The following is a 72,089-nucleotide window of genomic DNA, read 5'->3' on the forward strand; positions in this document are numbered from 1 at the left end:
TATACTTTAACTAACTTAGACTCTAATGCTTGTTTTGCGCTTACTGATTTGCTTAAGTCACCCGGGTACTCTCGGCTCCACCATTTTTAATAATTTAACCTTTACGAGTTTTAAGGCGATTCCTTCGCGAGTGTCTTACTAACTGCCTAGCACACTTACCATAAATGTTTCATACAATAATTAACCCTTTTTGGTCTTTAACCTATGTTTCAAAGTAAGGCGAGGGGAAAAGTTTCGTTCGCGAAACGCCGTTACTTGAAACGGTCGTTTCTCCTAAACCGTGCATCGGAATCGAACGAACTACATATCAAAATGAAGCTCGTAACATGAGCTATCTAGACATGGCAATGGTCATAATCTAGCAGGGGGTTCTCGAGTCCTAATGTTATGCACAAAAACAGTCTTAAGAAAATCGGACGTTACGACGGCTATGTTTACGCGATTTCCAATATTTTAAACCATTCAAAACCCTCCCAATTCAACCTCAAATCCAACATACAACCAACATCCATCCTTATCACATCATAACAACCTCAACCAATTCAATTTTAACATTCATACTTATGCCTAAGCTTAACTTTAACCATACTTAAGTTCTTTTAATCAAAACCACAACATTTACCATTCCATTTCACTACCATTTCAATTCCCAAACTCTAATCACAACAAGTTACAATATCATTCTACTAATCAAAATCATCTTATACTACATAGGAATCTAGGGTTTGGAGATGGTATACCTTCCTTGAAGTGGTGGGAGGAGCTAGGAAGCCTTAAGAAGCTTTGAGAAGTCTTAGGAATGCTTGGATCTTCAAGGAAAATAAGAAAAACTTCAAGTTAAAAACTTGAAAACACTATTCATAGTCTTCTTCTTTGATTAAATGGAGAAGATGGAGAAGGAATTGATGGCTTAAATTCATGATATAGCCCTAACTAAGCATGAAGATGATTAGGGAATTAACTCACCAATTTAGGAAGCTTGGATCTTTGATTTTGAATTTCTTGCTCTTTTGAATAGTAAAAAGCCGAGAGCTTCTTCAAGAACAAGCCTTGGTTCCTTTTGATTTTGATGAAAATGATTTTACTTGGCTTGGTTGCTTTGTTTTTGTGTTTGATTTAGTCAATTACCTTGTTGCCCTTGAATTTGTGTGGTTCTCATTCGACCACACCTCCTTCCTTCCCATGTCATGCTTGTGTCATCCTCATGATGTCATCCTCCCCTCCTTGTCCTCTTTCTATTGGTTGGATGACATCATCCCCACAAATCCCCTTGATTAACTTCCTAATCGTTTGCCTAATGACCGCTGATCTGTTATACGGTTCGCTTAACTTTCGTTTTCGTTTATCGTTTGAGGGATCATACCCGGGATCTTATTACTTAGGTTCCCTTAACCTTTCTCAATATATTGTATTCCTTTTATGATCCTCTCTTATAATCCTTTAATTTAAATCCTTTTTATCCTGTTACCTTATACCCAATTCTTTCCGTATCTATTGGATTTCCGGGAAAAATCCAAGTGTTCGAAATTGGATTCTGACGATCTTTACATACACTTATATACCACATAGAGTACTAATAATATTCCATAAGATCAATAACAGAACCCCTACATAGCGTGGCATGAAAATTTTTCTCATTCAGTAAAAACACTATTCATAAGGGTTTCAAAAATTTCCAAAAATTGGGGTTATTACAGAGGATAGGAATGTAGTATACTTTGCTAGATTCTGTCAACTTATATATACTTTTTGTTGTGCTGATGAACCCCAACCTACCACTGATTTAATTCCACCCTTTAAGCTTGCAAAAAGGGCTTTTAATGATTTGTTAAATGCTGACATTAAGAAACAAGTGGTTAGACCCTTACAAATACCTCAGTTAGTGAAACAGATACTGGTAAATGTTGATCCTCAAACCTACACATCTGTTTACCCTGATGTTCAATCTACATCCCAGCCACCACAACAGCCATCAGAACATACCACATCTACACAAACACCTCAACCTACTCAACCCTCAATCAGGACATATTTCAAACCATCACAGTCATCTCAATCTCAACCTTCAGCACATCTTGTGAAGCCTTCATCTTCCAAACCCAAAAGGACTAAGACAGTACCTCAGACTCAACAGAAGAGAAGGAAACTTGTTCTGAGAGATGACTTAGACAATGAGGAACAGGTTCCCATGTCTGAACCTGTTGTAGTAGAAGCTGAGAAGATCTCTTCTCAGAAAAACACTGTAACTGGGAGTTCTAGGCCTCTCAAAAGGCTTAGAAAGCTAAATCCTGATGACAAAACTCCTACAGTGTCTCCACCCTTGAAGAAAATGAAAAAGCAAAGAGCTCACAGGGACACAGTTGAGTCAGAATCAGAAGATGAGGAAGCAGCTAAGGAAGGGGGTCAGGAATCTCTGATCCCAACAGAACCAATTATTATTGAATCACTTCCTTCAGCACAACCAGAAACTGCTCAAGACAGAGTGCCTACTCCTCCTGTGTCACCTATAATTGAACAAGTACATACTGATGACCCAGGTACAAGTGCTGAGATTGATATTCATAACTTGATTGTGCCTGAGGTTTTGTACTTAGAAGCTCTACCAACTCAAATCATTCCACCAACAACACCAATTCTAGATGCTGATTTTAATGAAGATATTCCTACTACACCAATTCTGAATCTGGATGATGAAAATCAGATTTTAAGTGGGCATCAAGGTTTGGCTGTTGATCAGAACTTAGTTGGAGATCAGCACTTAGAGGATGATGTTGAAGCCTCAATAGCCTCTCATACTATTCTTTTATCAGAGTATGCTGATGATGCTGATTATATAAGTTCTGATGCTGCTAATGTTGAACTTACTGGTGAAGCTGCTGCCAATATAGATGCTGATGCAGCTGGTCCATCAGGACATGCACCTCAACAAGCTCCAAACAAAGCTGAATTAATCAAGAAGTTTGTTAGAGAAGATGCACCAGTACCTTGGAGTGAAACTCCTAGAGGAAGGGAGTGGACTAAGGAATGGAACAAAGTTGATTTTGTTCCTTCTTCAACCATACTTGCTGAGCACTTGACCAAAGCTGATGAGATGCTAGTCAATGATGATTTCAAGACACAGCTCCGAGTTAGTGCACTAAGTACAAGGCACCTTCAAGGTCAACAATCTGTAACTCAGGCCAAGGTAGACAAGATTCAAGAATCCATAAATCAGCAAGATATGCTTGTCAAGCTGGACAAGAAAAGGTTTTTCAAACCTACCTTTGACAGAATTGAGTACATTGAGAAAACTCAGGAGAAGCAACAGGCTCAGATTGATGAAATTTTGAAAAATCAAGCTTCTCATCAAAATCAACTCAATGAGATCCAATCCTCAGTGGAATTGCTTGTCTCTCTTCTTTTACCTACTGATGCCAAAAAGGGGGAGAAAGTAATTAAGTCCAAATGCAAAACTGTTAAGACACTAAAGGGAAAGGATGATGAAAAAGATGACCAGAGAAACTATGGAATGGGTGGAGGTCATGGTCAAGGTAAAGGTTTTTCATCAAGCAAAGCTGGAACTACAAGTCAAAGAACAAGTTCTGATACTGGGAAAAAAATAAGTTCTGATACTGGTAAAAGGATAAGTTCTGATGAACATCTGGAAGTTGATGAGGAAATTTCAAGACAGTTATTTCTGAAAGAAAATCCAGGAATGGACTTTGAGAGTCTAAAGGAAGAAGAAGCTAGACTTAAGTTAGAAAAAGTCAACTCCAAATCTAAAGCTTTTGTTGTTATAAAGAAACTTCCTAAGTCTAAAGGCATTGTGATAAAAGAAAGGACAAATCCTGAGGCAACTAAAGCCAAATCACAAGTGGAGATAGATTCAAGGTCCAAGGGCAAAGAAAAAGTTGATAAAACTGTAAAGGTTTATGTGCCATTCATGGATGAAGAAATATCTGATGAAGATTCTAGTCTTACTCTGATACAAAGGAAGATTTCTCAAACAACCTCTGACATGGCTCATGTTGTTCAGAGTCAAGATATAGTAAGTTCTGATATGACAGTGAAGCAAGCAACCTCTGACATAGCTCAAGTTGGCTTGATATCAGAAGATAAGGAAAAGGAAACCTCTGACATTGCTCATGTTAAACCTTCAAAGTTACTCCTACCAGGATTCACCAAAGCTAAACAGACTCAATCTTTGAAGACTGCAACAAGTGGTTTTGAAGCAAGAGTTGTTACAGGAAAAGAAGCCAGAGATAAATCTGGATTGGGTAGTGCTGATGAAAGAAGAATACAGAACACAACCAATGATCCAACTTCTTTAAGTGAACCAGGTGTTGGAGCAACTCCTGAAAGATTGAATCAGTTTGAATCTGTACAGATGGTTTACCATACATTTTTTAAAGAACACATCTTGTTATATTTTATGATAGATGGAAGGGTATACCATATTAGGCAGAATGCTATACCACTGAAGTATTTTGAGGAACTGGAACATGTTCTATTCTTACTTCAAGTGAAGAACAGATTAACAGATAGTGTTGCAAATTATTTGAAGACTCAAATTCAAAGACAGAAGAAGCTTTACTCTGTAAAGTCTGACAGCACATACTGTCCCAAGTACAGAGATCATAAAGGTGATATTGTCGAGATGAAGCCTAACTCTGCTAAGATTATAACTACTTTTCTGGGTTATAAGGCTGTGGAATTCAATCTTGTGTCTGATAAGGCATATTTAATCAGACTAGATCATGATATAAGAAAAGCTAGAATAAATTATCTAAGGGCTGCTATATTTCAAATTGGTGAAGATACAGTTGAATTGAAGAATGCTAAAAGGAGGATGGTTAATGAACTTGAATATGCTGAGAGATGTTTGTTAAAGAACTATCTCAGAACAACTCCTGATATCAAAGAGATCAATAATTGAAGCCAAGTCAAAGATCTACAACTGCTTAAATTTTGATGTGTATACAGACTGAAGCTGTTATCATACCTTGAGGATGGTAAAGCTACAAGGACTGTAAGTTGTAGTTATCTAGTCAAATTTTCATGCATTTGTACTTAATGTTTTTGACATCATCAAATATCTGTTAAACTTGTATATTATGCTAATTTACAAGTTGGGGGAGATTGTTAGATATATTTGATAATGTCATGACTAATATGATTTGTGTTTAGTTTTCAGATCTTACTTAATAGGACAAATCAGTACTTAACTGGAAATCAGTACTTATACTGAAGTCAGAACTTAAGATATCAGAACTTAAGTTGTCAGAACTTAAGGTATCAGGAGATATTTATCAGGAGATAATATCAGGACTTAAGGAGACTTTCAGATAAGAAAGGCGGCTGATTGAAAGGAAAGAAGATCAAGACAAACGCAAGAAGAGATATGCATGAAGAAGGAATTCTATGTAGAATAGAATACTTGAAAGAAAAGATAACTAGTTGATATATTTTAGGAAGCAGAATTATATTCCATATCAATTAGAATTTAACTTGTAACTGTATAGTATATAAACACAGACATAGGGTTTACACTATATGTGTTATCATAATCGTAGTTATTATTTATTTTAACCCTAGCAGCTCTCGTGATAAGTTGTTCATCACTGAGAGAGGGCAGTTCCATATTGTAACAGAGTTTATTGTGTTAAATAAAATCTGTTTTCTGTGTTCTTATATTCGAATTGATTGTGATAAACACTGTATTCAACCCCCTTCTACAGTGTGTGAGACCTAACAATCTACTTCAGGCAGACTTTCAGTTTCTGAATCATCATCATCAGAACTTGATGATTCTGAATCAGACTTTATGATGAGAGCCTTTCCTTTTCCTTTCTTTGAGACAGCCACTTTGGGGGATTCCTCCTCAGCATTAAGATCAACTTTCCTTGACTTTCTCCCATGTCTCTTGCTTCTTTGATCCATCTCAAGTTCATAAGTCTTGAGCATTCCATAAATTTCATCAAGAGTAGTTTCATCAAGAGCATAGTTGTCTCTTATAATAGTAGCTTTCAAATCCCAACTTTCAGGAAGAGCTAAAAGGAATTTTAGATTTGAATCTTCAATGTCATATTCCTTGTCCACCAGTGACAGATCATTCAAGAGTTTGACAAATCTGTCATATAAGTCAGTTAATGACTCATCATTTTTTGAGCCAAAGTGCTCATACTCTTGAGTGAGTATAGTCCTCCTATTTTTCTTGATTGCATCAGTTCTCTGACACCTTATTTCCAAAGCATCCCATATCTTCTTTGCAATCTTGCATTGAATTGCCCTATTTGACATGACATTATCAATGGCACTATGCAGAAAATACCTTACCTTTGCATCCTTGGAAATAGATGAGATATCTTCAGCTGTGTATTCACTTTTCTCCTTTGGTATGGTCTTTGCTGGCTGATCTACAACTACAACAGAGAGCTTGGTTGGCTTATGCGGTCCTTCATAAATTCTGTCAAGGTATTCTGGATCTGTAGTTTCAGAAACATAGTCATCTTCACTTTCCATATGGGATACTCAGAAGGTCTCAGCATGGGAACCCTGATAGTCTCATATCGACTATGGGTTTGAGTCTTTGGAGTTTCTTCGGTTTTGGCGGGCTTGGTTGGATTTTCTGCTTCTTCAGACATGATTGTTTTGGATCTTTACTGTATGTGTGTTAACAGATATGCTCTGATACCACTTGTTAGGTCACACAACACTGTAGAAGGGGGTTGAATACAGTGTAGAATACAATCAAATCGATTTAAAACACAAGTAACAGAAAATAGATGTATTCGATATAATAAACTCTGTTACAATGGAACTGTTCTCTCTCAGTGATGAACAAATATCACAAGAGCTGCTAGGTTACAATTGTATGATCTTCTCGATGATCGTAAATCCTATAGAGTAAATCTATGTCTGTGTTTATATAGACACACAGTTACAAGATAACTTCTAATTGATATGAAATATAATTCTGTCTGGTTTTACTCCAGTGGTACTAGGTATAGTGGTTAGCTATTTGCAATAAAATTATATGTTAAAATAATTTTAGTATATATTTAGTTAAATACAAGTGAAAATATAAATAATATATTTAGTGAAAATATATTAAATATAATAGCAATTTAATATTATTTCAATTGAAATATATTAACATATTTAAATATAATCAAACATAATTAATAAACATTACTTATATATATATATATATTATAAAATATATAATTATATTATATTATATTATTTCTATTTGTATTCATAAAAATATGCATTGTATATTAAAATAAATATAATAAAGTTTAAAATATTAAATATAAAATAAGAATTTTAATATATTTTGATTTATATATATATATATATATATTAAGTGTAATATAAATATATGTATATATTAATGTGCAGAGTAGGTTAAGTTTTAAATAAGGTATCAAAGCTGACGTGGATGTTTTAGCTAATGGTTAAAGGATCAACAGATATAGAAGACGGGATGGAGAATATCTAAAATTATTGCTAACAGGTCTAATGGTTGGAGTGGTATATTTTATAATTAATATCTAAATCATGTTACCACCTAGACTTTTTACCTAACAGGTGAATATGGTTGGAGATGCTCTAATACTAGTAAATCTTTCATAATTTGAGTTACATATTTAATTTTATTTATAATTATTATATGATCATAAGTTGAAAATTAAATGATTAAAATACTAATTTTAGCATTTAATTATCAAACAAAATCGAATGTAGTAAAAATGACAAAAAAAATAAAAATAAATTTGAACTCATAACATACCCACGTAAATACATGGTATCCTCAGAGAAAGCATACTCTAGATCCGCCACAGATTATTTGTGCCCAATGTATAAGATAACTTATGTAACGTTCGGTAAGAAAATCTGGTCAAACTTAATTAAATTTGACCAAAATTTTCTGATCAAACTAAGGTAGTCTGAAATAATAAATTAGCTGAAAATAACATCAACTTTTAAATTTCGTAAAGTACAGTTAAACCTCTTTAAAGTAATACTCTTGGGACCGGGAAAAAATATTACTTTACCGAATTTATTACTTTATCGATATAATAATATTTTATTACTTTATCAATAAAGTAATATTTTATTACTTTACCGAATTTTTATGTTTACGTGGTACAGTATAATATATAATGTACGTATAAAAACTAGAATTAATCACATGCAATGTATTTGATCTAAAATTACTTTTATTATGATTACTTATATCCAAACTATCCAAACGAGAATGATGCGGTTATGGAATCACCTACGGATGAAGAAATCATTGAGTCGGTAATGAGCACTGATGAAGGGACTGATCCTGAACCCGACGATAGCAATGTCATCCCAAGCGTGTCATCAAAGGAAGCATTTCAAGCACTCAGCACTTTGAACAATTACTTGTTACAACACGAGCAAAACATACCAGGAGTTATTTTTGCTTTACATAAAGTCAAGGACGAGATTAATTTTGGCTTTGGTGGAAAGAAGAAACAAGCTACAATAGATTCATATTTTAATAAGAATTAAATTTTGTAATCATATACATTATACAGTATATATATATATATATATATAATTATGGAATTATTACTTTACATATTACTTGGGCCCTTAATGACTTTCGAATTTTTTATTATCTTATGCTTTTAGCGAGAATATTACTTTACAACATTGGCCCAAGTTGGGACCGATGAAAATTATTACTTAAGCGAGGTTATTACTTTATCGGATATTACTTAATCGAGGTTTAACTGTATTGATGCTTGTAGTTTTTTCCCTGAAAAATAAAAAAAAATCCATGAAGTCGCGGCAAAGTCTTTTTATACATTTTACCTACTAATTACATATAAATTGGTGTTTTGTTAGTCGTCTATACAAATATATTTTTAATCGTACAGGTAATGCTGAGGAAACTACGACTAACATAATCAAATGGTTTCTGTATATCCAGCCACCCAGATAATATTCTTAAATGTTGGTTTAACTATATATTACTTCATTTTCAGCTCAAATTATTTAATTGTCATTCCTCAGGAAATCTTATTCCTGAAAGATCTGAAATGATTTTAGTACAGGCCTAAATACGCACTTAACTAAAATGATTATAGTATTATCTAAGGCCATTTCCCACAGTTGTAATCCAAAAATCCAAATTTGGATCACCAACTGATCCTGATCCAAATTTCAGACCAACTTCAACAGTGTGATCCAAATTACTTTTTACATATAATAATATATAAATATCATATTAAACAATTTTATCTTAAATTTATCATTTAATCATTATTAACAATTTATATAATATTTCATAAATTAATTAAATCAAAAAAAATTAATACACATAAAAATATTAAATTGTGCACTTAATTCACGAAAAACCATTTATTGCATTAATTAACGTACAAAATATCATTGATACACACTAATTTTACGAATTAGTATATTTTTCCCACAGATGCCCAATTAATGCATCTCTAAGTGTAATATGTGTCTTTTTATTTTTTATTTTTAAACTTTAATAAAATTATGTTTTCTCATTATTTTAAGTTTTATTTTAAAAATAAATTTTGTCAACTATTAATTATATTCAGTTATTAATTATATAATTAAATAATCAAAAATCAATTTAAAATCTCATAAACTACAAATAACAAAACCATTATTTTATATTAAACCAAGTGATCCAAATTTGGATCAGTGTCACTGTTGGAATGGAATTTGGGGTAATCTGCCCCAAATTTGGATTTGGATTACTGTTGGATTTGCCCTAAGTACGTAATTTAGGGTTGTTCTTATAAACCATTCAATTGCCCTAAGTACGTAATTTAGGGTTGCGGATTTAAACAAAATCGTAACCGCAACTACTAATCGCAATATATATATATATATAATAAAATATATTTTTAAAAAATATATTTGATATCATATAAATTAATAAATAACACATCTATTTTTATTTTAAAAAAATATTCTTTAATATTCTAAGATTAATTGATTTTCGCTAATACTTAGGTTTATAATTTATTCGTACTGAAATAGTTTCACCTTGATCGCTAATATGTAAAATTTGCAACTTAATTTTCATGTTTCTAATCTATGCATAAAGTATGTATTTTATTATATTTTAAGTATTTTTACTACACACTGAGCATTAGTATATATTTATTTTTGAATTTAAACTTATCAAGTAACTCAAACTTAAATTTATTATTATTCCGAATTTAATTCATTTTGTAAATTATTAATTATTTTATAACAAGTGGTTGAACCGCAAATCGATCTGTAATTTTCGCAAATCCGCAACCGCAATTAACACGGTTAACTGCAATTGACGCGTTTAACCGCAACCGCAAATGAGGTTGAAGATGACAATCTTAAAAAACCGCTCTTCGCGGTTTTATTCGACTTTTATATCAAAACAGATCCGATCTGAACCGCGTACATCCCTAACATACTCAATTAATTTAGGTGAGTATACAAAGATTTTAATGTGAATGATATATTTGTAATTACAAAATTTGATTAAAAAAATTAAAACTCCCTCATTAAAAATACCTCGTGCATTCATATAACACCCTAAATATATACTTAGGGCATTTTTCTCGGAAAACAAAATAGAATTATTAAACAAATAATTTCCTCGTGCAATATTATATTCAAATGGTTTGAAATACAAGTAAAATGTTACCATCAGTCATTACATCATACACAGATCTTGAGTTTGGATGCGAGAAAACCATTCTCATGATGTAGGCTTACCTAGAAAAAGCTGTGAACATGAAAGCATGTTTTCAATGGTTACGTTAAAATATAATCAGTTATTTTTATAGGTTTTGTTAAATCAGATGTTACAGTTAAATTGGATAATTTTAAAATAGCATCAGGTAGACCGGCCAAATTTACATCTATTTCGATCTTTTAATTTTAAACACAAAATTTGTTATATGTTATCAGAAAAAAACTGATTATAACACCCCGTAATAATCGTGCCTAAATAACTGAATCATCCTTAATTTTCGGGTGAGAATGTGGTTGCAGCTGCGGCTGAGCAGAGCTGCGTCTGCACAAGAAAAACTGAAATTGTGTATAAAATATGAACCGAATCAGCAAAAAACCAAGTAAAATGGCTAAGAAATATCTTTTTAATTCCAGCCAAATGTACTTGGAAAATAATTACAATGGTTACACGTGCCAATTTATGTATAAATTGAATATTCGGACCCCCTTGCTAATTTGACTACATACCTGTATATAAGGATCAAGTTCAATGTACTCCCTCCTTACCACAATACTTTTCCTATTTTGATTTTTGTCACTGTTCACGTTAAATGATTGACTATTAATTTACAGTTAATCTATAAGATCAAACATAGTAATGAGTGATCTTGTTGTATTCGTGTTTACGAGTACTTTAATACAATGAAATTTTTATATTTAATACTAATACGAAATTAAAAATATTAAAAATCAAAAACGTGCATTGACAAACGTGTCCGACACAAATGGGAAAAGTATTTAGGGACAGATGGAGTAATTCTTTTTGGTTGGACTCCATTCCCTGACCAATAATTCACATTTTTGATAAGCCAAAACCAATTCGCATAATTAATCCAATCGGTTTTCAAGTGAGGTTTTAGTGTTCAAGTGCGGCTAGACCCCATTTATATAATTATTAACGTTTATCACGTTTATAGTGATTGAATCCTATTAAAAAGTCATTACATAAAGATAAGAATGAATCCCCTGATCCCAGGAGGTACAGTCTCAGTAAAATTTCAATTCTGGTAATAGAGGTTTAGTGATACTCATCGGTACCTCTTTATCCAGTTTAGTTTTCCTGTAAAAATTTAAATTTGGATCACCAACTGATCCAAATTTCTGAACAACTCCAACAGTGTGATCCAAATATTTGATCTAAATTAATTTTTACATATAATATTATATAAATATCATATTAAGCAATTTTATCTTAAATTTATCATTTAATCATTATTAACAATTTATATAACATTTCATGAATTAATTAAATCAAAAAAATTAATACACATAAAAATATTAAAATTGTGCACTTAATTCACGAAAAACACATTTATTGCAATAATTAACATACAAAATATCATTGATACACACTAATTTTTCGAATTAGTATATTCTTCCCATAAATGATCAATTAATGAATTTCTAAGTGCAATATGTTCCTCTTTATTTTTTATTTTTAAATTTTAATGAAATTATGTTTTCTCATTATTTTAAGTTTTATTTTGAAAATAAATTTTGTTAACTATTAATTATATTATGTTATTAATTATATAATTAAATAATAAAAAATCAATTTAAAATCTCATAAAATACAAATAACAAAACCATTATTTTATTTAAACCAAGTGATCCAAATTTGGATCACTGTTGGAATAGAATTTGGGGTAATCTGCCCCAAATTTGGATTATTGGATCAGTGTTGGATTTGCCCTAAGTACCTCCGAAATCAGAAATCTTTGAACCAAATTAAAACGAAAACATGTTCTAATCTATACTAACCAAATTCAATCTTCTTGTGAGCCTTAAATTAAGTTAATGCAAGATTTTGGGCACAATATTATTCACAAATGTTAAAATTTTAGTAAATTACTTAATTGTTATCGAATTTAATCCCGCATCTTCCGTGATTGCAGATTTCCACGTAGACGCTGAAGCAATATAACCAAATCAAATCATACATAACTAAATAATCCTATTTGGAGTAGGGGTAAGTTGGAGATGGTTTCCGAAAATTAATGACTTAGTGGACAACGACAAAAATAATGCATGACAAATATAAATAGGAATAAAATGATAGATATTGATAAAATAATAATTAAAAAAAAAAGATAAGTGAATGGGACAATAAGACAAAGTGAGCCCTATTATATTAACACGAGGATATTTGCCCGCGTTGCTTACCAAATTTTTGCTTTTATATTTTATATCATATATAATATTTTTTTAATTATTTAAATTATATTTTTTACTTTGATCAAAGAAATAAAATTAGTTTAAAATAATAATTTGAAATGTTAGTGATTGTATTACCGGATATGTAATTCTTTTATATATTTTGGGACAATATGTTAGAGATTTTTTCGGTATATTTTCGGCATCGTCAGACTCTCTTATTTTATTTTATATCATTTTTTTTCTAAATTTAGTATTGATACAATTATATTCTTTATAAAAATGTGATATTGTTCGATAGCCATTTATTTTATATTTTCATTATTTATATTAATTTTTACATATTTTTCAAAATTGTCTTTATTGCGTTAAATGTTGAATATTTTTTGTTATTATTCTATGTATAAGATGTAATTTTTTTTATAGCGTTGTTTGGTATATTACATCAAGGTTAGTGAAATAATTGGTATATCATTTTCTTTTTTTGAAAGGTACCTGGTTAAATTTAATCATAGTTATTATTCAAAAATGTATCTAATGAAATATGTAAAAAAAACATTTCAATTCCAATTTCGAAGGAATGTAAATCAAAATCATTATTTCCTCCAAAAATAAAGCAAAATCTTTAACTATAATATATTATTCAATCATTTCTAAAAATAAAAGAAAAAAGTATGAGCATTATAATTTATAAAATCAGTGCAATATCTTCTCTTATAATTAAGAGCTTAATTTTTTACGAAGATTTCTCTGCATCGGTGATATCTCGACTTTGAACCAAATTTCTTTTAATTGAAAATTTATTTTGTATGACGATGACCATTATAATGAAATCAAGAAAGATAGTAAAGAATTGATTAAAACTACTTCTTCTAATTTTATTATGTATTAAGTTAGCATTGCACCACATACAATTTAAATTATCATTATTATCGTAAATAAAATAGGTCATACTCTTTGAGATAGTTATAAATGAAGTTTGTTAGGCATATATATTGAAATGCTTATATGACTAGGAAGATTTAAGAAACAAATTATTCTCGACTTTTTATTAAATCTCAATCAGAATACATTTGTATTGTGTTCATAATTTGAGTTTCAAAAAAGTAACAATAATTTTAAATGTTATATTGATTTTTTTCGGTTATATTAGATTTGCGATCGTTCAAAATGTGTATTGTCTTTAATGTTCTTTTTTTAACTATAAATAACCGCAATTGTCATTATAAAAAATATTTATGTTTTTAATGTAAAAAATAAAAATATTTTGGTTTTAACTATATGTATTATATTTTAAGATATGTGTCATTATCATGTTCAAAACCAATAAGCATAATATATTATCTTAAGTTATAATATATAATTCAACCATTTATAAGAATGAAATGAAGCCTACAAGCGTTGTCTCAGTTGGTTAAATAGGGGGATAATTATCTTATTGGTCACACGTTCGAATCTCACAGAAAAAAAGAATTTATGATTATGACTCTTCAGTCTGTCACTTAAACGTGTTTACCCAGTGCGCGCACCTGAAGAGTAACGGATGCGTGTTATGTACGATAATTAAAAAAAATGAAATGAAAAATAAGTAATCATAAGTATCATAGCATTTTAAAATCAATGATAATGTCTTCTTGTATGTGCGAAGAGCTCAATTTTTATGGTGAGCACTTCTGGACGTATCTTGATTTTGAATTAAATAACTTTTTGTGAGATTATAAAAAATTGAAAAATAAATATTTTCTCTATAAATATGAATTGTTCAATATTAAAGAATGTGAAGGATTAAAAATACTCATTCTAGTTTTATAATATATTGAATTAGTATTATATCACATAGAATTTCTTTTACTATTCGTATCGTAAGTAATATATTCATAATAGGATTTTACAATTACTTATTTAAGAGTTTATGTAGAAATGTTTGGATGTCTTCTTATTCAGACAGATTTAAGCAACCTAACTCGCCTGTTATTGTATCTCAAACAATTATAAAGCATTTGCATTTATAATTTTATATTAACTTAAAATTGCAATAATTTTGAATGGTATATTGATTTTTTCCCAGGTATATTACATTGCATTTCGTTTGAAATATCTTATTGCAACTAATTTTATAGTTTTAAATATATATAATGGTAGTTGTCATTCAAAATAATATGTACTTGATAGAAACCACAATAACTTTTAAAAAACTTTCATTAATTTAAAATAGTGTAGATTAGATTTTAAGATAGGTGGTGTTATCATGCCCAAAATTGGTAGACAATATACATATTCTTTAATTCTAATGTATAATTCAAACCATTTATAAAAATAAAATGTAAACAAAAGTATTAGCATCAATTTTTTTTTTAAAATCAATGAAAATGTCTTTTCTTATGACCCGCAGCTCAATTTTTATTGCTAACACTTCTCGGCATAGTTTCCGGCCATACCTTGACTTTGAATTAAATATTATTAAATTAAAATTTATTTTATACAATAATGACCGTAACTTTGAATATACACAACTTTGAATATACACCATTGTGTGTGAGATAATGAAAATTGAAAAAAAAAATATTTTATTATAATTTTTAATTATTTTGAACTAAAGGATACAATTGATTAAGCATACTCATTGTGGTTTTATTGAGTATTGAATCAGTATTATATCACATATAATTTATGTTACAATTAGTCACGTAAATAAAATATCATAATAAGATAGTACAATTACTTTTCTTGGAGTTAATATGAAAATGCCTCGATGGTCTTATTGGTGCTAATCTAAGTAACCCAATCATAATCATTTTGTGGCTTGTTATTGGATATCAAGTAATTATAAGACATTTGTAGTTATAATTTGATATTAACATAAACTAACAATAATTTTGAATGGTATATTAATTTATTGGAAAATTATTCGAATTACATATATTTTTAAATTTATTTGCAAAACTACTATTATATTCAAAGTTATTTTAAAAATACAATTTTTAAGTTTCATTTAAAAAAAATACTTTTTACAATATCCTATTATGCAACTTAATAACCTTTATAAAAAAAGGTTTGCAACCTCTTATGCAACTTAATTTCAAAATTTTGAAAATATTGATATTAAGGATGCGTTTTAAGTTTGCAAATATTAATATAACATACAATTCACATTTAGTATGTAAAGAGGATATTAATAGTTGTGAGATAATTGTACATATTTTTTTATAAATTTTGTAGGTGGATAGTGTCTTCCTAGAAACCTAATTACTCACTTATTAAAATATTGGTATTCAGCTCATAATTAAAGTTTAAAATGAAGTAACCATGATTTCAAAAAATTATCAATTTTAACCACATAAATTGAGAGCGTCCTAATCATAATTATCATTATATTACAAATGTATTCATAAAAAATATTCAAATAATTTAGTTTCAATTTCAATATTTGAAGAATTGTTGGTTAGATTTTTAAGAATTAGAATTGATAGTGAAAAATTTAATTATATGTAATTTTAAATTATTTTAAATTATAGGATTTGATTGATTAAAAATATTACTTTAAATTTTATTACGTAAGTAGTATTTTAGCACATATAATTCATATTACACTCAGTATTTTAAATAAGATATTCATAATTATACATAATATTCATAAAAAAGAAAGCATAATATCATGAAGAACTAATATTATTTATATCAAGCTTTACTGGATACAAAATAGGATTTCCATAAAATGTAGCTTTGTATTATTTAAAGATTTAAAGATAACAATACTTTTTTTAATAATCATATCTAGGGTGGCCATCCATGAAGGGAATACATAATTTATTTAAATTTTCATCATATATAGTTACAAAATTTAATTATCAAATTAAAAACGAAGTTGCACAATTTTTTTATTTAAAAAATTATTGAAATTTGATAAAATAATTTAAAGTGGTTAAAATCACACTTGTGCAAAATTATTTCACAGTAAAATCAAATTTAAAATCAATTATTTTTTTCAAATTTTAATTGTTAAACGTTTTATTATATTTAAATATAATAATTATTCTACATTAGCAACCATTGTGATGAAATTCTATAATAGAATGTTAGCTATATAATCTTTTGAAGAAAGACCATCATATCTGAGGCGTATCTCTATTGTATATTTGGTTGTCGGTGGTACACAAATAAAACAGAAAAAGAGAATTGAATAAAACCGAAAAAAATTTGTAAATAAGCTTGAATAGTAGATTATTAATAGAGCAATTATTTATTTTTCCTAACATTTAGATTTAAACTGAACAATTTATATGTGCACAAACACATCAAAAACTAATTTAAATCCAAACAGGCTCTAAAATTTTAATAAGACCTTTTTCCAAACCAAAAAATCTAATAAAATATCAACTTATACCCTGTATTTTCAGCTATATGTGTTTACTAAAAAGTTATTTTTAGTTTAATCTAAAAATTTGAAAAACTTCATTTACCAATTTACCATAAGGTGGAGGGAGTATTAAATAACCCCTAAAACCATTGTTCTAAAAGCAAAAATCGACATTTATGATATAGTAGCCTTCCGATGACCAATTGGATAATCGAAATATTAATCAGATGTGCTTAATAAAATACAATAATGATTATTTATTAAACTAAGTATATTAATTTAAGAAAAAAGTGCATTGATTAATGTGATTATAAAATTGAATCTGCAAAACATATTAAAACGATTAACCAGGATAATTAATTGATAAAATCTGTGAATTTTAGAACAGAACCTAAAAGTAATAAGGGGCTGTGAACTTATAAAACACAAAAATATATAAATTGATTTATAGTGAAGAAAATGTCAAGGTGTCAATATTTTCCTTCCTTCAATATGTGCTTACTGCTTATAGTACACAAATTCGTCAAAATACTGTTATGGTGCAAAATGTAGCAGCAACATATTAACAAATGCAAATGCATTAGCTTAGCAAAACTAAAAGAGGAAAAAGATAATGCAAATACATTCATTCACCAAGTATGATTAATGCTCTGAACTCTGAAGTATGAGGCCATCATTAAACTTGCAGTTGTGCAACAGCATTCGTCCCCAGGGTGAATCGTCGCCATCACAGCCCCTTATTTATTTACATGAAGCTCCATACCTACAAAATGTAAGTTGCATTTACGGTTCTAATTACCAAAACAACTTTAAAGATTTAACCTATTATGGAATATTGAACTTGAGGTCATTTATATGCATTATCAACAAACATAATCTTGCAATGTTGTACATAATCTATAAATATTTATTACTGTAAATAAATTAAAGGAAACAGGGATGTAGACCACATGGCTTAGATGTTCTAAACAGCTCATTGCGTGAATCCTTAATGGATCGTCTTTACTCTTTGTTTTTCTTTATTGGGTAAACCCAAAAAATATTACTGGTATTAAGTTTTTAGAGTAATAGATAATCAAAGGCAACTTAATACCTTACTATACTCCTTGCAAATATGTGAAGACAGTTGATCTACAAAGACATTCTAGAAAAAAATGTGGAGCTAACTACCAACTTATTACATTTGTTGTAACAAATAATCATGTGAGTTGCAAACTTTACCTCCAAAAACATTACTCCATGTAAAAGGAGGCAATCCTATCTCCCAAAAACCATATATATGTAAACATACAGGTAATAATCTCCCTCTAAATCAATTACCAAATGCAATAACCAAAGATAAATTAAATTCTGAAAAACATTCATGAAGTCTTATGAATACTCATCCATATAAAATGGACAATTTTGTCACCAACACTTCTCAAAGGCAACTGGTCAAACACTTGGTAGAACGTATCTCTGTAAATTTTTAAATAATGAAATATCACAAAACCAGTGAGAATTAGTTGGAATGACCTATACCTTATGAGATAGAGCTAGAGATCTTCTTCCACTTTCTAATCTCCCCTTCTACATCATTCTGAAAGAAAATAACCAAAAATCAAAACAAAATTCTTTAGAATCAAAATCGAACATTTGGACTGCGAAAAGTAAGTTTGGATAATATCAAAAAAAATTGGAAGAAAAGAGCGACTTTCAAGAAACGACTCATGATAAGAAGAAAAAATGACCTGATTGTGCATCTCAATAACATAAAAGATCGTCCCTATTCAATCAGATAACAAATTTATTCCTCCTCAAAATTGTTGATACATCTCATCTGAAACAATAAAGCGTTCCATAAATTTAAAACAAAACATTCCTCTCACACAACCAGATAGATTATCAATACAAATAACAGAAGTGGAAGAACAAACACGCATAATATATTAGACAATCCTCCAGCAAGAAGAACAAACAAACCATAAGAAATGCGAAAGTGGAAGTTAGTAAAACTTCACATCAAGTGCCCACGTGGGGGGCATGTAGCAAATGCTGTAGATATTAAAAATTTATAAACCACACGGATTTCAAGACCAAAAGCAGAGGAGCAAGTAATCTCATTAAAAAAAGAATCAGAATCAGAATACAACATATTAGGGAGTGTGATTTTACTTCATTTAGGACGTAAAAGGGTAGTAAGGTGGAGTCCCCTATAATTGATATTTGCAGTAATAAAGAAGATAATGGAAGGCATCAAAGGTAAAATTGTCATAAGATAGGATTCAGCTTTTATAATATACATAGATGAGACATATTTATAATCATGTCTCTAAATTTTCGATGCTTTATATTCTCGAACTGTGAGCGGGGTCGGGAGTGGATGCAAAATAAGGTAGCTATTCGTAAACTCAAAAAATGCAATATGTACGTGAATAAAATTTTAAGGACAATATGCACGCATAATTTTTATAAATCTTATAATACAATCATGAATCCTGAACCTTGACTTATACATAAACAATATGGAAAACCAAGTACTTAGCAAAAAAGATAAATGGTAAACCAAGTGGCAACATCATAAATCAGACATCATCTAGACACAGGAAGAGCTCTATGGCCTCTGCAGGGACTTGTTTCTCAACAAATAAGTTTAATAATATATGAACTTCAGCGTACACCACTGCTTAACGTCCCAGATTTATGCTTGTGCAAGTAATAGAAGCTTTAGTAGAGCTAATCGCCGGCATGCCTAAGGGTGCATCATAAATGGGAACAGGCATCTTTGTAGGAAGACTTGGCATCTCCCCCTCAAAGTTAAGTACTTGCATTGCCTGCCTAATCGATGGTCTCGTATGTCGGTCAGGGTGAGCACACCATAATCCTACAATCATCAAACACTCCACTTGTCTCGCGTCAAACTCCTTGTTTAATCTTCTGTCCACAGCTAAAAGAAGCTCTGCACTTCCGTATAAATTCCAAACCCACTCCAACAATCCCCATTCATCTTCTCCATCCTTCAGTGTATCCCTTGACCTTCTTCCGGTTACAATTTCTAAAATAACCACACCGAAACTATAAATATCCGATTCTTTACTAGCTCTACCTGTGCTAATATATTCTGGTGCCAAATAACCAATAGTTCCAGCCAATCCGGTTGTCTTAAGCCCTAGCTCGTTGTCCATAAGTCTAGCTAAGCCAAAATCTCCAAGCTTGAGGTTGAAATTTGAGTCCAGCATTATATTGCTGGATTTGATGTCTCTATGCACCACACATTGCTCAGAGTCCTCGTGAAGATAAAGTAAAGCAGATGCAAAACCAAGTGTTATCTTGTATCTAACCCCCCAAACAAGTAAACTCTTACTGCCAAATAGGTGAACATCAAGGCTTCGATTTGGCATGAATTCATAAGCAAGTAGAAACTGACCCCGATCATGGCACCAACCTATGAGCTGAACTATATTTCGATGTCTTAACCTGCTAATAATCTTGACCTCAGTTAAGTACTCTTTCTTTCCTTGTCTGGAGCCCCTTGAAATCTTTTTCACAGCAATTGGTATATCTAGTTCTGTGAGGTATCCCTTGTAAACACAACCAAAGCCCCCCTCGCCTAACTTGCGATCATCAGAAAAGTTGTTGGTAGCAACAACGAGAGACCGGTAGGAAAATTTTCTAGGTCCTACTCCACCAAAGTCATAAGTGAAGGATGTCAAATTCTTGGCTGTTTTTCTTGCAATATGTTTTTGTCTAAACATAAAGAGTAATATGATCAGAGAGAGAAGCACCGCAACGGTCACTGTTGTAGACACGATAACTTTGCCATTCTTTGCTTCTTTACTTTTTTTGTTTAAAGATGAACTGAACTCCCATGATTTAAGGATAGCTCGCTCTACATTCAGACCAGTAGAGGCTGAAAATCCCACAGTGGCAACCTCAGGAAGGACGTCTCTGAGGTCAATTTGATAAGAGAGACTGGAATTTTCTAGGAAATTGGGGTTCTCTTTGTAGGACCAGAAGACAGACAACGTTTTGTTAGTAGAATTATACAGAACCCACACGTCAGCAGTTTCACCGCTATGCAATGAAGCGTTCCAAGGGGTGATCACGGATGAAGAAATTGAATTGTTGTTGATTCCTACGTGCTCATATTCAGGCTCCCAGTCAGGATTTGAGTAAGAGTCAAACTCAACCGCAACAATATGATCTCCAGATTGATTGTTTGTCGTGTTAAATAGTCCTAGAAATCCCCCAGCTGAGTTGAGCGGGATCTGAGACCCAACAGGAGCAAGAAAGAATGCAAGACCATGACCATAACTGTGACTGGAACGAGACTGGGTGTCAATGGTAAAGGTGTAGTGACAAGTGAAATCTGAAAGATTTCCGGTGTCAGAATCCCATATCTGCACTTTCCCTGCATATGTGACTCGACCAACACGAGACACGTATGTATACCTGTTGATCATTTCAACTGTTCCATCAGAAGGTTCAGCATCTCCTTCAAATAAAATGTTGTTTTCGTCACGGCTAAACCGATGAATTTGGAAATTAGTCAAACTATCAGCTCCTAGAAGGCACAGGAGAAGGATGAGACCGAAAGATATTTCCATTATAGAGTAGTGAGAACTAATTACCAAAAAACTAATTCTGTACATCGTGATGTTCTATACGCTCAGGTTTATAAAGATTAATGATGTAGCCTAGAGGAAGATTTGAAACATTAAACAAAACAAGTCAAGAGGCGTGCAATTATAATATTGGTAAAAAGTAACTCAATTTCCTTTAACCAGGTGTATTTATATGACATTGAAAATGAAATATGATAGAGAATGCAGAGAGTGACGAAGCTTGGACACCGATGGGGCGGCTGGCTTAAGTGTGTCACCGTACGACAGTAGTTCTGCTTCCACGATCAACGTTCAGCAGAAAGAATCTAAAAGGGGAGAATCAAAATTCAACTAAGCCAGTACTACATCCCAGAGTTACTCATTTTGACATAGGTTTAGCCTCACTAAATAATTTTGGGGTCAATAGTTTTTATGCATTGCATTCGATATTTATTAATAATGCAAGCAATGCAAAGAAAGTTCAGTAGAACTGTTGTTGGATTAATATGGCCGCTAACGTAATTGTCTCATGTATGCTCTTTCTTAATTAAGAGATGAAGATGGATTGCAACCAGAAAAGACACGTAAGAAGAGATTTAAAATGATTAGAAAGATAAGATGCAGAAGACTTGCTGCTGTTTATAAACTGTTTCAGAGATGCAGTAGCAAGACTAAGATACCATGACAATCTTCCGTCAGATATGCTAATGTAAGTATGAATGAGCATTACTTGAAAAAAGTATAAATTTTCCGTTCAGAAGCAAGTAGCAACGACAATGCAGCACACACCAGTTCCAGCCGGCCTAATAAACTTATTGAAGCTAGTGCAGTAACTAACTTTCTTATTCAAATTTATCATTGCATCTCTTAATCCAAACAGGCATATACACAAGCACACATACAGAATAAGTATCTGTTTAGATAACGGTTCATAAATATATATATATAAAAACAAACTGGCGCGGGAGTTCTCTCTCAGCTATGCGTATACATGTTTAACGTCCAACATCAATGCTTGTGTAAGTCAAAGAAGCCCCGCTAGAGCCACCCACTGGTATACTAAGCGGTGCATTAAAAATAGCAACAGGCATCTCTGTTGGAAGACTTGGCAAAGCCACCTCAAAGTTAAGTACTTGAATTGCTTGCCTGATTGATGGCCTCAAATTTAGATCAGGGTGAGCACACCATAGTCCTAAGATCATTAAACACTCCATTTGTTTCGTGTTAAACTCACTATTCAATCTCCCATCCACAGCTGTAAGATGCTCTGCACTACAATATAAATTCCAGACCCACTCCAGCACTCCTCTCGCAGACTCCCCATCCTTCTGTATATCCCTTGACCTTCTTCCTGTAACAATTTCTAAAATAACCACACCAAAGCTATAGATATCGGATTCTTTACTAGCTCTACCGGTGTTCACATATTCTGGTGCCAGGTAACCAAAAGTTCCAGCCAGACCAGTTGTCTGAGGACCTAGCTCTTTGTCCAAAAGTCTAGCTAAGCCAAAATCTCCGAGCTTGACATTGAAGTTTAAGTCCAGCATTATATTGCTCGACTTAATGTCTCAGTGCACCACACATTGCTCACACTCCTCCTGAAGATAATGTAAAGCAGATGCAAAACCAAGTGCTATCTTGTATCTAATCGTCCACACAAGAGAGGTCGTACTGCCAAAAAGGTGTACATCAAGGCTTCTGTTTGGCATATATTCATAAGCAAGTAGAAAATGACCTTGATCGTGGCAGAAACCTATGAGCTGCAATATATTTCGATGTCTCAACCTGCTAATAATCTTAACCTCAGTTACATACTCTTTTTTACCTTGTCTAGAACCCCTTGAAATCTTTTTGACAGCAATATGCATTTCAAGGTCTGTGAGGTATCCCTTGTAAACACAACCAAATCCTCCCTCCCCTAACTTTTGCTCATTCGAGAAGTTGTTAGTAGCTAAATCTAGACACCGGTATGATAATTTTCTTGATCCTGCTCCTTCAAGTTCGTCATCAAATACTTCGAAATTGTGGGCGGCTTCTGTTGTTTTTTTTGCAGTCCATATTTTCCGCCTATACCAAACTATAACTAGTAATATAGTCAGAGAAAACAGCACTGCAACGATCACTGCTGAACTTTTATTTAAGGTCACTCTCACTGTGACCGTCTTCACTCCTCCACTCGTATGTTTTATAGATAAATTTGAACTGCAGTTAGACGATTCAAAGGTAACTCGGTTTGCAGTGGTTGAATTTTCAGTAGTAGTAACCTCAAGTAGAACCTTCCTGCTGATGTTATTTGTCAGAGAATTAGGTTTTTTTTGAGTCCCTAAAAACGAACCTTCGCTTGATAGGAGCACCAAACGGAACCGGCACAAGACCAGCAGTATTTACCAATATCTGCAATGAACTGTTCCAACTGGTTTTGAAGGATTTTAAAATCACATTATTGTTGATTTCCACATCCTCATGTGGAAGCCGCTTATCATTTATGAAAGGGTCAAACTCAGAGGCAAAATTTTGATATTTAGGTATGTCACTTTTGCGTGTGTCCTGAAGTCCCGATGATCCACCAGCTGAATTGAGAGGGATCTCGAACCCAACAGGAGCACGAAGGAAAGCAAGACCAGAACCGTAAGTGAGACGAGATGGAGTGTCACTGGTATGGTTGAATTGTGTACTGAAATTCGAGTACTTTCCAGAACAAGCTCCCATAGGCCATAGCTGCAACGTCTCTGCATAAGAAGCTTGACCGTCATAAGACTGGAACATACTACTGTTGATCAATTCAACTGCTCCGGCAGAAGGTACAGCATCTCTTTCAAGGAGTTTGCTGGTTCCCTCAGTGCTGGAACGATGTAATTGAAAATAAACTTAACTACTAACACCTAGAAGGCAAAAGAGAAGGAAGAGACTGAGAGATATTCCCATGATTAACTGAGAAAGCAGGAGAACGGATATAGGAAGAGATATTACATGAAATTAGTATTAGATAAAGTCTGTATGATAATTTTTATACATTTGAAGTAGCTAAGAGGAAGCATATTCCAAAAATTAAAAGTCAACCAGGTATGCTTATGTTGTGCAAACATATTTTTGATAACAGTAGCTTCAACCAGGTATGCTTATGTAACATTGATAATGAGTATGGTAAAAAGATTTAGTAAATGACTAAGTTTGATCAATGATGGCCGGCACAAGCGTGTCAACGTAATACAACAATTTTAAAATCACAAGTAAAAATATGTTTTCAGTTGAATTAATCATTAAGCAGATTGCCTCGTAAGCGTTACATATTTATCATCTGCTGAGGCTATTGAATTTGTCCCTGAAGAAATCCTTCTTGCGAATTGAGATGTAGACGTGTCTGCACAAGGCTGCTGCGACATGTAACAACAATATGTTAAATATAAATTCTGCAGAAACATTAGAAAGAATATAATGAACATAGAAATCAAGAAGGTTATTAAACTGTGAAGGTTTACGTGTGGAATTAAAGCCGCACTACCAGAAGATTTAGTAAACTCAACTTGCCTATGAAGGTAATTTTACCATTAGACATGCTCATTCTTGAGAGATATTTATAGGTTGCAATCGGAGAAAGCACATTCAGAGGAGATTTAGACTGATTAGAAATATAAGATGTAGAGACTAAAGGCTGTGTGTAAACTGAGACTACAAGAATGCACATTACTTTAAGAACAAAAATAAGTAAAATCTGCGGTACAATACTTTATTCATCTTCTATATGTGGAAAATACAGAACCAGCACGGCAGCACTCATGTGCAAAGCCAGACTAGTCTCAGCTAGCTGGCCTAACAAACTTACTGAAGTTAGTGCTGTAACTAACTTTCTTATTTGAAAGGATCATTGTATCCTTTAAAACATATATATATGCAGGCATACACACTAGCACACACAGAACAAACATCTGGCCATATAACAATTCATAAACATACATAAAAACAAACTGCCGCGAAAATTCTCCCACAGCTATACACATTTAACGTCCCACATCAATGCTTGTGTACGTAACAGAAGCCTCACTAGAGCTAGCCGCTGGTATACTAAAGGGTGCTTGATAAATGGGAACAGGCATCTTTGTCGGAAGACTTGGCAACGCCACCTCAAAGTTAAGTACTTGAATTACTTGCCTAATCGATGGCCTCAAATTACAGTCAGGGTGAGCACACCATAGTCCTACAATCATCAAACACTCCACTTGTCTCGCGTCATAAATCGTATTCAATCTTTCATCGGCAGCTGAAAGAAGATCTTCACTTCCATAAAGATTCCAAATCCACTCCACCAATCCCATTTCAGATTTTGCATCCTCCACTGTATAACTAGCCTTTCTTCCTGTAACAATATCTAAAATGACAACACCAAAGCTGTAGATGTCCGATTCTTTGCTAGCTCTTCCGGTGCTTACATATTCTGGTGCCAAGTAACCCAAAGTTCCAGCCATCCCAGTTGTCTGAAGACCTAGCTCATGGTCCATCATTCTAGCTAGGCCAAAATCTCCAAGCTTAAGATTAAAATTTGAGTCCAGCATTATATTGCTGGACTTGATGTCTCGATGCACCACACACTGCTCACACTCCTCGTGAAGATAGAGCAAAGCAGATGCAAAACCAAGTGTAATTTTGTATCTAATAACCCAAACAAGAGGACTCTTCTGGCCAAATAGGTGAGAATCAAGACTCCCATTTGGCATGAACTCATAAGCAAGTAGGAACAGACCCTGATCATGGCACCAGCCTATGAGCTGAACCAGGTTTCGATGTCTCAATCTGCTAATAACCTTGACCTCAGTTAAATACTCTTTTTTACCTTGTCTAGAGCCACTTGAGATTTTCTTCACAGCAATTGGTATGTCAAGGTCTGTGAGATGTCCCTTGTAAACACATCCAAAACCTCCCTCGCCTAACTTCCGCTCATCAGAGAAGTTGTGGGTAGCAACAGCAAGAGTTTGGTAGGAAAATCTTCTGGGTCCAGCTCTTTCAAGGTCATCATTGATTGATATCAAATTCTGTGATGTTTCTGCTGCTTTTCTTGCAGATCGTCTTCTTCGCCTAAACAAAACTATAACCAGTAATATTGTCAAAGATAGTAGCACTACAATGGAGACTGTTGTCGAAACTATAATTTTGACCTTCGTGTCTCCGCTTGATTTTTTTATAGATAAAGTTGAACTGAACTCCCACGATCTTAGGATAGCTCGTTCCATGTTCTGGCTTGTAGCGGCTGAAAAGCCAATACTAGTGACCTCTGGTAGAAACTCTCTGAGGTCAATTTGATAGGAGAGAGATAATTTTTTTTGAAAATCGGGGTTTTCTTTGTAAGACCAAAAGACAGACAGCATTTTGGTAGTAGCGTTATACAGAACCCACACATCAGCAGTATCTCCACTATGTAGTGAAGCGTTCCAAGGGGTGGTTACGGAAGAAGAAATTGAGTTGTTGTTGATTCCGACATGCTCATATGCAGGATCCCACTCAGGATTTGGGTAAGAGTCAAACTCAACTATAACAATCTGATTTTCAGATGAGTCACTGTTACTCGTGTTAAAAAGTCCTAGGAATCCGCCTGCTGAGTTGGGAGGAATCTGAAACCCAACAGGAGCAAGAAAGAATGCAAAACCGTGACCATAAGAGCCAGTGGGACGAGATTGGGTGTCAATGGTAAAGGTGAAATGTGAAGTAAAATCGGAAAGCTTTCCAGAGTTGGAGTCCCATATCTGCACTGTCTCTGCATACATGGCTCGACCAACACGACAGACGTACGTATACCTGTTGATCAATTCAGCTGCTCCAACAGAAGGTGCTGCATCCCCTTGATAGAGTATGTTGGCATCGTCTGAACTAAAACGAGATTTTTCGAAATGAAGTGAACAATCAACACCTAAAAGGAAAAAGAAAAGAAAGAGACTGAGAGTTATTCCCATAATTATAACAGAGAGCAGGAATACTGATTAAGGAAGAGATAATTCAATTTAGCACATGAACCAGTCTTACATCAAATCTGAATGAGCATGTTGATATACATACATTTATCCGCTTGACGTAGCTAAGAGGAAGATTCCTACAAATAAAAAGTCAAGTGTTGTGCAACTATAATATTGGTAACAATAGCTTAATTTGTTTTAACCAGGTTTACTTATGTAACATTGACAACAAATATAATGGATAATTTAGGAAATGACGAAGCTTAAACAACGATGGCTGACACAAGCGTGTCAGCATAACCATTGATATTTATATATGATAGGTATTTGTAATGATAGAGTTGCAGGCACAGAAATTTCAACCTTACAGATGTCATAAAAAAATGAATTAGAATGTCATAAAAAACTAATTCAACTTTAATCAAGCTTTACAAATGTACTCTGAAAACACCAATTTTCGCTCTGTTATTATTTAAAATCCTGCCAGTCACAGCAGCATCACTAGAGCAAGCCACTGGTATAATAAATGGTGCCCGAGAAATGGGAACAGGCATCTTTGTTAGAAGACTTGGCAACGCACCTCAAAATTACGTACTTGCATTGCTTGCCTGATCGATGGCCTCAAATCTCGATCAGGGTGAGCACACCATAGTCCTACAATCATCAAACACTATGCTTGTCTCACGTTATATACCGTATTCAATCCCCCATCGACAGTTGAAATAAGCTCTGCACACTATCTCCCATCGACAGATAAAAGAAGCTCTGCACACTTCCATGTAGATATATAATTTATACCTATAGTTCAGAACGTCACACGACATATAGTTATTAATAATTCAATCTAGTAATAGATTTCACACAGATAATTAGTATATGAACTTTAAAGCAGAAGACAAATTTTAAACAAACAGTTACATTTTCATACCTTCGTACCTACAGAAACAGAACCTTTTCATTCCACCTTACAACTAAAAAACTAAAATACACACTTTGGTCATACTAAGCACACATGCAGAATAAAAATGTAATCAGATAACAGTTCATGAATATGTTTTAACTGGAATTCCATTTAGACATAGGAAGAGCTCGCGCAAAGTTTTTCCTCACATATATGGAGTTTACTACTTTACTCCTTCAATATCAGAAATCAATGCTTGTTTTAGCAATTAAGTCATAGAAGCCTCACTATTGCTATCTTCTGATACACTAAAGGGTGCATGATATAGAGGAACTGGAGTCCTTGTCGGAGCACTTGGCATGGCCAACTCAAAGTTAAGTACTTGATTTGCCTGCCCGATTGATGGCCTTAAAATGCAGTCAGGGTGAGCACACCATAGTCCTACAATCATCAAACTCACAACCTGTCTGGCGTCAAACACTAAATAACTGAATTCAATCTCCCATCCACTTCTGAAAGAAGCTCTACCCATCCATATAGATTTCAAACCCACTCCACCAATCCCCATTCAGGGTTCGCATCATCCAGAGTATCACTCGGCCTTCTTCCCGTAATAATTTCTAAAGTAACCACGCCAAAACTATAGATGCCTGATCCTTTACTAGCTCTACCGGTCTTTACATATTCTGGTGCCATGTTACCAATAGTACCAGGCACCTCGGTTGTCTTCAGACCTAACTCATTGTCCAGGAGTCTCACTAATCCAAAATCGCCAAGCTTGAGATTGATTGAAATTTGAGTCCAGCATTATGTTGCTGGACTTGATGCTCGATGCACCACACATTTCTCACACTCCTCTTGAAGATAGTGCAAAGCAGATGCAAACCAAGTGCTATATTGTATCTAGTGGCCCAAACAAGAGCACTCCTTTTGCCAAATAGGTGCAAATCAAGACTTCCATTTGGCAGGAACTCATAGGCAAGTTGGAACTAGGAACTGACCCTGATCATGACACCAACCTAAGAGCTGAACCACATTTTGAAGTCTCAACTGGCTAATAATCTTGATATCTGTTGAAAATTTATACTTAAGTTGCTGCAACAACCATGCTGGAATTCATATATTATCTATAATTTCTTAGTTATTATGAATGTTTAAATAAATAACTTAGTAGCAGTTGTAGGATTGTAACTATCTAGTAGTTATGGTTGATTTTAGGAGGAAGTTATAGGCAGTTCCTTATCTTTAGATTAGCAGTTAGCATAGTTATTGTATAAAAGTTCAGTTCTGCAGATTTATAATTATGAAGTCTATTCATAGAAATGTGTTTCTCTTCTCTCCTACATTAACTAGTTTCTTATTTTCTACATAAAACTCCATCAAAATGGTATCAGAGCCCTCTTCTTGAGGGACCTGTGATTGAAAATTTTAGTTTTTTTTTTTTTTTTTTTTTTTTTCTTCTTTCATGGATTCAGAAACCCCATTTACTTCATTAGCACCACCGGTTTTCAATGGTGAAGGTTACCATGTTTGGGCAGCAAGAATGGAGGCTCATCTAGAAGCCAATGATTTATGGGAAGCAGTGGAGGAGGACTACGAAGTTCCTCAATTAACAGATAATCCAACCGTGGCGCAGATCAGGTTGCATAAAGATAGGAAATCCAGAAAATCGAAGGCAAGAGCAACGTTATTTTCTGCAGTCTCCGCTGAGATCTTTGTCAGAATTATGACTATGAAATCGGCTTTTGAGATATGGAATTTTCTAAAAAAAGAGTACGAGGGAGATGAGAAAATGAAGGGAATGAAAATCCTAAATCTAATCAGAGAGTTTGAACTCCAGAAGATGAAAGATTCTGAGACCGTGAAAGAGTATTGTGACAAACTACTTGGTATCGCGAACAAAGTAAGATTACTTGGTACCGAATTTTCAGATTCGAGATTAGTCCAAAAAATTCTTGTCACTCTTCCAGAAAGATTTGAAGCTACTATTTCTTCGTTGGAAAATACAAAGGACCTGTCAAAAATTAGTCTGGCAGAATTGATGTATGCTTTGCAGGCTCAAGAACAACGCAGGCTTATGAGATCTGAAGGGTTTGTTGAAGGTGCGTTACCGGCCAGTGTTCAATCAAACCAAGGAAGACAATGGACAAGAAATGATAAGAACAAGAATGGAATTGCATTTTTTGATTTTTCCAACACAAGGGACCAAAATATGATTTCCCTCCTTGTAAACATTGTGGCAGAAAGGGTCATCCACCTTTTAAATGTTGGCGAAATCCTGACCAACAATGTGAAAATTGTAAGAGAAAGGGACACCATCAAAGAATTTGCAGGAGTAACACAATGTCACAAGTGGATATAAAGCAAAAGAACGTTGCTCAAGTTGCTGATGTGGCTGATGAGGAAGAAGAGGAACAACTTTTTGTAGCATCTTGCTTTGCAACTAGTCATTCAAGTGGCAAGTGGTTAATTGACAGTGGTTGTACCAATCATATGACGTTTAATCGTGAGCTTTTTAAGGATTTGGATACTTCAGTGACTTCAAAAGTGAAGATTGGAAATGGAGAATATATTGCAGTCGAAGGAAAAGGCACAGTGGCACTTGAAAGCACTTCAGGTACAAAATATATTAAAGATGTGCTATTTGTGCCTAACATCAGTCAGAATTTGTTAAGTGTTGTTCAATTGACTCAAAAAGGTTTCAAAATTATTTTTGAAACAAATCAATGTGTAATTAGAGATGCAAAGAATAACGATGTCTTCAAAGTGAAAATGAAAGCGAAGAGTTTTGCACTTGATCCTTTAGAGGAGGAGCAGGCAGCATTTCCTGCAACACAAGTCAATACAGAAATTTGGCATAAACGACTTGGCCATTTTAATCATAAAGCTGTGGTAAATCTGCAAAGGAACGAATTAGCTCAAGGTTTGCCTTGTCTTGCATCTGAAATTTCTAATTGTAGAGCTTGTCAGCAAGGAAAACAAGTTAGACTTCCTTTCAAGCAATCAACTTGGAGAGCCATTGAAAAGCTGCAGTTGGTACACACTGATGTTGCTGGACCTCGCAGAACTCTATCACTAAATGGGAGTAGGTATTATCTGATTTTCATTGATGATTATACCAGAATGTGCTGGATATATTTTCTTAAATTCAAGTCAGAAGTGGCTGGTGTGTTCTGGAAATTCAAGCAATGGATTGAAAAACAAAGTGGGAAAAACATCCAAGTATTAAGATCTGATAATGGAAAAGAATATACATCGGACCAGTTTAATTTTTTCTGTGAGGAGACAGGAATCGATCATCAACTCACAGCTCCGTATACTCCGCAACAAAATGGAGTCAGCGAGAGAAAGAATCGTACCATAACAGAAATGTCAAGATGTTTGTTGTTTGAAAAGAACTTGCCAAGGGAATATTGGGCAGAAGCTACACACACTGCAGTTTACCTCCTCAACAGGCTTCCTACAAAAGCTGTTTCCGGAAAAACTCCATATGAAATCTGGTATGGTTACAAACCTTCTTTAGAAAATTTAAAAGTATTTGGATGTTTATGCTTTGTGTATATTCCTCAAATAAAAAGGGACAAGCTTGATAAAAAGGCCGAGGCAGGAGTATTTATTGGCTATAGCACACATTCTAAATCTGCTTATAGAATCTTCCAACCAAATACCAAGAAGATTTTGATAAGCAGAGATGTTCATTTCATGGAAAATGATGAATGGGACTGGAAGGATAAACAAGCAGTTCAGTTTTCAAACCAAGTTTCAAAATTACAGCTTAATGAAGATGAATTGGTTGATGACATTCCTGTTCGAGGTATGAGATCTCTTTCTGATATTTATCAAAAATGCAATGTTGCAATACTTGAACCTGCAAGTTTTTGGGAAGCTAAGAAGAATCTTGAATGGATTAATGCTATGCATGAAGAGATCAAGATGATCAAAAAAAATGAAACTTGGACCTTGGTGAAAAGACCAACTAACCGGAAAGTGATTGGAGTGAAATGGGTATTCCGAACAAAGTTAAATCCAGATGGCTCGATCAATAAACATAAAGCTAGACTCGTTGTTAAAGGGTATGCTCAAATATTTGGAGTTGATTTTTCTGACACTTTCGCTCCTGTTGCGAGATTAGATACCATAAGGCTGTTACTTGCTATGGCTGCACAAAAGGGCTGGAAAATCTATCATCTTGATGTTAAATCAGCATTCTTGAATGGCGTTCTAGAGGAGGAGATATATGTCGAGCAGCCCGAGGGATTTGTTGTAAAAGGAAAAGAAGATTATGTGTACTTGCTTAAGAAAGCCTTGTATGGCCTTAAACAGGCCCCTCGAAGTTGGAACAGCAGAATCGATGAATACTTGATGAAACTCGGTTTTAAGAGAAGTTTAAATGAAGCTACTCTTTACGTTAAAGGTGATGAAATTGATTTTGTCGTTGTTTCATTGTATGTGGATGATTTATTGATTACAGGAAGCAACGAAGAACTTGTAAACATGTTCAAAGAGGATATAAAACACACCTTTGAGATGACAGATTTGGGAGAGATGGCTTATTTTTTGGGAATGGAAATAAAGCAGAAAAAAGGAGAAGTGTTTATTTCTCAGCGAAAGTATGCTAAGGAAATTCTCAACAAATTCAGAATGGATGATTGCAAGAGTGTGGATACTCCAATGTCCCAAAAAGAGAAGTTGATGAAAGAAGATGAAGCCGAGAAAATTGATGAAAGTTTTTACAGAAGTCTAATTGGTTGTTTGATGTATCTAACGTCTACGAGACCTGATATATTGCATGCTGTAAGTCTCTTATCTAGATTTACAAATTGTGCAACTGAAACACATCTTAAAACTGCTAAACGAGTCCTTCGATATGTGAGAGGGACGCTGGATTATGGAATCAAATTTCGAGCAGATCAAGACTGCATTTTGCAAGTCTATTCGGATAGTGATTGGGCAGGTTCACTTGATGACATGAAAAGTACCACTGGTTATTGTTCAAAGTTGGGTTCAAATGTGTTCTCATGGTGTTGCAAGAAGCAGAATACTGTAGCACAGTCAACAGCAGAAGCCGAATTCATTGCTGCTGGTGCTGCTGTAAATGAGGCTTTGTGGTTACGAAAAGTGTTACTGGATTTAAATATGAAACAAGAAGGAAGGACAGAAGTGTTTGTTGATAATCAAGCAGCAATTGCTATCTCTCACAATCCTGTTTTTCATGATAAAACTAAGCACTTCAACATTAAGTTATTCTTTCTTAGAGAAGTGCAGAAAGAAGGGTTAGTTGATTTAAAATATTGCAAGTCTGATCTTCAGCTAGCTGACATATTTACAAAGGCTCTGCCAAGAAGTAAGTTTGAGTTTCTTAGAAAGAAACTTGGAGTTTGCAGCAACCAAAGTAAGGAGGAGTGTTGAAAATTTATACTTAAGTTGCTGCAACAACCATGCTGGAATTCATATATTATCTATAATTTCTTAGTTATTATGAATGTTTAAATAAATAACTTAGTAGCAGTTGTAGGATTGTAACTATCTAGTAGTTATGGTTGATTTTAGGAGGAAGTTATAGGCAGTTCCTTATCTTTAGATTAGCAGTTAGCATAGTTATTGTATAAAAGTTCAGTTCTGCAGATTTATAATTATGAAGTCTATTCATAGAAATGTGTTTCTCTTCTCTCCTACATTAACTAGTTTCTTATTTTCTACATAAAACTCCATCAATATCTGCTATGTACTCTTTCTTACCTTGTCTAGAACACCTTCAAATCTTTTTCACAGCATTGGTATATCAAAGGTCCGTGAAATATTTCTTGTAAACACAGCCAAAACCTCCCTCACCCTCGTCGAGACAGCCACGGCTGCCATCCAAGGTTTCGGTCCCCTCAACAAGATCTACCAGCACCTTTACGCGTATGTCTTCCAATTCTTTTTATAATAAGCTAGTACATCTATGCGTATTGAGTAAAAATCACTATATATCATGAGGATTTTAAAATACACCCGTATTTTAATAATTCTTTTATAATTTTAATCATATTAATTGGGTCCAAATAAAGTTTCTACTAATTTTTCAATTTATTGTTTTTTTGAATTAAAGTCAATTACTACCTCCGTCCCTCTCATTTCTTTACATTTTTTCCACATGTTTGACACGTATTTTAAAACAACTATAAAGTATGGTTCCGGAATTTATTTTTAAAATTTTCTTTTTCTGTATAAAAATTTGAACACTCTATTTTTATTTAGAGGAATTTTTTTTAAAAAAAATATTATGCAACTATATTTAATAAAAACATTAAAGTACGTGCCGAGCCCCTAAAGGGACGGAGAAAGTACATATTAGTTACTATATTAGGTTTTAACTAGCTCCGTAACCCGTGTTCTAGATATGCATATGTTGAGGTAATCCAAAGTTTTTGTTTGCATTTCAAGGTGCTTTAGCATGCGGGTTTGTATATATCTTATACGAAATCATATTTTAACATGATAATACCTTTAAAAGAGCACATACAACTCACTGTACATGGTAATTGAAGCTCTCTGTGCTTCTGGACATCAATTTACAATATAATGGAGAAGCCAATGCCTAACTAAAAATAGCCCCTACGAGTTATGATTTTCTTAACCACCACAATGACGTTTGACCTGCAAAACAACTTGGCATATGATCTTCAGGCTAAAAAGTTTCATACCTTGAATATGCAATACATATAAATAAAGCTTAAGGAAAATGTAATGTTGGGAGGAAACTCTATCTTGCACACAAAAATATGAAAGCATTTCAAAATATATTGAGGATCACCTTTGTCCTTATATATTGTCCGGCTCCTAACAACTTAGAAAGACAAATACTAGGTAAATACTAAACTACCCTTATTTGAGTAGAGACAAAAGAGACAGCACACTACAGCTACAAGAGACAAAGGCACTTATAGAGTAGCACCACCATCAGTGAGGTGAATCAGAATATATGTAGCAGCATTTTATTTCCTTAATACTCCCCCTCAAGATGAGAGGAAAGGTTGACTGAGGCTCCAATCTTGTTGAGAAGATTGAAGTGTTGTTTGACGGATAGTGTTTTAGTCATGGTATCAGCCAGTTGAGCGTGAGATGGAACATACTCTGTCACCATTTCTCCAGATTTCACCTTGTCCCGAATGTAATGACAGTCGATTTCGATATGTTTAGTTTTTTCATGTAAAACCGGATTAGGAGCAATTGACAATGCAGCCTGATTATCACACTTCATGATTGTGGGTGGAAGATCATGAAGTCCAATGTCTTTTAACAAAGCTGTCAGCCAAGTGACTTCACACGTAGTTAGAGCAAGTGCCTTGTATTCCGCTTCTGCTGTGGACCTTGCAACAACTGTTTGTTTCTGGGTTTTCCAGAAGATAGGAGATGAACCAAGGATAATGCAGTATCATGTTGTGGACTTGCGAGAGTGAGGACAACTGGCCAATCACTGTCACAATATGCTGTGAATTGGGCAGCTAACGTGGACGCCAACAATACACCTTGTCCTGGATTGCCTACCAAATATCTTAAGAGTCTTTTTGCTACCTGCATGTGCACTGTAGTTGGCTTATGCATGAACTGAGCTAGAATATGCACACAATACGACAGATCTGGCCTAGTAACTGTTAAGTAAATTAACTTTCCAAGCAGTTTATGATAGAAATGTGGATCAAACAACATATCACCCTTGTCTGGTGTCAACTTCAAATGAGAGTCGATGGGCAGTTTTAATGGTATAGCATTGGTGAGATCAAATTCTTCCAAAAGGTCCAAAGTGTATTTTTTCTGAGATATGAATATACATCTGCTCGATCTATCAATCTCAAGTCCAAGGAAGTATGATATTGGCCCCAGATCCTTCATGTGGAAGGCATTTGATAGAGTGGCCTTGAGATCATAGATAGAGGCTTGACAGTTCCCAGTTAGCAGCAAGTCATCTACATAGACTAGAACCACAGTGATAGAGTTTCCTGATGCCTTTGTGTATAGGCTGTAGCAAGCTTTTGAGTGTTGATACCCTGCTGCAATGAGTGTGATTCCCAACTTATTTGCCCATAGTCTTGGTGCCTGCCTTAGGCCATAAAGGGCCTTATTCAGTTTACAGACTTTGACCATTGTGTTCCTTGCATCCAACTCCCCCTTACCTTGACTAACTCTAGAGCCAAGACCTGTGTAGCCCTGTGGGAGCTTCATATACATCACGTCATCCAGTTCTCCATGCAGAAATGCATTAGACACATCCATTTGATATGCATACCAGTCCATCAAAGCTGTCATGATAAGCAACGTCCTAACAGTTGACATTTTTGCTACAGGAGCAAATGTCTCCATGTAGTCAACACCATATGTTTGATTGCATCCTAGAATGACCAGTCTTGCCTTTGCCTTGTGCTTTTCTATGGAAGTAAGAAAGCAACTTGAGATGGGTTGTAGATCATGAGTGATGATTGAATCAATACCAATAGCAGTATTGGTGGAAGGAGTTACATAGTCTGCCATCCATGTAGGTTTTTGAGCATTTCTTTTTGACCTTCTAGGTTCACACAAGGTTTCATGGTTTTGAGGTAGATTTTGTTCAATGCCACTGAATTCATCAGTGTTGGGCTCATTTTCATTGTTATCAGGGTTTGACTTTAGGGTTTCAGGTTGTATCAGGTCATCGACTTGAATAGGAGAGTTTGATGAGGGCATAGTGGTTGGTAAATGTAGTATATAAAGATTGGTGTTGCCAAGATTTAAAGGAAAAATAGTTTCACAGAAAGTAACATTTCTCGACACAAAGGAAGTCATTGAGGTCAAATTCAGAAGTCTGTAGCCTTTTTGCGAGGATGGATATCCAATAAACACATATGGGATTCCCTTGGCAGCAAACTTGTCATGAACAGGAGAGGGATTGGATACAAAGACTAAGCATTCAAATACTTTCAGCTCATTGTAATCAGGCATCTTTTTATGCAGTTTGAAGTAAGGTATAGAGAATTGAATGGAAGCATTTGAAAGTCTATTAATTATGTAAACTGCAGCCAGAACACACTCTCCCCAGTACATCAAAGTTAAACCAGACTGGAATCTGAGGGCCCTTGCAACCTCAAGAACATGTCTGTGCTTTCGTTCCACCCTGGCATTTTGCTGGGGTGTGTAAGCACAGGATGTTTGATGCACTATACCATGCTTAGTAAAGAACTCTACACACATTTGATCATCAAATTCAAGGGCATTGTCTGATCTAATCATTTTAATATCACATTTAAATTGATTCTTGACATGATTAAAAAATATAATCAATATACTGAGATAATCATACTTGTGTTGGATGAGATAAATCCATGTCATGCGAGTATGATCATCTACAAGAGTGACAAAGTACCTGAATTTTCCTCTGGTGCAAGCTTTGTAGGGTCCCCAGATGTCAGCATGGACCAGAGCAAATGGGAGGTCAGCATGAGACGAGCTCAAAAAGAAAGGCAGCTTTGTTTGCTTGGCCATAGGACAAGTGACGCAGACTTGTGTTTGAGCTTCCGGAAGTGGTTTCACAAAGGAGAGATGCTGCAATTTAGAGTTGGAGGCATGTCCAAGCCTTTGATGCCATAGATTATATTGATCAGAAGCACTCTTCTTGCCTTTATGACATGTAACATTGTTCAAGCTTGTTTCTCCAGATGGTTTTGTCAAGTAATACAGTCCCATTCCCTTCAATGTCTTGCATTGAGAGTCCAGAACCACACACTTTTCTGGATAAAATAGAACATCACATTGGTTGTCCTTGGCAAGCTTGTGAATTGACAGCAAGTTATGGGTGAACTGAGGTATGTAGAGTACATTCAACATTTTAAGGCCTTGACTAAGTTCTGCATCTCCGATGTGAGTGATCTGAGCTGTGGCACCAGTGGGGAGCTTAATAATGTAGTTGGAGGGGACTTTCCTCACATTTGTCAAGTGTTGAAGTGAGGCACTCATGTGATCAGTTGCACCTGAATCCATGATCCACTCAGTATTCACATGAATATCACTTTGGTTGCATTCTGAGTCCTTTGAGGTGCCAGGAATCAGCTTCAAGAGTTGCTCAAGTTGTTGAGCTGTGACCATCACATTTCTTGTGTCACCATCAGTTTGAGCAGCATTGGCCATTTTTTATGGGTCTTGCCTAGTACTTACCCACATTTGTGGATTATCGCTTACATTTTGGCTGTCTGATCTGCTATGCCACTTGGGATAACCTACTTTGGTCCAACACCTCTCTGTGATGTGCCCTTTTTTTCCACAGAGGGTACATTGAAATTTCTTAGCAGTGTTTCCTTTGCTGAGCATAGCAGACATCTCAACATCATGGCTGAAACTGTTTTTCAAAACATCTCTTTGGGATTCTTCTTGCTTTATGGCAGAGCAAGCCTCTTCAACAGATGGTAAAGGAACCGGCATCAACAACTGACTCCTCTGAGAACCAAAGGCATCATCCAACCCATTCAAAAACTGAAACAATCTGCATTCTTCCCTTATCTTATCAATGGCATCTAGTAGTTTTGTGACCTCTGGTTAGGTGAGGGGACTGTAGGGAGAAGATTCATGGACTCAATCTCTTCCCACAGAGCACTCAATTCAGTAAAATAGTCATTTATAGATCTACCATTTTGTGTGAGGTTAAACAGGTCTCTAATGAGTTTATACTTTCTTAAGACATTAGTGAGAGAGAACCGTTTTTCAAGCTGTTTCCATATTTCTCTAAGCAGATGTAACAAATAACACAGATTTCTTAATATTCCAGATATATTGTAATGGAGCCAAGAGATTACCATGTTGTTGCATATATCCTGTTAGAAAATGGAAAGTTTGAAGCATATTTTATATATGTTCTTGATATGATTTCCGGAAGCTAACACTTGGAGGTTGTTCCTTGACATGAGGACTTAAACTTTCATATTTGGATCTAAGACATTTTCTTGGTGGAATTCATGAATATATTAAGACAAAGTTGCTTATTTGAAATGGGTTATGGGGATTTTGTCCCACATTGATATTGTAAAAGAAAGATATTGAGTTTATATAGCATCTTGTGTTAGTGTTGTTTACAACTACTAGCATAAGTGAAATGCTTGTGTGGCCTAGTGTTAGTGGGAACTCTTATATTTTTCTTTTCTATTACAAGTTTAATTATTTATATTGATTATTTAATTATTAATATTAAATATATCGAGTAAGAATTATTTTAATCATACTCTGAATATATTTTGTAATATTAATATTAATTAATCAAGATATAATATAAATAATAAGGAAAACGCATTTTGTTTACTTTTTCTATTTTGTTACTTGAGATACCAAATCGAGTAAAATAGAAGAAGAGTAACTTGAGATGGCTATATTGAGAGGTATACTTGAGATAAACATAACATAAGTCTCGGTGCCTATCTCGCAAACATATATGAGTTGCATAGGTTTTTTATGGGCAAACTGAGGTGCGAGTCGCCGTTGATCATTGCTGGTTCTGTGGCCGGATTGATCTGTTGCTGTTTTATCCTGAAAGCGATATTGCTGCATTCCATCACAGCTTAAGTGGGGGTAATAATCTCTTCAAGAACAGTCAAGTCCTCTTAAAGGGTTTGGCGACTCAGCTGTTGTGTTTTTCTTCTTATCAGAATTTGGAAAGCGATAAAAGATAAGTTTTCTTTACTTTTTTTGTCAATTACAGTCTTTATAGTTTGTTATTGCCTTTGTATTTTGTTTCGTTAGTTGGTTATTTGGTTATTTGCCTTGTTCTTGTTATTATATATATAACTACTCATTGTTGCTGTGTAGTTAGAATTATACCCAACATATCCCATTATGCAGCTTCAGTGGTGTCAGTAGTGCTTCGAATCACACTCCCATCCATAAATCCCAGTTTACGTTTTGCTGAAAATTGAATTTCAATAGACCATCTCCAAGCCCTATAGTCACCTGCACCTTCCAATTTTGGGACACTTACAGATGTCGGCCCATCCGATGGGTGCCAGAAAAGTGGGTTTTGAAGATCAGTAAACGTAAACCTAGCCCCTGAAGCCATGGTGTAGTCAACAGAGTGCTGAAAAAATTGACAGTTTTGATACTGTGAAAACAACACTCCTCACCCCTTTTCACAACTGTATATGCAGTTTTGATACCATAAAGAGTTTGATACCTTGAATATGCAATACATAGAAATAAAGCTTAGAAAAATGCAATGTTGGGAGCAAACTCTATCTTGCACAAAAAGATATGAAAGCATTCCAAAATATATTGAGGACCATCACTATCCTTATATGTTGACCGGCTCCTAACAACTTAGAAAGACAAATACTAGGTAAATACTAAACTACTCTTATATGAGTAGAGACAAAATAGACAGCACACTACAGCTACAAGAGACAAAGGGACTTATAGAGTAGCACCACCATCAGTGAGGTGACTCAGAATATGTGTAGCAACATTTTATTTTCTTAATAGAGGCATCCCACAAACAACTTGGAGAGCCTACCCGATATTGCGTTGCCTGATTTATGTCGGGGATATAATTTTTCTATAACAGTAATTGTCATCAGCTGGATGTACTTCAGCAGTGTCTTAGAGCCACATACATGGATATTTGCATAATCACGAGCATCCTCTAATATATGCAGATGCACAAATTCACAAGCACCGACTCTAGCTAATTCATTATAGCTAATTCATTATGCATCTGTACTTGCACCTGTAATCATATATTAAAGTCAAGTACTTCACTAAGTAAAGCCATCATGAAGTTAAGAAAAGGCTCGATAGGGTATAAGAGATCATAATGAATAAACTCGCAATTATAAATTTTTAACCAATTTATATTAGAGCAAGTCCAACAGTGTTCTTGTGGGTTTCTTATAAATATTATAAAATATTAACTCTTAGTGATTTAAGACATGATTTTGAATTTCAACTTCAACAATGATCCTTATCTTCATTTTTTATTATTATTATATTAATAAATTTGAAAAGATATGAACAAAAAGTGAAAGAAAGAGAGAGAAAAAAGAAAAAAGTAGAGTGATAAATAAATTTTTTATTGCTAAAAGTGTTATAAGTGAGCACTAGAAGTTCCTTAAAGATAAACAATGAATGTCATGTCTTAGAGCATCTCCAACAGGGGTTGCCAAATCTTATGTGACATTGCACCCTTGATTGCCAACCTATTGGAGATGTATGGTTGCCAAGAGGTTGCTTACCAAGGTTGCCAAAACTTGACAACTTCCTAAATGGTTAAAATACATATACAAATGCAAAATGTTTATATCAATAATGCCTTTTTTAGTTTACGAGTCATTTACAATTTAATTTAAGTGACCAATAGGCAACAATTAAAGGTTGCTAACTATTGGAGTTGTTGCCAAATTGATATAAAATTGAGTGAAAATAAAATATTAATATATATACGATGATTTGTCAAAGTTGACAACTAACTAGACAATCCCTTATTGGAGATGCTCTTAGTGATTTAAGTAAGCACTAAGACACTGTTGCAGTGTCATTTTTTATCAAAATTCTTATAATTGAAATTAAGAGCTCATATAAGGGAGCTTGCGTATATGAACTTAGATAGCCAAATTGGTTAAATATATTAGCCATGAATGTCCAAATTAGCAGGTCACGGCAACCATTAACTCAAACAGTCTGGGGATCAAAATGCTCACATATATAAATAATTCTTAAAAATTGGCCCAACAAAGCATAATAGAAGAGATTATGTACCATATTCTAAAGATGGGTTGTGTAATGCAGAACTTAATCATAACCATCATGTTCACTATAACCCACGATTCAGTCCACATAGCCTGTCAGGGTAAAAGAAGGCATGCCTAATTAGACTAAAACTCAGTTACAACAAGGAGAAAAATAATTTTAAGTAAATAAATAATGAAGATCGAAGATAAGGCTAAATATTGATTGCTCTGTACACCAACACAAATCGTAAATAACTTCTGTATGTACAATCCATACCATTCTACCATAAAACAGTTTTATGATTTTATGTAAAAGTGATTTTAGATTCTTGATCCGGTGCACTCTAGTCCAAGGAAGCGAATTTATGAGGACTCGTACAGGGTTTGGACACCGAAATCAGACAACTACAGGAGAAGAGCGAGGAAGCGAATTTCTTAGGACTCCTATCGGGTTTAGACACGGGAATCAGACAATTACAGAAGAAGGCGAGGAGCGTTGGATGCGTACTACATATAAGCCTGACAGCTTGATAGTTCTGATTAGTATTAAAAGATGTACTCCCTCTGTCCCATTCATTTCTCTACACTTTCCTTTTTGGGGTGTCCCATTCAATTCTATACATTTCAAAATTTACCAAAAATAGTAAAAATTTTATAATATAAAAATTAACTACACCCACTCATATTCACTATTTTCTTCCACTACACTAACTTTATACATTAAATATTGATTGACCCCACCACTTTAACCACTTTTCTTACTTTTTCTCTCAACATTCCATTTTTTCTTAACTTCCGTGCCCAAATCAAATGTATACTTCTCAATGGGACGGAGGGAGTATTATTTACTTATTAAAAAATCTGTAGTGACTGAGGCAAAAACTTATTGTTTGAGTTGACACAAAAGTATGTGTACAAAATTGAAAATATTATAGCATTCAAAGATAGCTTATGTTCAAGCATTTCTGAATGTTTTATTTTTTGCACCTCTGTTCTTGAATCAATTCAAAAGAGGTTTGTCCTCGCACAATATTTCGAAAAGTTGACCATGTTATGCTTTGATCTCGTTTCAAGTTTAAATCTGGATAATTTCTTATCAGTCCAAAAAAAAAAGCACAATATAAATACTGAGAAAATAAATCAAAAAATTATCTACAATCAAATAGTTGCCTTCAGTGAGGCATGAGGGGCATTATCTGCTCGAATAAAGCGCAAGTTTATGGACGTAAACAAAAGAATATTGTTACAACCTATGTCTGGGTTTGCTGGTTCAATGAATCTAGTACATATAGATTTCGCTAAGTGATGAAATAAGGATCGCAGACAAAGAGAGGGTGATAACCAATTTCCTATCCATATATTCACCTAGAATAACCTACATTTAACATATCAACATTCATCTCCTAGACAGTAAAAAGTAGGTGCACTTTTACATGACTTCAGATATAAAAATTTTAAAAAAACACCATGTTTGGATGGGACTAGAGAGTACATTCTAGAGAAACATGTGATGCTTTCCTTGAGTCTGATAAAATAGTGATAATGAGGAGAAAAAGAAAAGTCATTTTGTTGTGTTTATATAAGCAAGAACTAATCAAAATAGCTCTTTAAGAAGGTATTCATACAAATCTTGGATATTATAATCATTACAGGGGCTATAAGACTTGTATTCTGAGCTAGCAATTTGTCCAATATCCTAGAAAGTGGCAGGGAAAAGACCAGACAATTAAGCAAAAAAGGATTAAGAAAATAGGAGCAGCGTGCAGGTCATCTGGGAACCTGTTTTTATATGGAAAAAAATTACCTTCTCAGGTGAAAGGGCATCAGTGCATACATTGCTAATAACCCGGAAATAACCTTTAAAAGTTTCTGCAAGCGGCGCATATGTGTTTAATGTTAACCCTGTTAAAACCGAGCAAACTGTTAGAGGTGAAGAGAAGAGGACACAAGGGATAAGAGCGACTAAAGTACCCCAATAATGACAAGGCTGTCTAGCTTCAGAGCTTTGCAAGCAGCCAATGCAGAATTCACTCACTCTGTTGTTCTTATATGATCTTTTGTCTTTCCCAGCTAGTCATAACCACTTTGATGGGATTGATTAAATATCAGTATGTTGTTTTAAAAGTAATAAGTTCATTTTAATATAAATTTACTCTTTTATCCCAACCTTGATTTTTGTAGCTTGCAAGAATGGCATCACCGATTTCAAGAGTCTTTTGTGTAAAAAAGCCTTCAGATCCACCTGGTAAGATGAAAAAGTTGTTTAAAGCTACCTAAGGAGATTTACAAGCGTTCATCATTGTGTAATCCAAATTGAAGTCTATACTCAGAAGTATGAGTCTTCGGTTAGACTGCTAATACTCGAAAGAATGAGTCTTCAGTAAGACTGCTAATGTACTCAAGTTATCAAGCAAGAAAGAAATAGCAGAAATGCCTCTTCTGTTGGAGACTCCTTATAACCACAGAAATTTCCGATGAAAGTGATATTAACATTCCAACTCAATGAAAATAATCTGGAAATAAGCGATACAACATAGCCAAGAACTACTGATCTTGATACAATCGTTTTAAAATGCTATGTTTTAGGAAATTTATAACATCTACTGAGGGAAAAAAAGTATATGTACCCAGAGTACAAAGGGCTGCTGAAATTATGAGTTTTCAGAGCATTGTGTAGTCCCCCTATATGATTATGTCTGCTAGCCGATTGTCTACCAGCCAACCAAAAAAAACCACTCCAACTTATAAACAAAGTACAATTTTGTTTGTACTTGGTGCAAATATGAGGTTCTTTCTGGTCTTTTTGTTCACAACATACTTGATTAAAAATTAGAACACTAATTACAAGAACACAAAGCTACCTTATGGGAATAGTTCTGCAGTGGAAGCAGTTTCTTTTGTCCTGACTTGAGATTGTATTTTTTTAAGATTCTTATTTAATGCAGGAAAATCTTATTTTACTGGTATTACTGTTTCAGGAATTTGGTATCACATCATGTATACCTTACTGCAAAATGCTCGGTAATGATCTGGGCATCAAGGAACTTGGAAATTACTTTAAGAAAATGAGCTAACTGTTGAACGTAAGTGTATGGAAAGGATTGGCTGATGGTGTGAGCACTAGAGGAGTTTGTAATAGCAGTCGCATCACTGAACTCAACTCAGAGACTTTTCCCCTGCATAAGTTAACTCCCAAGGCAAGTAAGAAGCATTCAATAATTAGAAGAATAGATGTCAGGTTTAGTCATATTGCAACAATAACCAATTAATTCTTCGCAGGAACTTAAGGTTTAATGCAAATATGTTTTTGCACAAAAATTACTCATGAAACCATGTTTTGTGCATTGCTATATACTACCGGGTAATAACGGGACATGGAAAAAATGAAAATAAAAAGATATATTAGTTCATAAATTTATTAAGGCTTAATGACCTTTTGGCCCTTAAAATATGGCCGTTATACCCATCAGCCCCAAATGTATGAAGTCATACATTTTGATCCCTATAGTATTCGTCTTTGTACCTTTTAACCCTTTTTCGCTCCAAAACGACATATCGGTGAATATCGGAGGGTAAAATCGGCTTTTCCTAAAATTGTTCCCTCCAAAACAGGAATATCGGAGCGAAAAATGGTTAAAAGATATGAAGACGGATACTACATGAGTCAAAAGGTACGACTTCATACAGTAAAGTTCCATATAGAGGATAAAGAGAGTCTGGATTATAAATACTACACATTCTTCATCATGTCACAAAACCAAAGTATGGGGCACAAACAATTATGAGGAACGAGAAACAAAACAATTCACCTACTTGAAACTCCATTCTCTTTCGCCATTAGTATCTGGTAATCCAGCCTCGTTGGTACGTTGGTAAGCCGAGCTCCAGTTTTTTCCTAATGTTCTGAACCTCAAGCCCGTGATTCCCTCTATGTAAAATATTGAGAGACAGAATACTTATTCAGTAAGGAACTACTGGGGATTAACAATTTTAATTAAAATAAAACTTAAGTAGTGGTGATGCAGTGACGGAGGTAGGAACTTTATAGAGGGATTCAAAATTTTCAGTCGAACTGATATAGAGATTTTTCCAATATTTTAGAAAACTTTATTGATTGTTTGAATAAAATAATTGTAAATAATTAAAGATTTATTTACAATTTACAATCGATTGATCAATTTTTGTGACTTGACAATCACTTGGGTTAGTCATTTATTCAGGTGCTGCCTTTCACTTTAACTTCCTTAAAAATACATCATACCCATGATTTATTACTCCGTCAGTCACTTCCAATTTCCAATTGTTTACATTTCTGAGGAAGTGTCCGACACACATTTTAAGGTGCATAAAAAATATAGTTATGTAACTTATTTTTACAATTTTCTTTTTCTGAATAAAAGTTGAATGTTTTAATTTTTATTCAGAAAAACAAAATTATAAAAAAAAATTACATAACTATTCTTTATATGCACCTTAAAATGCGTGTCAGACACTCTCTAAAAAACGTAAACAATTGAAAGGGACGGAGGGAGTACTTGTTTTGAACTGAGAAAACAATCACAACATACCAACTGAGCTATAATTCATATTAAACTTAAGCACAATACATTACTTGCTAACAAACTTAAATTTCAGGAGGGGCCAGGAACCCCCTACCTTAACATCTAAACAAAAAAGTAAGATCATTTGATCGTGCAGTGTGATTTAGAAGAGGCAGTAAAGGCAATTGATACTTGGTCAAAATATTAGAACATGAATAATCGTCTGTCTATAACATTCAGGTTCACTGCAAAAGACAAAGATTAATTAATGATGCACACGGAAAATATGATCAAAAAAAGTAATCACAAGTATTACGAGAGTGAAAAAGAAGATTGTACGATTGAATATAAGGTAAAGAGTCTGACATATAAAATAGTTCTAATGTTGTAACTGCTTTGCTTATCTATAAAGGCAAGTGTACGTCATAAATACCATAGTAAGCATGAACTAATTTCTTACATTCAAAACAGAGAGGATTGTGAAATTCTGCTTTTATGGTGCAACACAACTAATTACAGAAAAATAATTCTTTATTTGCTAGTCATCAATCTCCATTTATTGTAAAAAAAATCAAAATAAGAATCATATGAAATGTATTAAGTCATATATTTTGACCCCTATTGTATCCGTCTTCATACCTTTTAACCCTTTTCCGCTCCGATGTTCCTCTATTTTGGAGGGAATAATTTTAGTAAAAGACAATTTTACCCTCCAATATTCACCGATATGTCATTTTGGAGCGAAAAAGGGTTAAAAGGTATTAAGACAATTACTATAGGGGTCAAAAGATATGACTTCATACATTTGTGGCTGATGGGTATAACAGCCCATACTTTAAAGGTCAAAAGGTCATTAAGCCATTTATTAATAATATTCATATTTCAAATAACCAAGTACTCATAAGAAGTTATGATTACCAGCTCCAAGGAATATCAATTGCCTTTGAGGACACATTTGCCTTCTTAATGCAAAAAAATAGTTATCAGCTGGCCTCAAGGATGCCTTTTCCACCCTCAAGGATACTTTTTCCTTTTAATTTACTTTTTCCTTTTAGTTTGCACAAAAGCAGTTCTTGTACCCAATACACTCTCTCCAGGGAAAAATACTGTTGTATATATAAGAAGCATCAACTATACACTCTCTCTGGGGGAAAATATACTGATTGGTAGATAAGAAGCAATCAGCAATCAACCATACACCCTCTCGCAGAATAATAAAAAGCTTGGCAGAAAAGATAAAAACGTTGAAAGATATGGGTAGATGATCACCACGAAGAACACCATGCATGATGGTAGCTAGAATCTTTTGGTCGAAATGGTTTTTAACTTGTAGCTTAGAAACTGGCTTGGTTACAACATGCCCCTCAATCTGATGAGCAATTAAATTTCCCAGCAATCATTCCGGTACAGGAAGCATCCTACGAAGGAAGAACAAGCACAAAAGCAGATTCATACAAGAATTACAGCTTGAAAGGACGCAAATGCATGTGTCAAATCTATTGGGGTCATAATGCATGTAGCGATTTGAATGAAATAATTCGAAACTTTGCATTTATTAGTTTAATGTATTTACATTGGGAGATAATATTCACAAGATATTCAATATGTATATGTGTTTGATTTCGAGGTGACGGGCATACCAATTTTAAAATTTAAAGGTGTTATTTACATAAATACCTTAAAAATAATGTTGAATTATTTTCCTACACTGGTTGACCATTTCAACCTTTTTTATAGACTACACTGGACCTGTCAAAAACAGAGTTGCAGCTTCTTGTACAACAGCCTTGGCCTCCAAATGTCCAAAAGACGAGCTCTCTGCAATGTCGATAATTTTTTGTTATTTTTCATCCAAAAATGAAGTAAAATGCACTTGACATTTAAGAGCACTCAAGGAGATGCATATTTAGTTACATCTCAATAAATCTTTTATTTTATAATATAATCCAGTTAAACTTGTAAGGACAGCATCAAGGTCTTTTCAAAAAAACTTACACAAGGAAAAGGTATGATTATCTAAAAGCAAAATATATGTTTGCATAGTATAGGCTAGATTTTGTAGTAGCTGTGGCATTGGAGCAGTTTCAAAACAAAAATGAAGTGTGGATCCCCCTATCAGATCTATGTGTAGCACTGGCACTTGCTAGTTGTTATCAACATTGGGCAGCCCGCTCAATTTTATATATCACATTCAAAGAGAGTACACGCTAACTTGTTAGAAAGTGCAGTAATAATCTATTATGGGTTAATAATTACGGTAAACAGAACCACTAATAACACCACATATCCTCCATATAAATGTACTACTTCCGGTATTTCAAACCTAGGTATTCAAAGACTTGTTAACTCAAACATAAAACAACATACATAAGCATATAACACATTTCAAATAATATTAAATAATTAAGACAAACATAGCACCATCGACAAAACCATGTCTCTCAACCACAAAACAAGACTAATTTTACGAGGCAACATTATATCTGTTTCCAACAGTCTCAAAATAAGTATTTTTTCGATGCAGTATATATATATATAAAAACCCTTAAATGTACAAAATACATATGTACCTGACGAGTGACAGTACTTTTGGGAGAATCCTCAAACCCACGAGGACTGCTACTCTATTGAAATTATCGAAAACCAAGGAGACAGTTGCTTTAGTAATCCCAGCTTGAAGGGATGATGGTTTTTTCAAGGGCAAGGGATGTTAAGTAACGATCTTATACTCTTCAACACTCCCCTCAATCGTACGATACTTATCGTACCGATTAACCAGACAAATAATTAAATTATACTCTTCAACACTCCCCTCAATCATACGATACTTATCGTAACGATTAACCAGATAACATACATAACCAATACCAATATCAATACCAAAACAAATAATTAAATTAAACAAATGAGGGTGGGAGGACTCGAACCCAAGTCTGTCCCTAAACCGAGCTCTGATACCATGTTAAGTAACCAGTTCACTAAAACCTTAAGGTGGTAGAGGAATGCCCCAACAGGATCTTATGCTCTTTAACAAAGGAAAGTGCTGAGGCAAACTGCCTCCGAAATAAACAATACTTTCGAAACATAAATTTAGACATAAAAGATAAAAAGACACTGATCGGAGTGATTACATGTTGTAAATCATCAGAAATTTGAAGCATCTGAAAATATGACCAATCATTTAGTTAGGCGATACGTACATACATGGGCATATAAAATGCAACGTAGAGACTCGCGTTTAGGATTGAGCAGCTAGCTGATGTGGCAAGTAATTGGCAGATCTGGCGTGATGACATGGAACAAAATGTTTCAATGAAAGTGTATGTTGCAGTATTATATAATTATTATAAATTATAATTATAATTATAATTATAATTATAATTATAATTATATAATATATAGATAGATTAATAATTGTTATTTCTAATGTATATTATGGGTATTAGCCTATAAGGGTATAATATATTAATACGTGCAGTTTTCAACTTCTATGGACATGACATGACACGCCAAGTAGAAGCGCACACTAAAATGAAGAGATGCGGCAGTGCCTAATCTACTGACAGCCCCGAGAAAGATGCTCGTCTCATCCGCCTCGAATACATAATTTCGGAGAATCTCTTCATGACACTCCCCGGCGAAGAGAAACGCATGCCACTTTACGTTTGTGAATGTTTTTAGTTGAATAAATCATGGTGATAGATGGTATTTGAGATGGTTAGAAGAAGAGTAGGTTAGAGATTATTGACTTGGACTTATTTTAAAGGTAGATGGTTACTTCAATTGAAAGTCGTCTTGCTAATATAATGAAAGGACCATATAAGGGAAGTATCGGTAAATGTTACATTTTCATCTGCTGGGGACTGGACTATTGAATTTGTCCGTGAAGAAATCATTCTTGCAAATTGAGGTGTAGGTGTGTCTGCATAAGACTGCTGCGACATGTAACGACATGTTAAATATACATTCTGCAGAAACATTAGAAAGAAAACAATGAACAAATAACTAGAAGGTAATAAAACCGTGAAACGTGAAGGTTTACATCTCGATTTAAAGCCGCAATAGCAGAAGATTTAGTAAACTCAACTTGTCTATGAAGGTAAATTTACCACCAGACATGCTCATTCTTAAGAGATATTTATAGGTTGCAATCAGAGAAAGCACATATAAAGGAGATTTAGACTGATTAGAAATATAAAATGTAGAAGACTTGCTGCTATGCTTAAACTGACACTCCAAGAATGCACCTTACTTGAGAACAAAAAGAAGTAAAAACTGCGGTTCAATAATTTATTCGTCTCCTAAATGTAGAAAAATACAAAGCAGCAGCACGGCAGCACTCATGTGCAAAGCCAGACCAGTCTCAGCTAGCTGGCCTAACAAACTTACTGAAGTTAGTGCTGTAACTAACTTTCTTATTTGAAAGGATCATTGTATCCTTTAAAACATATATATGCAGGCATATACACTAGCACACACAATATAAATATCTGGCCAGATAACAATTTCATAAACACAAATAAAACCAAACTGCCGCGGAAATTCTCCCACTGCTATCCACATTTAACGTCCCACGTCAATGCTTGTGTACGTAACAGAAGCCTCACTAGAGCTAGCCGCTGGTATACTAAAGGGTGCTTGATAAATGGGAATAGGCATCTTCGTCGGAAGACTTGGCAATGCCACCTCAAAGTTAAGGACTTGAATTACTTGCCTAATCGATGGCCTCAAATTACAGTCAGGGTGAGCACACCATAGTCCTACAATCATCAAACACTCCACTTGTCTCACGTCATATATCGTATTCAATCTCCCATCGGCAGCTGAAAGAAGATCTTCACTTCCATAAAGATTCCAAATCCACTCGATCAATCCCATTTCAGATTTTGCATCCTCCACTGTATAACTAGCCTTTCTTCCTGTAACAATTTCTAAAATGACAACACCAAAGCTGTAGATGTCCGATTCTTTGCTAGCTCTTCCGGTGCTTACATATTCTGGTGCCAAGTAACCCAAAGTTCCAGCCAGCCCAGTTGTCTGAAGACCTAGCTCATGGTCCATCATTCTAGCTAGGCCAAAATCTCCAAGCTTAAGATTAAAATTTGAGTCCAGCATTATATTGCTGGACTTGATGTCTCGATGCACCACACACTGCTCACACTCCTCGTGAAGATAGAGCAAAGCAGATGCAAAACCAAGTGTAATTTTGTATCTAATAACCCAAACAAGAGGACTCTTCTGGCCAAATAGGTGAGAATCAAGACTCCCATTTGGCATGAACTCATAAGCAAGTAGGAACAGACCCTGATCATGGCACCAGCCTATGAGCTGAACCAGGTTTCGATGTCTCAATCTGCTAATAACCTTGACCTCAGTTAAATACTCTTTTTTACCTTGTCTAGAGCCACTTGAGATTTTCTTCACAGCAATTGGTATGTCAAGGTCTGTGAGATGTCCCTTGTAAACACATCCAAAACCTCCCTCTCCTAACTTCCGCTCATCCGAGAAGTTGTGGGTAGCAACAGCAAGAGTTTGGTAGGAAAATCTCCTGGGTCCAGCTCTTTCAAGGTCGTCATTAATTGACAACAAATTCTGTGATGCTTCTGCTGCTTTTCTTGCAATCCGTCTTCGCCTAAACCAAATTATAACTAGTAATATGGTCACAGAAAGCAACACTCCAATGGACACAGTTGTAAACACTATAACTTTGACCTTTGTGTGTCCACTTGATTTTCTTTTAGATAAACTTGAACTGAACTCCCACGATCTCAGAATAACCCGTTCCCCATTCTGACCTGTAGCAGCTGAAAATCCAATAGTAGTAACCTCGGGTAGAACCTGCCTGAGGTCAATTTGATAAGAAAGAGTGGAATTTTTCTGAAAATTGGGGTTTTCTTTGTAGGACCAAAAGACAGAGAGATTTTTGGTTGTAGCATTATACAGAACCCACACATCAGCAGTGTCTCCACTGTGTAGTGAAGCATTCCAAGGGGTGGTCACGGAAGAAGAAATTGAGTTGTTGTTGATTCCAACATGCTCATATAGAGGATCCCACTCAGAATTTGAGTAAGAGTCAAACTCAACCGCTACAATCTGGTTTCCTGATGAGTGACTGTTACTCGTGTTAAAAAGTCCTAGAAATCCACCATTTGAGTTGGGAGGGATCTGAAACCCAACAGGAGCAAGAAAGAAAGCAAGACCGTGACCATAAGTGGAACGAGATTGGGTGTCAATGGTAAAGGTGAAATGTGAAGTAAAATCTGAAAGCTTTTGAGAGTCAGAATCCCATATCTGCACGGTCTGTGCATAGATGGCTTGACCAACACGACAAACGTACGTATACCTGTTGATCATTTCAATTGCTCCGACAGAAGGTACTGCATCTCCTTGATAGAGTATGTCAGTTTGGTCACGACTAAAACTATTTATATTGAAATCAAATGAACTATCAACCCCTAAAAAGTACAGAAAACAAAAGAGACTGATAGTTATCTTCATTATATCGGAGAAAGCAGGATTAATTAAGGCAGAGCTAATTCCGAGTATCACATGAAACCAGTACTAGATAAAGCCCGGATGATCATGTATATGTACATCAGCTTAATGATGTAGCTCAAAGGAAGATTCCTAGACAATGTAAGTAAAGTGCTAGCAACTAAAATAATTTGCCTTGAAGATGGTATATTTAATTAGCTGACAATGAAATATTGTGGAAATTGTAGTATATGACAAGCTTGAACAACGATGGCCGGCAATGTTTCAGCTTAACACAGCAGTTTTAGAATATAATGATGCAAATTGCATTACGCTAAAGTGTCGACCTTAAACATAAGGTCTTTAAATATGGACGAAAGTGATATATGCACTCACATTTTTGATAAACAGTTCAACCTGATTTTAGATAGGTGAACTTGCATAGAAATGAGAATCAACATAAGATATATTCAAATTATTCCAAGTAGATTTGATTGGAAATCCTTTTACTACAGTAAACAAAACTGATTATGACTCTAAGATAAGTTCAAAAGTTAAATAAATTTTAACATAAGTTATGTTCTAATTTTTTATAATTGTATAACTTATGAGTTATGGAAATAAGAAAAATAAATTAACCAAACCCTAAATTATCTCATAACTTTAAATATCATTTTTAATTATTACTTCATTCATTAAAAAAGCAGCTTAGCCTAAGGACCAGCATATGAAGTGAACTATCAACGAAGGAAGCAAATAAGGAAGAGACCGAGAGCTAATCCCGTAATTAACAAGGCAGAGAGCAGGAAAACTGATTAATGAAGAGGTAATTAGATCAAATCAAGATGAGCAGGTTGATACACATACATTCATCCGCTTGACGTAGTTAAGAGGAAGATTCCTACAAATAAAGAGTCAAGTTTTGTGCAACTATAATATTGGTAGCAATAGCTTAATTTGTTTCAACTAGGTATACGTATGCAACACTGACAACAAATATAATGGATAAATTTAGGGACTGACAAAGCTTTAACAACGATGGCTGGCACAAGCATGTAAACATAACGATCAATAGGTATTAAAAATGATACAATTGTAGACGCGGAATTGTCAACCTTAAACAGAGAGAATTAAAATATGGTATACCAAAACTAATTTAAATTTAATCAATCCAGCACTAACTTACAAATGTACTGAAACAGGTGAAGAACACCAATTTTCGCATTTTTATTATTTTAAATCCTGTAAACCGAAGAACTGGACTTAAAAAAGTTAAAACCAACACATATATACTACATTATCAATTATAAATTGACCACAAATTATAAGAAATCAAAAACATTCAGCAGACTGTTATTAGACTTGCATATTTACCTGGCAAGAATGAAGAGACCATCAGCGATCAAACAACAGCATGCCCGTGCTAACCTAACGCGAGAGACCATTATCTAGTTTCTCTTTTTCACAATAGGTTGAATGTATCAGTCTGAGATGACCATTAAGGCTTTATTAGGGATCCCGTATAGCTAAATAAAAGTTGTCTTCCCATTGCATTAGAGAGCTGGTGTTGCAAGTAGAAACTGACCCTGATCGGGGCACCACGCGGTCCGTTTGGCCTGTTTACGGACATTTTAATAACCCGGCATTTTATCAAAATGAAACTCATTGTAAAAATAATAGTTCTATAATCCAACCCTACCCTGTAAACCTCGGTTCGGGTCGGGTTGGGTCGGTTCGGGTTGATTGGTTTAATAATAAAAATAAATAAAAAATAATGTAATGACAGGACCTGATCAATAATAATAAACTTTCAGAATAGTGCTTGCAACTCGGAGCATAATTAAGTTGGTACATCCAATTTTTTAAGGTCAGACAAAATACAAAATAGTTAAGTGTTAAGTTACACGTCAAAAGAGCGTTTCATTCAATAAAATTAAGTCTTAATAACAAAATCAAAAATTATATAATTCAGTATTCTGATAAAAGTTCAACTTCAATTCACTTCATTGAATCACTCATCGCCGATGTTGATTATCTTGTCAGTGGCAACTTTTCATCTTCGACAAAAAAATTACATAAATAAAATATGAGTACAACAGAATATAATAAAAAAAATATGATACTGTAGGGTGCAGACTATTGCATAGTACAGGACACATAATAGATGGTGTATTGTTAGTCGTGTACCTTCTTCGAGAAACTTATAAAATTCAGTTTCATTCAAATGAACTCGTGATTTGATACCAACCTACGAATTGCAATATATTCCGATGTCTCAGCAGTAGGGCTTGTCTTATTAAGCCGTTCTTCATTCAGCAGCGGCCTTCTAAACTAATGTTACATGTTTTCTTTCTTTTTACATATACTAGCTTAAATTCCGTGCAATGCACGGGTTCCCGTTAATTTTTAAAATTTTTATCTATCCCATTATATTCTAATTTTAAATTATTTAGATAAATATATATTAATTATAAATTTATAATTAAAATTATAGGATAATCTGTTGTCGTAGTTTAGCGGATATATAACATTATTTATTTATTTGTTAATAATCGGATAAATTGTAGTAGTAGTATAGTAGGATAAATAGACTATGTCTACTAGTTTAACAATTTAGTAGTTTAACACATATATAACACTATTTATTTATTATTTTAATAACCAAAATTAGGGAATAACGGTTGAATCAAATTATACCCCATTTCGATTATTATAGTATAATATAGTATATATATTATTTGATCTTGGTCATTCTGAAATTACAAATAATAAATAAATATAGTTACCAGGAAGTTTAAAAAGTCATTCTATCACTAAACATGTTTATTTCAATGAGTCGTTATCTCATTATTCACAAATCTAATATCATAAAATTATATTATTTATTTGTCAATAATAAATATAATATTTTTATATTTAACAATATAAAATTTTGTGAAATTACATAAATAGATTGAAACGATATGAGAAGTGTCACCTCACCGCCCTTGTTTTCTACTTTACGTAAGTAATATAATGATATATTGATTTTAAAGAATATTGAGAAAATACATTTTTAGATACTTTTCTTTATAATATATCGTAAGCTAAAAATTAAAAAAAAATTATAGGAAAATACAAGATAGTAAGTTATTTTAGGAGAAAAAATGGAGAAATAGTAATAAATAAAGAAATTTAGGAGAATATCGAGGTGATGATTTGATTTAAAGAGAGAAGAAATTTTAGGGGAATATTACGATTGTAAAGTTGATTTCAAAAATTTTAATGAAGGGCGTTGTAGAAATCTTAGAAGAATATAACGAATGATGATAAATATTTATAGATACTTGTCTTTGTAATATTTAATAGGCTGAAAATTAAAAGAAATATTTTAGGAAAATATAATATATTAAGTTGATTTTTGGAAAAGGAGAATAAATGGTATTAAAAAAAGAATTTTATGATAGTGTTAAGATAGTAAGTTAAATTAAAAAGAACATATAATTTTAAGGAAAATGTTATGATGATAAGATAATTTTAAAAATTTTAATGGATAATGTTGTAGAAATTTTATAAAATATTATGAACGGTGATAATATATTTAGCAGAATATAAGGAATTGTAGTTTTTGACATTTATTAACTCAAAAAATTGAGAAAATTAAAAAATAGAATGAGCCGATTTGAGAGGCGCCACCTAAACGCACTATGTTTTCTCCTTTATATAAGTATATTGATGATTTATGTGTCCCTAAACATTCAATTTTTCCGATACCCTCATTCGTTAGCATAAAGAGTTTAGTCTCAAAACATTCTTTGCTCAACGGCTCAACCTGCTAATAATATTGACTCTGTCATGTACTTTTTACGACATTCTAGATAGGTCTGCAAATAAATAGAGACTTATGTCAACAAAATTAATCCGGATCATTACATACGTTTAAGTGAACTCGATTTATTTTCTTAAACGAGCCGATATTAAACATAGAATGAGCTCGAATAAATAAACGAGTCGAGCCGGACTTTTTCTCTGTTCGACTTGTACTCGGCTCATTTAGCTCGGAAACGGCCGGTACTCGACTAACTGGACTCAGATAAAGTTATATGTATTTCATATAATCAATTATTACTAATTACGTAATTATTTTTATTAGTATATTTTTCTTGTCATTTACAAATAATTTAATTTAATTTAGAATTTTTTCTATATTTTTAAATTAAACATTTAATTTTTTCTGTAAAAAAACTATCAAACTTTGTGATCACGATCTATTCGTATCCAATTCTTCATATTTTTATAACACCATTAAATTACATGTAATGTATAAAATCCAAATTTAAGAAAAAAACGTCAAAGCACAATAAATTTCGATATCGACAATTTAAAAAGTAATGTACAATTTTCTAAATTTATGAATGTCTCAATAATTTAAAATAAAATTGAAATATTCTTAAAACTCGACTTAAAAAATAAAATAATATAGATTAGGAAACAAGTTGAGAGTATAAGTGTGTATATCATTATAAGATTAAGACTATTATTTAAGCTCGATGTAACATATAAAAATATAAATATTCCAAGGTTGGTCGACTAAAAAATATACGCGAAGTATTAGTGAACAACTCGACTCAGTTCTATTGTTAGTGAGCAAATTCGGGTTCGGCTCGTTTATTAATATGACGATCTCGAACATCACTTTTCGTTCGGTCATTATACTCGACTCGGCTTTTTAAAAAAAATTAAGTTCGAATCAGCTCAGTTCATTTGCATAGGGCTGAGCAAAACCGAACCGAAACCGAAAAACCGAATCGAACCGTGCTAATTCGGTTTGGTTCGGTCCTAAATTTTTCAGAAATTCGGTTTATTCGGTCCGGACCGAATAGACCGAAATAAAATTCGGTTCGGTTCGGTTCTTTTCACAAATATTTCGGTTCGGACCGAATAGACCAAATCATAAATACTAAAATTTTGTATTATATATATTTTACATATATCTTAAAAATTTTAATCAAAAATTTTAATTTGTAATTATATTTATGGAGTATTAGAACTCTAAATATCACATTACTTTAATTATATTTTAAAATTTATAATTTGTGATTTAATTTTTAATGCAATTTTTTTTTGAAAAAAAATCGGTATATTCGGTCCAAAACCGAACCGAACCGAATTATTTCGATTCGGTTTGGTCCGGTCCATAATATAACTTCGGTCCGGTTCGGTCGAAAAAAAAATGACTATTCGGTTTTTCGGTCTATTCAGTTCGGTCCGACCGGACCGAACCGACCGAATGCTCAGCCCTACATTTGCAGCTCTAATTCGAGTTCCTTTTTTAGAAAAATATTTATTTTAAGGTCTCCGAGGTATTATTAGCCACCTTGTTCTGCCATATTCGGACAGAAACAAATTCCGCCTAAACCGTATTCATTTTCAAATCTTTGAAAGTTCTCCTTTATAAGATCATCAATATCTGAAAGATCCTTCGTTACATTATTTATCTTTTAAATTACTTGGACGAAATCACCTTCAAAAATAATATTCTCATATCATAATTGGTGCACAGATTTAACAGTTTCAACAACAACAAAAACATCCACCGCTTCCGCAACATAATATCTTTTGGGTGGTGATCTATGCGCACACTTAATTTATTTATACACACCCTAATTATATTTTGGGAGAAAATAACCCTAATATTGAACATGTTCTATTTTTTCCCATTCCAAATCTTTTAATTATTTTGAATTAAATTTTAATAATTAAATTCATATTAATATTTTTAATTTTAATTTATTTAGTTATAATAAATATGAATATTCAATTAAAAATAGAATATCGAAGGTTTAAAATATAATTTTATTTTAAATATATCATTTTCTTTACCAAATTAAAAATAATGTATGAAAACGTATGTTCATGAAAATAATAAGAATAATAAATAAACAAACAAACAAATAATTATAATGTAATCGTAGCATTATTAGAAAAATAAAAGTGGTCACTGATATTTTCAATTGTGCATAAACATAAAATGATTAATGGTCTAAATATAATAAAAGATGTTGCGAGTATTTGTTTTATCTGCAATTATTGACAATATATGCATGTCGTTGTTCGGTGGATTGATGACATATTTGTTTGTGTATATGACTTATTCTTGGGTTGTGCTGATATTTGGGTTGAACGTGTTTTAGGAAATTTGACATTAAGCTGAAACAATATAGACCGAAAGTTTTCTTGTTGTCCACTGCTAATGGCGATCCATGGGGGTTGTTGTAGAAATGCTTGTGATATTTATTGATGTCCACTGCTAAGTGTGATCCATGTTGATTGCGGTAAAAGTGTTTGCGGTTGTTTGAGATATTGTATAATATAATAGTTTGTACGCTTTTAATTTTATTTTTTATTGTTATTTAAATGTTTATTTTTTATCTTAGTAACTTTTCACATCTCTCATTTAATATTAACAAATACATAGTTTTGAACATGCTGGGTTCTTTCTGGTTGCATTTGAATTTGATACAAAAACATAACTAAGATAATCGATATCATTCTTTCAAGTTGTTGTGTGTAAGGCCGCAACCAAACACCAATATAAACCAACATAATCATATATTTAATCAAGGCTATACGCCAAGAATTATACGTGTGTCTGTGTTCATTTTCAACCATACGTTTCAAAGAAAACAACAATTGAGAAATAGAATGACACATAACTCACAGTGGACGATAGAGAAAATAATAATGAGATATCTTGGAGGTCGATTACTTATTCATAACACAATCTTTAGCTAGTGTGATGCTCAAGCATTCTCTAAATATGTATAAAATATTGATTTATTCATAACTGTTTTACTTGTTTGTTTGTAAGAAATGTGATAAAATATTTCGTATATTTGTTGTTTGAAAATTGTGATTGATCAGTCATACAACACTTAGTGTCAAATGCCAATACAAGTTTGTATTATACTTTTATACATGAAAATTCCTTAATTTTTGTATGAATTTGAATTTATTTGTATCATAAAAATAAAATAGTTAAAGTATGAAAATAATATATATAACTTATCTATTTAGAGACGTAAATAGTTCAATGCACATATGAATGTTCGATACATTATTTTTTCCAGTTGACATCTAGCTCATACATTATTATTTACCAAACTAATAATATATATAAGTGAATTATATAAGTTAATATTTAGAATTTTAAATTTTAATGAAATATTAAAATATACTTAATTAAATTAGATTTTCTAGTTTGATATGTTTCTCACATATAGTTATTGGATAATATATTATCATAATTAATGTTATTGTTATTATTGACAAAATATATGTATATATGGATGTACTGCTCAAACATAAATTTAAATCAGAATAAGTAATTTTGATATTTCAGTGAGATTTAAAAATATAAATATTAATGATACATTAATTGAGAGAATAAGGCCATGTTTGGTATTGCTGTTGCAGACAGTTACAACAGTTTTTTGTTGAAAAGCTGTCAGACAGGTGTTTGGTAAATTCTAAAAGTTGCTGTCTGGAAAAGCGCTTTTGGTTTAAAAGCCGTTGTTAGCAAAATCATGTCCCCCATGCTTTTGGAAAAAGCTGTTTTCACTTTTTGCAGAAAGTAGCTATCAGTTTCAACATCAAACCTTCTCAAAAATATTATTTTTATATATTATATCTCAAAATATGCATAAATTATAAAAAAATTGTCAAACAGTCATCTAATTTTTCAGACATCACTTTTTCCACCAGTACTTTTTCTCACAACACAACAGTTTTTAACAGCACTCCCAAACAGAGTCTAAGTGTGGAATAAATATTACTAAATTTTGCACAGATGAAAATATGTATAATTCGTTGATTTTTTGAGATTATATTATGTGTATGTATTAGAAATGTTGATAGAATTATATTGTGTGTCAAAAATATGATTGATGAGTAAAAATTAGTAGCTCGGTCGGGTATTCAAATAGGGTGTACCTATTCAGAAAGTACAACCTTCTGTATAACAGCCTGTACGTAGGTCAAATAGGGTGTCTCGTCAATCTGAGAAGTATTATGGCCTTGTCATTGAGAATGACAATGACTTGTCACTTATTGATGGAGAAGACCCTATGACCTATGATGAGGCTATGGGTTGTGATGACTCAGAGAAATGGCAGAGTGCCATGAAATCTGAAATGGACTCCATATATGCCAACCAAGTGTGGACTCTGGTTGAGGCGCCTGAAGGTGTTAAGCCTATTGGGTGCAAGTGGGTATATAAGAGAAAGATTGGAGCATATGGTCAGGTGGAGACCTATAAGGCTAGGCTAGTGGCAAAAGGATTTAAACAAAGACACGGGATTGACTTTGATGAAACCTATTCCTAGGTAGCCTTGCTTAAATCTATTCGGATTTTGCTTGCGATTGGGACTTACTATGACTATGAGATCTGGCAAATGGACATGAAAACGGCTTTTCGCAATGGGAAACTTGAAGATGATGTGTATATGACACAACCAGAAGGATTTGTTTCTAAAGGAAATGAACATCTAGTATGTAAGCTGAATCGATCCATATACGGATTGAGGCAAGCTTCTCGCACATGGAACGCCCGTTTTGATGAGACAATCGAAGATTTTGATTTCATCAAAAATATGGATGAACCATGCATCTACATGAAGGTTAGTGGGAGTGCGGTAATATTCGTAATACTGTATGTGGATGACATACTTCTCATTGGGAATGATATACCGATGCTTCAATCAGTCAAAGTGTGGCTATCTAAGAACTTCACGATGAAGGACTTGGGAGAGGCATCTTACATTCTTGGAATGAAGATCTATAGAGATAGATCGAAGAGAATGTTAAGCTTGACCCAAAATACATACATCGAAAAAGTGCTAAAGAGATATAACATGGAAAACTCCAAAAGATGACTCATTCCCATGAGCCATGGAGTTTCTCTTTCCAAGAAAATGTCTCCAAAGACATCTGAGGAGAGAAAGCATATGAGTAGGATTCCTTATGCTTCTGCAATAGGATCTATCATGTACGCGATGTTATGTACTCGGCCTGATGTTGCTCACTCACTTAGTGTGACAAGCAGATTTCAGTCTGATCCAGGTGAAGAACATTGAAAAGCGGTGAAAAATATCATGAAGTACTTGAGAAGGACTGAGAAATTTTTTCTTGTTTATGGTGGTTCTGAGTTGAAAATAGAGGGATATACAGACTCTAGTTTTCAGTCAGAAATAGATGATAGTAAATCCATGTCAGGGTATGTGTTTACCCTAAATGGTGGGGCAGTTAGTTGGAAGAGTTTCAAACAGTCAACGATGGCTGACTCCACAGCGAAAGCAGAGTATACAGCTGCAAGTGAAGCTGCAAAAGAAGCTGTTTGGATAAAGAAATTTATTTCTGAGTTGGGAATTGTTCCTAGCATAGAAGAGCCAATAGTATTGTATTTGTTGGGATTTGCTAAACAGGCCTAACTCCACATTAGTATGAGATTGTCCGCTTTGGGCTGAGCCCGCACGGGTTTATTTTTGGGCCACTCCCAAAAGGCCTCATACTAATTGGAGTTATCTGGCTGCTTATATTCTAGCAAACTGCCCCTCCCACAAACGATGTGGGACAACTCCTAACAATCTCCCCCTTCACACATCGGGCCCGACACCTGTCGATTATGCCTCCTTCAGTGTGACCAGGCTTCCCCTCGACCCATACTAGAAGTCCATCTGACTATCTGCTCCCCCTAGGCCCAAATTGGAAGATTCACATGCCTTTTACTTGAGCCCATTCCGGGGCAAGCCCATCTGCCTCTTCCTAGGTCCATTCTGGAGCCCACGTGAGATTGTTATGGACCGTCTCAACCTGAAGCTCTGATACCACTTGTTGGGCTTTGCTAAACAGGCTTAACTCCACCTTAGTATGATATTGTCCGCTTTGGGCTGAGCCCGCACGGGTTTGTTTTTGGGCCACTCCCAAAAGGCCTCATACTCGTGGAGTTATCTGGCTGCTTATATTCTAGCAAACTGCCCCTCCCACAAACGATGTGGGACAACTCCTAACAGTATTGTGACAACAATGCGGCAATAACACAAGCTAAGGAACCATGATCTCATAAGAATTCCAAGAATGTCCTGCGATGCTTTCATCTAATTAAGGAGATTGTTGAAAGAGGAAATGTCAACGTCAAGAGAGTTGACACACATAACAACATAACAGACCCTTTAACAAAGCCATTTTCTCAAAGTCATTTTGATCGTCATAAAGACAAGATGGGTATTAGATACCAGAGTGATTGGCTTTATGTAATATCCCGTAATTTTTTTAGAATTCGATTAATAATAGAATAATAGAAAAAAGTATTAAAATTTGATTAAGATTAGGATTTAAAATTGAATTAGAATAACATGCCTAAAATTTGGATCAGATTCTAATATAGATAACTTGTAGGTTAAGAAATAGGGTTTTGTATCGTTATAAATACATTCTATTCGTCTTCCTCGTTTTAATCATTAAAATTCGTAGGTCTTTATTCATAAAATTCAGCAGTCTTGTAAAATTCGTAGAAAATTCATCTTAAGTCAGAATTCAGTGATCCTGGACTTTTCGGAAAGCACTTTTCGTTCTCTACAACTTTCGTGTTTCGTATTTTTCAAGAAATCGTCGTTTAGAGGGTCAAAAAAGCTATATTCAGATCTGGTCAGGCTTTGGGGTAAGTATTTTTTTGACTTACTTATATATTCGGAAAAGTTTTGATACTCTGATTTTTGAATTTCGTATAAGATAAAAGAATTCTGTTTCGAACTGTATAAGAAATAAGATACGAGAATCTTTTGAAACCCAGTCTCTACGTTTTCGAACCCGTTCGTAATTTACGCTATAGTTCCGGAACTAGCCGTAGATACCCTTAGTAGGCGCACAAGTGTGCAACTTTAGATACCTATTAAGGGCGCGTAATTATTGAACTTTAGATGCCGGCCACTGGCAAAGTGTGGTATATAAGAATAAGAATAAGAATTAGATGCCGGCTACTGGCAAAGTGTGGCCGTAGATCAAGACTGTGGTATTTATAAGAATTATCGTTTCGTTATGTTTTACTCTGTTCTGATCTGTTATAAAAATCTGATCTCTTTTGTTTTAAATTCTGAATTTTAAAATATAAAACTTTGGGTTGGATTTATTTTAGAAATTGTTTTTACAAAATTATTATCGTTTTGAGAAAATTTGTTTTATTAAAAACACCCATTGTTTTCCGGTTAAATAGTTAGTCAATTTGTACTTGCTGGGTTGTATAGCTCATTACTTACAATTTCAGATTTTGTCCGAGATTCGAGTTGAATAGCATTGGAGTTCGAGGACCTTAGTTTTGGAGTAGATTGACTTTTGGGATTCCGTTACCTGCGCTTTTGTAATAGTCTCCTTTGTAATTGAATTGTGGATTAGTAAATTGGATTTTATATTAGTTTTGATTTAGATTTAATGGTCCGAAAGTACGGGTCGGTACAGTTGGTATTCAGAGCAGGCTGTCTTTCGGAGTGTATTAGGTATGGGACTAGTACATTCCCTAGGATTCGATCTTGTGGACCATAGTTTGACCTTTGGTAGATCAGGTGGTAGATGTGTCTCGAACTTTAGGATTGTTGTGAATTTGGGGACCAAATTCTTTTTAAGGAGGGTAGTATGTAATATCCCGTAATTTTTTTAGAATTCGATTAATAATAGAATAATAGAAAAAAGTATTAAAATTTGATTAAGATTAGGATTTAAAATTGAATTAGAATAACATGCCTAAAATTTGGATCAGATTCTAATATAGATAACTTGTAGGTTAAGAAATAGGGTTTTGTATCGTTATAAATACATTCTATTCGTCTTCCTCGTTTTAATCATTAAAATTCGTAGGTCTTTATTCATAAAATTCAGCAGTCTTGTAAAATTCGTAGAAAAATCATCTTAAGTCAGAATTCAGTGATCCTGGACTTTTCGGAAAGCTCTTTTCGTTCTCTACAACTTTCGTGTTTCGTGTTTTCCAAGAAATCGTCGTTTAGAGGGTCAAAAAAGCTATATTCAGATCTGGTCAGGCTTTGGGGTAAGTATTTTTTTGACTTACTTATATATTCGGAAAAGTTTTGATACTCTGATTTTCGAATTTCGTATAAGATAAAAGAATTCTGTTTCGAACTGTATAAGAAATAAGATACGAGAATCTTTTGAAACCCAGTCTCTACGTTTTCGAACCCGTTCGTAATTTACGCTATAGTTCCGGAACTAGCCGTAGATACCCTTAGTAGGCGCACAAGTGTGCAACTTTAGATACCTATTAAGGGCGCGTAATTATTGAACTTTAGATGCCGGCCACTGGCAAAGTGTGGTATATAAGAATAAGAATAAGAATTAGATGCCGGCTACTGGCAAAGTGTGGCCGTAGATCAAGACTTTGGTATTTATAAGAATTATCGTTTCGTTATGTTTTACTCTGTTCTGATCTGTTATAAAAATCTGATCTCTTTTGTTTTAAATTCTGAATTTTAAAATATAAAACTTTGGGTTGGATTTATTTTAGAAATTTTTTTTACAAAATTATTATCGTTTTGAGAAAATTTGTTTTATTAAAAACACCTATTGTTTTCCGGTTAAATAGTTAGTCAATTTGTACTTGCTGGGCTGTATAGCTCATTACTTACAATTTCAGGTTTTGTCCGAGATTCGAGTTGAATAGCATTGGAGTTCGAGGACCTTAGTTTTGGAGTAGATTGACTTTTGGGATTCCGTTACCTGCGCTTTTGTAATAGTCTCCTTTGTAATTGAATTGTGGATTAGTAAATTGGATTTTATATTTGTTTTGATTTAGATTTAATGGTCCGAAAGTACGGGTCGTTACACTTTAGTTCAAGTGGGAGATTGAAAGAGATGTGTCCTAAGTCCAATCATGTATGATGATTTAGGAATAACTTTTATGTAATTTGTTTGATTTCAATTATATTAATAAAAGACTTGTTTTGTTTTTATTACGGGGTTTATCTATTTAAGTGTTTAAATAAGATATACCATAGTTTAGAGTAAAGTTTTTATGGATTATGATGAGATCATAATAATGAGACCTAAAAGATGATAACTCTGAACTTAAATAGTTCCTGGTCGTAGGATTACTAATTGGTAATTAGTAATCCGCAAAGATCGGTACATACTATGTTTGCTTCATTATGAAGGATGTATGTTCTCATAGATATTTGTGTGATGACACTATAGCTAGTATGTAGGTGCTTATTATAGAATAAGTTCACTGAACATGACTCACACAGCTGAACAACTGATGGAGTTCACTACGTGTCAGCAGTTGTTCACATAGTGATAGTTGTACAAGTGTCCTTAGACTTGAAATCATCATAGTCATCTTGTGTACACCGAACTATACTTTGGTTTAGTTCTTAGTCTCCAGGGACAATAATAAGGGCTCTTCTGGGTGCAGGAATTTGTACACGAAGATAATGAATGATCAATAAAGGATCTACCCCTTCCAATGAAGGAAGAGAATATTCTATGACATTCCACTTATGCTAGTTCAGGAATCTCTGGCCAGAGTGAATGAAATTAGAAAGAAGTTTCTAATTTGTATTAAACAGAACTAGGCATACCGAAGAGGAAAACATATTAAATTAGATAGGCTTGACAAGAGTTCCATACCTTGTATTTAATCAGGACATTGTAGGGAAGAAGAAATTTATTGTACGGTAACTATTCACTGAATAGGTTCTTGGTATTCTAAGCAGTGAATTCATATTATCCGGATAGTCGCGATATATTGAGAAGTATCCCTCACGATGTAGAATAAATATGATTAATTAATTAATTATATTTAATGAATTAAAGAACTCATATAAATAATAATAAAATGGTTTTATTATTATTTATTTCTACTACCGGCTTTAATATTAAACCTACAGGGTCACACCATAAAGAGAATGATTTATTGGTGGAGGAGTTAAATTAATATCAGGCGATCATTATTTATTTATGAAATAAATAATTGATTAGCAGTTTTTATAATTAATTAAATGTGATTTAATTTATTATAAAATAATTAAGATGATTTCTTAATATTATTAATTAAGAATTTAATTTGTGAAATTAAATTATGGAGAGAATTATTTTCTAAAGAGTTTAGAAAACTAATTAATGATTAAAAGGGACTTTAATTATTAATTAATAGATTAATGAGATTAATCAAGATATGGGGTAAATAATTTTATGAAAAAATTTCAGCTGAAATTTTGTCTATAAATACACCATTCTCGGCCTCTCTCCATTGCTTCGATCTCTTGGTGGATACTGGTATAATGCTTCACACTTGAGGAGCAACTGCTAGAGATCTTCTTTCATCATCCTTGGATCGCTTTTAAAGGTTAGTAATCGATCCCTCAATTTATTCACGTATTGTATGCAATTTATGTGGGTTTTATGCGATTTAAATTGTTATTCACGCTTTCATGTATGAATAAATCCCAACAGTAAATGTACATGATGCTGGACAGATCTGATGTGAGATTCTACATGTCTGTTGTGTCATAAGTAATTCTCACAGTGATAATGATATAATGGTCTTTAGACCTGAAGTCATTATATTTCTATACGATAATTAATATACATTGATTTCATTAAAAGTTATCCTTAACTGAGTAATGATAAAAGTGGACATTGGGTATATTATGAATCGTATGAGAAATATGAATGATCTTGATGGGATTTAACTCTCCAATTTTAGGAGTGATATTATTGGCCTCTTGTGTGAGCTAGACTATGAAATGCATGGTCACGCTTAAATGTTGATTTGATATGATAGTGTACTTATTGATTAAGGAAACTTGGATTAAATTATGATGAGGATGACACATTACATGCCTCTAGTTTAATCTAAAATATTTGGTTAAATGGATTATATTACATTGTACATTATTTACAAAAGGTTTAATCGATCACCGATTCAATTATTATTACTTGGGTAGCAATGATATATTACTAGATGTCGCTCATTGTTTACGATTTTATATTATATTTAAAATTCATTGTCAACGTAATATTAACCTATAAGGTCACACACAAAGAATGCTTGAAAGATTATTTAATTTAAATTGGATTTAAATTAAACTAAATTAAAGTAGTTCGAATTATTTATAACATTAATTAAGTATGACTTAATTAATTATATAAATAATGATATTCGAATTTACTAATATCAAATATGAAATTCAGTAGTTAAATAATTAAGTGTGACTTAATTATTATACAAATATGATTTTTGAATTAATAATAACTCCTAATTAGTTAATAGTTATAATTTTATTTCTACTCTCTATATAATATATCCGGTGTGGTTGATTTTGCATGCAAGACTTTTACTAAAACCCTAGCCACCAAGAAAAGATGGAAAGAGCAAGAAGAAACGAGTTTATGCTAGTACAAATCCAATCCTTGGGTTCAAGCATTCGTGTGGATACCGATAGAGCGTAGATCGCGAGAGCGGGATGCGTGGTGATTGAACAATCTTTGGATCTCCATTATTCAACCAATTTGTAAAAGCTTTTTAAGGTAAACAATCTGATCTATGAATTAAATATCTGTTTTTCGCATGGATCCTGCGGTGGGTTTCGAAAATTCTGGTTTTTCACGTTTTTTAATTACTGTTTCTGTTGCGTTTATGTGCTCGAAAACCTTCATAAACAACTCACTATAGTCGATAAACAAAAATGATATGATAAATACTTGATAAATATACGTAACTCGTAAGATTCAACACATGTTTAATTTAGATTCAATACATTTTCATGTTGAATCGTAATTATGCATTATGCCGAATAGATCAAAAAAGAATACAAATCAAATTAGCCATCTCTCACACATTTTATCAAACACCTTTACATATTTTTCAAATCTAAAAAAAAATTACTAAACATATATATTCGAATCATATCATCAACTTTTCATCTCTTTATTCTTTAAAAAAATTCGTCAACAAGTTACAACTCATAACCATACAAGTTTTAACACACGTCTAACCTAAATTTAGCACATTATAAAGTTGAATCGTGATTGTGTATAATGTTGAATCTATCAAAAATCAACCAAAAATATTTACAATAAAATTAACCATACTATTACATTTTGTCAATCATTTTGTAAACATTATTACAAACTCTGCTGACAAAATTAAATAAATAAAACTTCATATGTCACCATCATTTTTTTAGTAAGTAACCTAAACTAAACAAAAATAATTAAAATCTTACGAGAAAACAGAAAAGCTAACCAAAATCAACTTTAACTTACGTTTATTCTCATCAATTTGCTGCAAAAAAAAACCTTCAAAATTTCACTATGGGTGATTGCGGCCTTATCGGATAATTTTAGCCAATCTATTACCAAACAACTTATATCAATCTATAGCCAAAATGGATTTATACATAGATCGATATGCAAAAACACACACATATATATATATATATATATATTTTGTGTTTGTGTGTGTAAATTCTTGTATAATTGATGATGACGATAAAAATATAGAAGATGAAATTGAAGAATCGAAAGTGTAGGGATGGGTACAAAGAAGAATGAGAGATAATATATGGTATTTTTGCAAGTAAATTTTAATCAGACCGTATACATACAATTATGCTTTTGACAAACACTAAAAAAAGTATGTATATTTGCAAAAAAAATAAAAACCTGGTCTGGCGGGTAAAAAAAGCAGTTGAGCCAAATATGCGTAAATATGATCTAAAGATAATCAACACATGTTCAGGTCTTTTGCTTTTGGCACATTTGTATTCTTGGAATATGATATTGTTGAGTTTTTTAGGAGAGTGCAAAAGTTCATAAATAAAAACCGAATTACCATTTTTTTTATTGGTTCGGACCGAAATTGTAATATGGATCGGAACGAACCAAACCGGAATAATTCGATTCGGTCTGGTTTTTGACCGAACGGACCGGTTTTTTTTTCAAAAATAAAATTGTATTGAAATTTTAAACCAAAAATTATAAAATCTAATATATAATTGAAGTAAGGTTATATAGAGTACTAAGAGACCAAGACTGTATAAATACAATTATAAATTAAAAATTATGATTATAATTTTTATGATATATGTAAAATGTATATAATATAAAATTATAATATTTATAATTTGGTCTATTCGGTTCAGACAGAAATATTTCAAAAAGGACCGAACTGAACCAAATTTTATTTCGATCTATTCAGTGAATTTCTGAAAAATAGGACCGAACCGAACCAAATTAATACGATTTGATTTGATTTTTTTGTTTCGGTTCGATTTTGTTCGGCCAATCCCTCGCCAAAACCTCAGTTCCCTTCCGTGTCTCCAATGGATCCGGGTCCAAATTTGTGTCCTGACCTAACATGAGTATTTGGATAAGGGTGGATTCCCCCAATTACCAAATCGGAACCGAGTTTTAGCGGTAAAACAGAGCTTGCACAGCAGTAAAGAAATGAATCAAGTCACCGCAATTTGAATGGATTGAGACTGTTTACCTCGTTAAAGTAGTAGGTGGGCACCATTTACCAGTAAACCGTTGGTCTTGCTTGAAGCTACGTTGATAAACGATAATACAAAGTTAAAGAGTCAAAAACTATCAAATTATCATCATCCATCATATATCTCATGAAATGCACATCCACCAGAAATATTATCCCAATTTTCTCCCACCACCGAAATCTAATCTTACCTCCCCACGTAAAATATAAACATTCATTATCCATTTTATTTATTTATTCAAATAAACGAGAGAGCTTGTTGTTTGTAGGCATTACACTATCACTCACAAAGTAAGCATGGCCATGGCACTGGCGCTCCGTAAGCTTTCTTCTTCCCTTGCTGACAAACCTGCTCGCCGTCTCGTCAATGGCGGCTCTCTTTATTCCATGGTACTGCTTCATCTCTCTCTCTCCCCCCCCTCTCTCTCTCTGCCTCTCCCGCTCTCTATCTCCCCCTCTCTCTCTCCCGCTCTATCTCTCCCTCCCTCCCTCCCTCTCTCTCTCTCTACTTTATTCGTTTGCTTAATTTGATTTAAATCACTTTTTTTCTTGTGTGTGCATATGAAGTCATCTTTGCCCAGTGAAGCTGTGTATGATAAAGAACACCCTGGTGTCACGGTAAAATACTGTCGCTTTTACAACTTTTATATCTAATTACTGGAAACGGAATATTTACTTAATAACGAGCTTATCTAGAACGTTAAGGTGTTAGAGAAAGTTCCGAACTGAATATTATATTATGTTATATTATAACACTATTAAGTGTTGATTTTTTGAATTACAGTGGCCAAAGCAACTGAATGCTCCAATCGAGGTTGTTGATCCCGAGATTGCTGACATTATTGAGCTTGAGAAAGCAAGACAGTGGAAGGTACTATGTAGCTCTTGTTCATTTTTATTTTAAAGTATGCGGAAGTTGAATGCTAAGAATTATATCAAAGTTAAAATTGAAGTGGTAGTGGTAGTGCCTTGTGTTTTTCTTTTTGTTGAGAAGAAAGGTTGTATAAATTTTGCAGTGCTAAAATTATGCTGAATCTTACTGTAACTTGAATATTATTTGTTGAAGGGGCTGGAACTCATTCCATCGGAGAATTTCACTTCTTTGTCGGT

General features: G+C 33.6%; 4 protein-coding genes, 1 long non-coding RNA gene and 1 pseudogene across 10 annotated transcripts in view; 1 reads left to right on the forward strand and 5 right to left on the reverse strand.

Annotated features, from left to right (window-relative positions):
• Nucleotides 1-17,737: 17,737 nt before the first annotated feature.
• Nucleotides 17,738-19,296, reverse strand: LOC141661511 (uncharacterized). 3 transcript variants are annotated; one of them, XR_012549986.1, is made up of 4 exons: nucleotides 19,204-19,296; nucleotides 19,018-19,106; nucleotides 18,809-18,866; nucleotides 17,738-18,050 (listed from the first exon to the last, which is right to left on the reverse strand). It is a non-coding gene; the product is annotated as an uncharacterized LOC141661511 (long non-coding RNA). The 3 variants fall into 3 exon arrangements; XR_012549987.1 differs by having other exon boundaries at nucleotides 19,250-19,270; XR_012549985.1 differs by lacking the exon at nucleotides 19,204-19,296 and having other exon boundaries at nucleotides 19,018-19,192.
• A 475-nt stretch (nucleotides 19,297-19,771) lies between these two features.
• LOC141661423 (L-type lectin-domain containing receptor kinase IX.1-like) lies at nucleotides 19,772-21,916 on the reverse strand. Its single transcript, XM_074468433.1, has one exon. It carries the CDS (start codon nucleotides 21,871-21,873, stop codon nucleotides 19,954-19,956), a length of 1,920 nt encoding a protein of 639 aa, XP_074324534.1. The 5' UTR covers nucleotides 21,874-21,916; the 3' UTR covers nucleotides 19,772-19,953.
• Nucleotides 21,917-22,710: 794 nt separating this feature from the next.
• Nucleotides 22,711-25,555, reverse strand: LOC141659803 (L-type lectin-domain containing receptor kinase IX.1-like; annotated as a pseudogene).
• A 311-nt stretch (nucleotides 25,556-25,866) lies between these two features.
• LOC141723379 (L-type lectin-domain containing receptor kinase IX.1-like) lies at nucleotides 25,867-27,876 on the reverse strand. The gene has a single exon (XM_074525164.1). The coding sequence runs from the start codon at nucleotides 27,810-27,812 to the stop codon at nucleotides 25,869-25,871; it is 1,944 nt and encodes a 647-aa protein (XP_074381265.1). The 5' UTR covers nucleotides 27,813-27,876; the 3' UTR covers nucleotides 25,867-25,868.
• An 81-nt stretch (nucleotides 27,877-27,957) lies between these two features.
• Nucleotides 27,958-55,161, reverse strand: LOC141723380 (L-type lectin-domain containing receptor kinase IX.1-like). Of its 4 annotated transcripts, XR_012576261.1 has the most exons (7): nucleotides 54,818-55,161; nucleotides 48,647-48,787; nucleotides 45,432-48,387; nucleotides 44,233-44,670; nucleotides 42,457-42,539; nucleotides 41,216-41,428; nucleotides 27,958-28,610 (listed from the first exon to the last, which is right to left on the reverse strand). XR_012576261.1 is itself a non-coding variant. In XM_074525165.1 (2 exons), exons 1-2 carry the CDS (start codon nucleotides 54,837-54,839, stop codon nucleotides 51,533-51,535), a joined length of 1,836 nt encoding a protein of 611 aa, XP_074381266.1. In that variant the 5' UTR covers nucleotides 54,840-55,161; the 3' UTR covers nucleotides 51,239-51,532. The 4 variants fall into 4 exon arrangements, 1 of the variants encoding a protein (XP_074381266.1); XR_012576262.1 differs by lacking the exons at nucleotides 27,958-28,610; nucleotides 41,216-41,428 and adding an exon at nucleotides 35,153-35,352; XR_012576260.1 differs by lacking the exon at nucleotides 27,958-28,610 and having other exon boundaries at nucleotides 40,886-41,428.
• Nucleotides 55,162-71,160: 15,999 nt separating this feature from the next.
• Nucleotides 71,161-72,089, forward strand: part of LOC141723383 (serine hydroxymethyltransferase 1, mitochondrial) — a 6,096-nt gene continuing 5,167 nt past the window's right edge. The window contains exons 1-4 of the mRNA XM_074525166.1: nucleotides 71,161-71,369; nucleotides 71,547-71,597; nucleotides 71,764-71,850; nucleotides 72,046-72,089. The exon at nucleotides 72,046-72,089 is cut by the window's right edge and continues 78 nt beyond it. Of these exons, the coding sequence (XP_074381267.1) occupies nucleotides 71,277-71,369; nucleotides 71,547-71,597; nucleotides 71,764-71,850; nucleotides 72,046-72,089 (275 nt within the window). The 5' untranslated portion in view covers nucleotides 71,161-71,276. The remainder of the gene's footprint in view (nucleotides 71,370-71,546; nucleotides 71,598-71,763; nucleotides 71,851-72,045) is intronic.

The sequence above is a fragment of the Apium graveolens genome, chromosome 5 (assembly GCF_009905375.1).
Source record: "Apium graveolens cultivar Ventura chromosome 5, ASM990537v1, whole genome shotgun sequence".
Classification (NCBI taxonomy): Eukaryota; Viridiplantae; Streptophyta; class Magnoliopsida; order Apiales; family Apiaceae; genus Apium; species Apium graveolens.

What these genes read in the sequence shown, in the direction of transcription:
- LOC141661423 (XM_074468433.1), bottom strand. Translation starts at nt 21,873, where the DNA reads ATGGAAATATCTTTCGGTCTCATCCTTCTCCTGTGCCTTCTAGGAGCT.
- LOC141723379 (XM_074525164.1), bottom strand. Translation starts at nt 27,812, where the DNA reads ATGGGAATAACTCTCAGTCTCTTTCTTTTCTTTTTCCTTTTAGGTGTT.
- LOC141723380 (XM_074525165.1), bottom strand. Translation starts at nt 54,839, where the DNA reads ATGGTCTCTTCATTCTTGCCAG. An exon ending in GGTCTCTTCATTCTTGCCAG is followed by an intron (nt 53,347 to 54,817) that starts GTAAATATGCAA and finishes AAGGAGATGCAG; the next exon opens with TACCTTCTGTCGGAGCAATT.